The 70,229-nt window shown below is 43.7% G+C and overlaps 4 protein-coding genes across 11 annotated transcripts in view; 3 read left to right on the top strand and 1 right to left on the bottom strand.

Annotated features, from left to right (window-relative positions):
• The window catches only part of Apex1 (apurinic/apyrimidinic endodeoxyribonuclease 1), a 2,953-nt gene extending 2,573 nt beyond the window's left edge, over positions 1–380 (top strand). For both annotated transcript variants that reach the window (XM_020172550.2, XM_074068462.1), the window contains exon 5: positions 1–380. This exon is cut by the window's left edge and continues 381 nt beyond it. In XM_020172550.2, the coding sequence (XP_020028139.2) occupies positions 1–137 (137 nt within the window). In that variant the 3' untranslated portion in view covers positions 138–380.
• Positions 381–469: 89 nt separating this feature from the next.
• Positions 470–4,335, bottom strand: Pip4p1 (phosphatidylinositol-4,5-bisphosphate 4-phosphatase 1). 4 transcript variants are annotated; one of them, XM_020172548.2, is made up of 7 exons: positions 4,019–4,330; positions 3,502–3,692; positions 3,046–3,152; positions 2,325–2,430; positions 2,128–2,180; positions 1,956–2,046; positions 470–1,298 (listed from the first exon to the last, which is right to left on the bottom strand). In XM_020172548.2, the coding sequence occupies exons 1-7, from the start codon at positions 4,179–4,181 to the stop codon at positions 1,158–1,160; spliced, it is 852 nt and encodes a 283-aa protein (XP_020028137.1). In that variant the 5' UTR covers positions 4,182–4,330; the 3' UTR covers positions 470–1,157. The 4 variants fall into 4 exon arrangements, with proteins under 4 accessions (XP_020028137.1, XP_020028138.1, XP_073924564.1 ...); XM_020172549.2 differs by having other exon boundaries at positions 4,040–4,327; XM_074068463.1 differs by lacking the exon at positions 2,325–2,430 and having other exon boundaries at positions 4,019–4,335.
• An 11,659-nt stretch (positions 4,336–15,994) lies between these two features.
• Positions 15,995–22,995, top strand: Pnp (purine nucleoside phosphorylase). Its single transcript, XM_020172546.2, has 6 exons — positions 15,995–16,188; positions 19,324–19,493; positions 20,850–20,953; positions 21,258–21,433; positions 21,547–21,737; positions 22,363–22,995. Exons 1-6 carry the CDS (start codon positions 16,178–16,180, stop codon positions 22,578–22,580), a joined length of 870 nt encoding a protein of 289 aa, XP_020028135.1. The 5' UTR covers positions 15,995–16,177; the 3' UTR covers positions 22,581–22,995.
• Positions 22,996–30,484: 7,489 nt separating this feature from the next.
• Rnase10 (ribonuclease A family member 10 (inactive)) lies at positions 30,485–51,501 on the top strand. Of its 4 annotated transcripts, XM_074068457.1 has the most exons (5): positions 30,626–30,746; positions 42,713–42,747; positions 45,613–45,698; positions 47,811–48,937; positions 50,349–51,501. In XM_074068457.1, the coding sequence occupies exons 4-5, from the start codon at positions 48,832–48,834 to the stop codon at positions 51,002–51,004; spliced, it is 762 nt and encodes a 253-aa protein (XP_073924558.1). In that variant the 5' UTR covers positions 30,626–30,746; positions 42,713–42,747; positions 45,613–45,698; positions 47,811–48,831; the 3' UTR covers positions 51,005–51,501. The 4 variants fall into 4 exon arrangements, with proteins under 4 accessions (XP_073924560.1, XP_073924558.1, XP_073924559.1 ...); XM_074068459.1 differs by lacking the exon at positions 42,713–42,747 and having other exon boundaries at positions 30,485–30,746; positions 48,838–48,937; XM_074068458.1 differs by lacking the exon at positions 47,811–48,937.
• Positions 51,502–70,229: the final 18,728 nt, after the last annotated feature.

The raw sequence follows: 70,229 nt of genomic DNA, 5'->3' as shown, positions 1-70,229 counted from the left end.
GGTCCAAGAACGTTGGCTGGCGTCTTGATTACTTTTTGTTGTCTCACTCTCTTTTACCTGCATTGTGTGATAGCAAGATCCGTTCCAGGGCCCTTGGCAGTGATCACTGTCCCATCACCCTATACCTAGCACTGTGAATCACTGAGCCTGGGAAATAGCTTCCCCCGTCAGCACAAACACAAGTATTCCTTAATAGCTTTCTAGAGAAATCCAGTTTCTCTCCTATAAGAATACAGATCCTTCCTTCAACCAGACTTCTGTGACTCTTAAGCCCAAGATTTTTGTTTTGTGGGTGCCTCCCTCCCCTATTTTTTTAAAACATTAAAAGCTACTGGCTCCCTTTGAACAATCTATGTAAAAAATAAAAGGCCATAGTTTCAGTTTGCTGTCTTTTGTGTTTTACCCCTTTGTGAGGCTACAAATGTCCTTCCTCACCTTTTCATACATAGAGGTTAACAACTGGAAAAAGTTATAGAGTCATGACCTTATTTATTTACAAGCACAGGATGAATCCCTAACCTCCTCGAAGACAGCAACCCTACCCAACCCAGTTCAGTATTGCAACTGGGAGGTCAGGAAGCTTGGGAGGAGGACTTAAGGGAAATAGAGGACTGGGGAACATACCCCACATTAAATAGTTATATACACATCAGTTCCTGTGGTTCTGTATAGAGCAGCAGCTGACCCCACCCCCACAGGACACGGAATGTGGGGAGAAGAGTATGAGGGTACTGAGGCCTGAGCCAGCCCCTGGTGAAGTGCAATAGCAGCAGCAAGGTCTTAAAGGTGCACAAGAGGGAGGGGAACCCCCCCAAGGCTACCCACCCCCACCCTGCCCTGGAATGTGTAAGGGACAGGAATGCTTCACAGGGAGCACATGGGAAGAACCATCTATAGGACCCAAGTTCAGGGGCAATGTTTCACCTACTACACCCTAAACACAGCAACCCCAGGAGGAAAACAAGACAGCCAGCAGCAGTCTTATCTACCCCTCCAAGCGTGAGGGCCTGGTTCCTTCCTACCTCTCCCAGGAAAAAGGAAGGCAGCTGCTTGGCTTCCTTATAGAAGACCTGGGAGCCTTTTACCCCAGCTCCCTTTGTAGTGTCACTGTCCCTCACCAGGGAGGGGCCAGGCACAGTCTGTGATCATCATGGGGCTCAGAAGTTCTGGACAGGGTGGCTGACCTTCATACAGGCCCAGTACAGGGCCCGGCCCAAACACAGCACAGCCAACAGGATGACAAATGCCCAGGCTGCATAGATACCTCCGTATCGCCGTGCGTGCTTCCATGTCCCAAACTGATAAATGAGGAAGAAAAAGAAGTGTTACTGTTGGTGTCTGACTACTTTTGGAAGCCCTAGGTACAGTATCACATACTCTAGTGTCTGTTCCCTACAGGTAAATAACCACTGTCAGGAACCTTTCAAAAGATCAGGTGGTTCAGTTCTGCTACCCCCAAGCAGGAAAATACTCATGTATCACCCCAGACATCTGTCAGAATTTCTCAGTGCCTGACAACCGACCCAGGCTTCCTTACAGCAATTAATTTAAGCCACTTTTCCATTGTCCTAATCTCTACAAAGAACACAGCTATTGTTTACTCTTAGAAACAGTTAAAAACTGTTCATCAATCACCTTCAGTTTTGACTCAAAACAATTTCTTAAAACAATCCTCCCACCCCAGTTTCACCTTTTTTTTTGGGGGGGCGGGGGGAGTACTTTGAGGCAGCATTTCATATGCGGACAAGGCTGGCTTCCAACTGGTGATCCTCACTTTAGCTTTCCAAGTGCTGAGATTAGAGATATACACCACCAGGCCCGCTTTCCAAGTGCTGGGATTACGGATCTGCACCCCCAGGCCTGGTTCTTTCCCCTTGTTTTTTAGGGTATCAATTTTCCAAATCTTATCCTATGTTGAGGCCAATAAGTGAAACAGGCTGGTCAAGGTTACTCACAGCAAGGCCAGTGGCAGTGACTGCCAAGAGTAAGCCAAGCAAAAAACAGCAGACACATCTCTTCCGTGGATACCTGCGCCCAATAGATGACCTATGGGGAGACAAATTGATACTTGCAATAGTTTTTACTCTACATATCACCCAATTACCAGCACACTCCTTAACCACTTACACTTTCCTGCAGTGAGGGCAACGTGCCAAGGTTCGGTCAGTGAACTCCGTCCACTATGGAGAAAGAAAAACTAATTGTAGAAGGAAAGTCCTCCTTAGTGAAACCTTGGGGTGGGGGAGGATGGGAACAGACCTTTTAAGGATTCATTATTATTTCTAGTCCCCCTCCCCCAAGGGTTTCCCAATATCCTGCCTTACCAGAAAAGTATTCTTGCAATGTCCACAGATGACCCTGACACCCATTGGCTGTGGTTCTGGACTCAGAGGTCCTGGATGCACAGGCCCTAGGTTGATGATTCTTTTGCTATACAGGAGAAAAAGACTGTGTTTACAATTTTGGTAGGACCAGGGTTTGAACTCAGGGCTTCCTTCATATTTCCAAAGCAGGTACCCTATCACTTGAGCCACACCTCCAGTCTATTTTGCTCTGGTTATTTTGGAGATGAGGTTCTTATGAACTCGCCCACGATCCTTCCAATCTCACCCTCTGAAGTAGCTAGAACTACAGGTGTGAGCCACTGGTGCCCAGTTTAAAAGGTTTTTAATTTTAAAAATCCATACACTGACTCCCTTCACATCCTCCACTTGCTACCTATCAACTTCTACTCCATTCAGTAAGATACTAACCCCACAATCCTATCCCAGAGAATCCCTGAGGAAGAACACTATTTTTAACTTCAGGACTATAATGCTTCAACTTCAGGATAACTCTCCTAGACCCAAAGGGTCTTTTTTCCCTAAAGAACATTTCACCTCAATCTTTTTATTGAGAAATGAGGAAGACGGCTGTAACATTCTTAAGGCACAATGCTTCATAGCCTTTTCTCCTTTTCACTCACCTTCACATTATAAACATTCATCCCTTTCTGGCTTTCCAATTTTCTCTACTTATGGCCTTTCCCCACCTCACTCCTCTTACCAGTAGGGCCGAGGGCAGGCAATCCGCTGGGAAGTCACTTTGCAGATAAGGAGACAGTTACAAGGGCATCGGACATACTTTTTTCCTGGGGGTGCATTCTTGATTGGCTAGAAAATAACGGCAACATCAGCAAGCAAACCTTTAATGAATGTCAACCCCTTCCATTTCCCTCCAAAAACGCTTTCTGAGAAGAGATACAGAAATAAATACTAGCCAGGAAAAAGAAAGACATGTATAGTGGGATGTGCAAGAGAACTACACTTCAGTAACTAGAAGAGGTGTGAAGGTGAGGGATGGTGAATACCAACTTTAGTGTAAGCTTTGGAGGAAATGAGTGTTGAGACTACTGGAACTGAAACTGAGTTTCACGAAGAGCCCTCAGCCAGGGTCTAGAATCAAGAGATCAGAAACAGGATCCAGGAAACCAGGTCTACTTTGTGGATGCGTGTAACTCACAGTGGCTTCATTGCAGACACCACACTTGACCACATGCTGATGCATCTTGCCTTCCACGTTAATGAGCGACTGGCAGACTCGGCAGGTGATCATGGGAGCACTCCCACTGTCCGGACTAGTCAAAGGTGAGTAAGGGGGTGGGTCTTCTCCAGGCAACACCGCTGGATGCCCCTCAGGGAACGGGGGAAATGCTAAAGAGGAAGCAGACAAAAAGGAGGGATGGGATGGATTGCTTGCAGACACTCCCCAGGGATGCTCCACGGGGGTAGGGAACTCTTCAGGATCGTCAGTCCTTCTGACCAAGCTCGGCAGACGTCTAAGCAGCTCTTGGCTCGGCTTCCTCAGAACCCCAGCCAGTTCCTAGGCTCTGATTGGGACCGCGGAGGGAAGGAAGCCTGGGCGATCACAGGTGCAACAGTCCCACACCTGCCGCTTGGGCCCGCCTCCGCCCCCGGCCCCGCCCCCTCCTGGCCTCTCCGAGTACCCACGGGAATACCTCAGACCCGCCCCGGCTTACCCTGGGGTGGGGCATGTTTACCGGCTCCGTACGGTGGTGCGGAGGGGGTCAGGCCTCCCCCGGGCCCAGCCCCACTCCCGCCGGGCCCCACTAAACCGTTGCCACCGGCGCCGCCGTCGATGGGCTCGGACAGCAAAGGGGAACGCTCTCCGTCTGCCGCCATGGCCGCCGCCGCCGCCGCCACCTCCCGCTCCGTTCAGCGATCCAGCTCCTTTCGCCGCTGCCGCCGCAGCCTCCGCCACCGCTACCGGGTCTCCAGGGCGCCTGCGCACCGCTCTCTCGGCTCACCTCGCCGCCGGCGGCCCGCCCCGCCCCGTTCCGCCCCGGGCACGTGATAGGCTGTCCCTCCCCGCCATGCTGTCATTCGTGGAGGTAAACCAGGTCCCGGTCTGTGAGCTCGGCTCCCTTTTTCCATTGGGCAGCATGGCGCCAACGTCACTGGCACGTGACTGCCGCGAGCGGCTGAGCTTGCAAAAACTGCACGTGACTAGAAGTCCTGCGAGCCATTGGAAGCCCGGCCCATCGCGCTACCTACGGGCCAGGCGGTGGGGCCCGGCTGCTGTGCTCAGTGGTCACGTGGCTCGGGAAACTGCGCGTGGTCGGCTGGTGCCAAGTGTGGCACGCAAACTGCTTCTCGTTGGTCCAAAGACACCACTAAACGACTTGTGCTCGCTTTATAACTGGCTTCCCATTGGATGATAGCTTCCTTTCCCTCGTCCTGTGATCCTTGGAGCCCAATTTTATTGGTTCAAGTTTTAGCGCCAGAACACGAGGGGTGTGACTTAAGCATTTTCAGAGGAGGGGCAATAAAGGAAGGCGGAAGCTTGGGTTCTGAGTTGGAGGCGGAGTACTGGGAGGGTGGGCTGTCGTGGGCTGTTTTAGCGAGTCTATAACTGGAAGTACTTCTAAAAACCCAAGGTGAAGAGCGTGGTGGTGCACTTCTGTAATCACAGCACTCAGCTCAGGTAGGAGAGTGGGCAGTCTGGAGTTCATAGCGAGACACTCAAACAAATCGATGCGTCTGGAAAAACTGGATATTAAATTTAAGATTACTGCATTTCTTCTTGGAGTAACCTAGGACATGAGAGGAGGTTCTGCAGACTCCACCCTAATCCTCTGATTAAATAGCAAAATTGGGGACTGGTGGAGGGCACGAGGTGGCTCAGTGGTAGAGCGATGGCTTCGAATGCCTGGACCCTAGATTCTATTCCCATCAGAGAAAAAAAAAAAAAACTGCATTTTTTTTTTTTCTGGCGGTACTGGGGCTTGAACTGACGGCTTACACCTTTAGCCACTCCACCAGCCCTTTTTTGTGAAGGGTTTTTTTCAAGATAGGGTCTCTTGGAACTATTTGCTGGGGTTGGCTTCCAGTTACAATCCTGCTCTCTGCCGCCTGAGTGGGTAGGATTACAGGCGTGAGCCACTGCCCTCCAGCAGGATTATCTTTTTTAAGAGTGTCTCCACCATTCATTGGGAGGAGAGCTCATCATTTTACTAAACTTTATGACCCCTAACCCTTTACTCATGTGCGTAAGTGTTTTGTTGGTTGAATTAACCAGTCAAATCCAAGAAAATATTTTGGTTACCTTTGGTGGCAGACAGTCTTTAGATTTGTCTTAATTTTGCCCTCAGCCATGAGACTGCTAATGCAGGCTATTTTAATCAATGTTTAAAAAGGGGGGGATGACTGGGCATGTAGCTCAAGCGGTGAAGCACCTGCTTAGCAAGTATGAGGCCCTGAAACTCCAGAACCACCAAAAATAAATAAACAAAGAAAAGAAAAAACCTTGAGGACTCATATACATATAATCATAGAGCTGGTCCATGCACCCATTCCTGTTCCTCCATATTCATCCATGATCAACTTACACAGCAGAGAAAATAAGACCACTCCCGTTCAAAACTATCAAGATGCTTTTCTAAAAATGGGCTCCCAAGTGGAGGGTAAGCTAAAGGGAACAACTTCTTGTTTCAACTTTGTTGGTTGTTTCAGGGCTGGGTGGGGACTGATGGTTAAGGTGAACAGCACTCTTTTCTGAAAGAATGGTTTGGGAAGCCTTCCTTAATTACATAAATGTAGAATGAGTAGATTATTACTTTGAGATTGTGGATAATAGACTGAGAATAATACTGGGTTGACTTTGGGAAAACAAAGAACCCCTTAGATTGTTACCAGTCAACTGGCTAGGGTCCTTTGGCTCTGTCTGGATGGGAATCCTGCATAGGGGTGGAGAAGCTCTTCTAGTGTTGGTAGCCCATGGCCCTTGAGTAGTCATGGCCTAGGGGCTGGACTGGCAGTTTCAGAAACTTAGGAGTTCCAAGATCGGAGAACAAGGGGCCTATTGTTCCTGGCTTAGAAGCCAGGAAATTAAGGCTCTAGACCCTTGGTCTGAAGGCTTACTGTTCTGGGCTTTAACCACCAGTGGCCTGGCACTTAACAGCTAGGAGCATTGGTAGTTTCTTGTAGTGTTACAGTCTCACACAGGCCTTGGGTGCTGGGGCACTTGGCCCTACAGCAACCGGTGTTGGAGCTCTCAGCTCGGTTGCTGGGATCCTCAGCCCTTGACACTGGCTAGTATTAAAGCTCTCAGGCCTAGGGTGCCTGAGACCCTTGGCCCTTAAGGCTTAGCAGCTCTCTGGACTCCTCCAGTGAGCAGGGCCTACAATTTCTCTTTTCTGGCTCTTCACAGACTTTTTTTTTTTTTTTTTGGCAATACTAGTGTTGGGTCTAGGAGCCTAAAGGACAGGTGAGTGAGTCATTATCCCATCCCCCATGGAGAGCACTCTGAGCCCTGCACCCTGAGGAGGAGATGCATGGCCTCATAAATCTGCCATGGGGCTGATAGATAGGATGCCTTCAAAGTTGTTGCCCCCCCATAAGGGCAAACAGACCAGCTCACTGAAGAGAGCCCACATGCACAAACCCACAGCCAATGGAAAAAACCCACCTAATCCGTACCCTAACCCAGAGTTAAAGTGTCCATAAAAAGCCCCAGCCTTCACCTGAGCAGGGAGCCACTGGTTTCCGGGCTCTGCTGCACTGCTCTAGCTGTAGCCTTTGCTTTCTCTCTAATATACCCTACTTTGTGTACTGGCCTTGTCTCATGAGTCAGTCAGCTCCCTCACAAGCCAGTTCTTTGGCCTGTGGAGGTAAGAACCCTTGACACCGGCCCACAAAAATTCACACCAGCATGTAACAGTAGGGTTTGAACTCAGGCTCTCACACTTGCTAGGCAGGCACTTTAGCACCTGAGCCCTCCACCAGCCTTTTTTTTTTGTCTCTGATACTTCTGCTCTCTGTGATTTTTGCCCTTGTGGCTCTCTGGAACTCTTCCACTAGTCTCTTGTCACTAGTGTTTACTGTTACTGCTGTCACTGTCAGGGCAGCATCTGTAGCTGCCTCCTCTTCTCTCTTTGTGTCACTAGCTTAGCCCACTCTACTAATGATGAACACACAAATAAGCAAGAAAAGACCACTGGAGAGAAGCCTTTTATTGGGTCTAATGTTGCAACACAAGGAGCAGCATGGGAGGATGTCTCCAGGCTGACTCAGAGTGAGTTGAGCATCATGCTTCTATAGCCAGAAATAGGATGTGGCAAGGGTGTCTGCACCAATATCGGTCTTTCATGCAAATGAATGACTGGGTTTGCACCAGTCATGGCACAGTCCCTCACATGAAGGACCACACCTGCACCAATCATAGCCACCCCTTATGCAAATGAAGATCTGTGCTGGACCACCAGGGAAGGTCTTCCCCTCTGGCCTGTGAAGAAATGGTTTCAGGGTCATCTAGAGTTCACCAAGGCTTGTGATGGCAAAAAGTCCAAATGCAAACTGTTTGAAACATGGCTAGGACAGTGCCTTCAGGAACCAGATTTGTGCTTTGGCAGCAAGCAGCTGTAGTTGCTATGTAGTTTCCTCAAGGTATCCGTGGAGTGTTTGAAGCAGCCAATGCTGGCATGAGGGCAGTCCTGCTGATTGCTTGACTGATGGTCTTTCACTCAAGCAGCTGGGGCACCAGGGAAGGACAGCTGTCGGAGAGTCAAATCACCCTGGTCCCCAACATCTTAGCTTACTTAAAGGAAAAATAAACATTAAAAGGGGTGCTTACAGTAAAGGCATATAATTAATGGTGGTTTCATAGTATTTAACAGTGCTTTAACCATGCTTAACATCTGTCCCGTTGACTCAGTGGGAGATAGTCCCTGTAATCTGTCTCAAAAATGAAGATTCTGCCTTCACTCTTCACAGACACCAAACACAACCCTAAGGGTATACAGTAAGCAGAGGGACAGTGCCTGGCCAGCCCCACCAGCAGTCTCCTGGGAGTCTTTATGGGAACCTGAACCACACCTAGATTTTCCTCAAGCTATAGCCTAAATTGTGACTGCCTGGGAAGCAGCAGGGAACTGGAAAAGCAGTGAACTCTGAAGACCCTAACCAGTTTATCTAAAGCCTACCTCACACTGAAGAAGATAGAGCCAACCCTGAGTACTCAATGATAAAGGAACTGCGTCCCAGAACCTGTGTGTACTACAAGGACGGGAAACTTCACCTATCTAGACAGGGTCTCACTATGCAGCCCAGGCTAGCCTTGAATTCCATCCTCCTGCCTCAGCCTCCCGAGTACTAGGATTACAAGTGCAAACCACCATGCCCAGCTCTAGATTCTGATTTTTAGACATAATTTTCAACCAGCTTCTACTATCAGGTAGGTACTCAAATAAGAACTCACATATTTAAAAAACACTGAAATAAAGAATCTCTGCATGTAAAATGGAGAAGGAGTTGTAGCTCTGCAAGGGGATAGACCAGTCTGTTGCTCTTTTTGCCATTATTTTGGCACACAGCTGCTCAACCACTTACTTTGAGGTTAGAGTAGGTTTAATTACTTGAAATCCCTGCATCAGGAAAAATGGATATTAAATTTAAGATTATTGTATTTCTCCCTGGAGTCACTTCAGATAGGACACGAGATAAAGTACTAGCCAGGAAAAAGAAAGATATATATCTTGAGATTATACATGTAATCCAAAAACTGTCCTCACCAAAGTCATATTTGATATTCATTTAGATCTGGTTCTAGCCAGGAATGGTGGCACACACCTGTAATTCTAGCATTGAGGCAGGAGGATTGTCAGTTGGAGGCCAACTGGGCTTTATAGTGAGTTCCATGACAGCCTGGGCTGCACAGTGAGACTATCTGAAGAAAGAAAAAAATTCTAGGTCTATCTATATAAAAATGAGGAGAGTAGGGCTGGGGTATATCTCAGTGTTGGTAGCACTTGGCGAGCATGCCCAAGGCCCTGGCTTTGATCCTCAGTACACATGTGCACGCACACGCATGCACACACACACACACACACACACACACACACAGTGGAAAGAGACGAGAATTGGATACTGTACCAAGGGTCCCAGAGGGACGGACAAATAGAATTGCTATTTATTTATTTATTTTTAGTAGTTTGAGCTCCAATGATATTTGTGTTTGTTTTGTGGTACTGGGATTTGAACTCTGGGTTTTGTGCTTGCTAGGTAGTGCGATACCACTTGAATGATACCTCTAGCCCTAGGCAATGTTTTTGTTACAGGTTTAATGTAGGGAAATATGGTTAGGAATTAAATGAAGTCAGTGTTAACCAACAGGAAGCATGTCTTCTCTGACAAGCTTGTGAGTCACTAAAGGAAAGGTGTGATGGAGTAATCCCTGAATATAGCTCCCCAATTTGCCTCAGCCTCCAAGTGCTGAGATTGCAGGCATGTGCCTCGATGCCCACCTTACATTCCTTTTAATCCCAGATTAATGTCTGAATGTGGAAGAGAGTTAAGGGAACTACAGTGCTTCTGTAAGTGCTGTTACTACCTTATAATTTCCAAAACTTCCTTGGAAGGAACCATTAGGTATTCTGTAAATGGACCAATCACTTACTACCTTCAGTTCTTAGAGTAATCCAAAATCAATGAATTCTGTCTTTCCTTCAGTGACATTATGGTCTGGTAGTGGTCAGAAGTCACATGCCCAGAAAATAAGACAAATTGTGAGAAGGGCCATAAAAGAGTAGAGGAGTAGCTCTGCTGGTCTTTGGCCATCTATTGCCAGGTGACAAACAACCCCCAACCTGATGACTGATCTGAGTGGTTCTCTTACTGATCTTTCTTGGGCTCACATGGTAACATGCAGTCAGAAGCAACTCAGTGGCCCGGGATGGCCTCACTCATGTATGTGCTACTGTATGTGTCGGCTTGGCTGGACTTCTTTGTGGCAGCATGGCCCTTCAGGTGATAGCCCCAGAGGAATACAGGAGAAGCTGCAAGGTGTCTTTAGGCCTAGGTGCCAGCACTATCACAACTTCATTTCAACCACATTGTAGTTCATTGCAAGTCATAAGGCCTGCTTATATTCAAGGTGTGGGCAACTAGACTTTACCTCATGATAGGAGGAGTTGTGAAGTATCGTGGTCATGTTTTTCATTTTCTAATTTTATCTTTTTTTTTTTTTTCAGTGCTGGGGATCAAATCCATGGTATTGTGCATGCTAAATAAATGCTTTGCCACTGCTCCAGTGGTCATGTTTTTCAATCTACTACAAATGGAAACAAACTCAGTAATCATTACCTCTACAGATGTTTGTTAAATATCTACTCTTTGTGAAAGACACTCCTTGAGAAGCTTACTCTACAGTAAGGGGGCATAATGGGACATAATGTAAACATTAACAGCATAAATGTCAACACTAGTGATCTTCTATTAAATAGAAAAAATAATATTAGAAATTCATGATATAGCATACAATGCATAAGAAATAAATTGAACAATGTAATTCAAGTTCAAGTAAAGAAGAGATCACTTCTATTGATCCAGATCAGCCAAGGAAATCTTTAAAATATAAAGAAAAATTGTGTATTATTGAGGATGAATAATTTGGAATTGAGTTGTCTTGAATAGGTCAATAGGACAGAAATTCAAAAGTAATGATATTTCTAACTTACAGTTAATAAAGCACTTTCATATCTGGATTCATATGATTTCAGAGTTCCCTGTGAGGTAGACAGGGAAGCCAAGACTGTCTTTATTTGAGACTGAAAGAGTGAGAAAAAGAGAAAGAAAATGAAAGGAGGGAGGGAAGGAGGAAGAGGAAAAAAAAATCATTGGAGGTGGATTAGTTTCCGATGGCTGCCATAACAAAATATCACAGACTGGATGATTTAAATATAGGCATTTATTTTCCCACAGTTTTGGAAGCTGAAAAATCCAAAGTCATGAGGTGTCAGTGGCTCACACCAGTAATCTTACCTAGGCAGAGATCAGGATTGTGGTTCGAAGCCAGCAGAGCAACTAGTTCGGGAGACCTAAAAAAGGGCTTGCAGAATGGCTAAAGTGGTAGAGCACCATGAGTTCAAACCCCCAGTACCACCACCAAAACCAAACCAAACCAAAACAAACAAAAAAAAAATCAATCAAGGTTTGATTCCTTTAAGTCCTCTCTCCTTGACTTGCAGTGATCACTTTTCTGCTCTGTCCTGTGTGTGTGCTTCCCTGGTTTCAATTCCTCCTCTTCAAAGACCACTGCTCCTATGGCCCACCCTTGTGGCCTTATTTAACTTTAATTACCTCTTTAAAAGCTTTATCCACACATATAGTGGGACTGAACTTCAATATAAATACAAATTTTAGGGGAGCACAATTCAGTCTATAACAGGAAAGAAACTGCAGAGATTTACAGCATTTATTTATTTATTTATTTGACTTCAGGTTTCCAACAATGTAGTGACTAGCACAGGCTTGCTTGCATGGACAGAGAGTGAGGTGGGAAGCATATGCCTGGCTTCTGTCACCCAAAGTGTCCTAAACTCATTTCTCCTTAACCATGTGTTCCACATAGGCTCCATCTTCCTTCCTGCTTCCTTTCTTTTCTTCCTTCCTTCCTTCCTTCCTTCTCTCTCTCTCTTCCTCTCTCCCCTCCCTTCCTCTTCTCTCCCCTCCCCTCTAGTGACTCTTTTCTCACATGACTCTTCTCTAGGTGACTCTCCACTTAAAGAATCCTGAGATTCTTTTGTAAGAATTCTTATAGAATTATAGAGACAGAGTCTGCTTTTGTTGTTGTTGACATTGGGAGTTACTGTCTGGAGATACTTCTCTTCTTAGACTTCCCCTGCCACTTCTGTTTTTCAGTCTCCTTGTTCTTGAGGGCAGAGGATGGGTGTGTTGCTGAGTACCTGCCTGAACACAGGCGTCCCTCTGAAGACAGAAGAAACAGCAATAGACAGTAACAAAAAAACAATCACCCTGAGGTTGTGGATTGTTTACTTCCTGACTACAGGAACCTTAGAAATACCTTTACTTTGCCTTGTAAGTGAAAAATAAAACAGTTCCAGCTTCTTTTATGTGGACATGGAGGAGCACTGTGCAAGACAGCTTTCTGTGATGATAGAAACATTTCTTTTCTTTTTCTTGTTTTTAAATAGGAAAGTTTATTAAGTGAAAGAGCAAAGGCTCCCATGGGAAGGGAGGGGTCCCCAATGGGTTGCCCGAAATGTTTCTGTGCTGTGTAATGTGGTAACATAGCCAACTGTGGCTACTGAACACTTGAAAGGTAGTTAGTATTACTAAAGAATTAAGTTTTTATTTTTTATGTCCTCTTAATTTTATGAAGTTTAAATAGCCACATGTGGCTAAAGGCTATTATTTTTAATAGTGTGGAATTCCAGATGGTGTTGATTGGTTAAATGTCCCATTAGTTTTTCTTTTGATCCAATTTATGTTTAGGTGGGTCTCGAAAGATCAAAAAGAAGAGACCATGGGGGATAATAACAGCTAACATTTACTTCGTGTTTATTGTAATTATAATGCCAGGTACTTGTCCAAGCACTTAACAAGCATTTTATATGATCCTAACAACAATAGTAAGTACTATTACTCTCACCATTTTATGAGTAAGAAAACTGAGGTAGGCATTTTACTTGCTTAGGGTCACAAGCCTGGTAAGCAAAAGCTAGGAATGGAATTCACACTCATTTACACTACACAGATTCAGGAGTGAGGTAGCAAAGGTGGCAATGGAGCGATTGGGCAATGATTCCCAAACTGTGCCAAGGTGCAAACTCACAGGGGCACTATGGGATATTTTCATTTTTATTTATTATTTTGTTGAGATGGAATCTCACTGTGTCACCCAGACTGGTCTCAAATTTCTGGGCACGAGGCCCTCCCACCTCAGTTCACCAGCACCTGGGACTATAGGCCAGTGCCACCAGCAGGACATTTTTAAATTCCAAGGGAAATATTTGGTAGTTCTTGTTCATTGTGTAAATTACTAGCTTGAGATCATTCATAGTTTGAACATTACACTGTGCTACATTCCTTTTCATGACACAATATCTTTGTAGAGCTGACTTTAGGAGATCCCACTGATTAAAACAAAAAACAACTAAGCAGTTGTGCAAAAAACATCATGGAACAGGGAATGAAGGTAGCATGTTAGATGTTAATGTTTGAGAATTTATGTGGTACTCAACATGTACATAGATTCCACAAGAGCTATTTGTGGTTATTTAGGAATATAATATTTTGTCTTTCAATTTGTGTGTATGTGTTGTTTAAATGGCTACTAAATTGTTAGGAACCAATGACTCAAGAAGCAAAGTGAGAAAGAAAAAGAAAGATGTTAGGTATTTCTTTGACCTGCAGGTACTATGAAAAATTGTTGGGATAATAAGTACACTGTGAGCTGAGAAACTGGGAACTCTGGACTCAAGAATTTGAAACAGGTCAAAATATTGCAAGTCATCCATTTTTGGTTTACAGACACTTACTTTAGACAGAGTTCACTGAAACTAACTGATTAGGTTTGAACTTCCTTAGATATAGCCAATTGTAATCTTGTTTTATATTAATTAGATTAGATTTCCCTACTTAAAAAAAAAGTCTTGAGCAATCAAAGTTTGATGGATGATTCTGTGGGCTGAGTTTTACTTATGACTGATTTCCATTGTTTGAAATATTGCTTTCAATTTTCCAAATGCTGATGGTCTCATTACTAAAATGAAACTTTACTTTTAGATCATCCTGCTGTTACTTTTGCTAAAATTACTAGATAAATACAAGTAGTAATAATAGTAAGTAGTAACAACAATCATGAGAGAATAAACCACCTACCTGGCTTAGTTCTTTACATATTTTTTTTAACAGATGTTATTTTCACTCTTGTGTCCACAGCACTAGAACAGTTCTGGTGTATAGTTGATGTTCAATTAATACTTGTTAAATAAATGAGAAAAACAGGGTTGAGAAAAACTGGCTGTACCCATGGTAGTAGGTAAAATGGCAAGCAGCATTAGCGTTCAGGAGAAAAACAGGTAGAGGATTTCAACAGCCAAGCAAGGGGCATTGGTGTGAAGCTGATCAAACCTGCAAGTAGGGGAGAAGAAACAGCTGAGTTCTAAAGAAATGGCTGAATTCTTACAAAGATATTATACTATGTAAAAGAAAAAATATTGTGTAATTCTGTTTCAGGAATTTTCATCTTGACAGGAGTCCTTCTGTAGTTATCAGAATTGCTTGGATCCAGTACTGTGCACACATCAACCTGTGGCTATCATGTCTGTGTCTGGGACACAAGATTTCTTTTTTTGTTGTTATTATTTTTGCTATACTGGGGTACACTATGACATTTACAAAAGTTCTTACAATATATCATAGTTGAATTCACCCCTCCATCATAGGACCCAAGGCTTTAGAAATTTTTTCTGCCTATCTGGGTCTGGTGCTGTTCCCCCAAATCCTGAAACCTCAAGTCAGTACTCTTGCCAGTGCAACCCTGCTTCCCTTGTCCAGAAAGCAACTCAGATACAGGCTCACCTTCATTTTTGTTGTTGTTGTTGTTGTTGTTGTTTTTCATGTTATCCCCTTAGTGTGTGACCTGTGTCCAAAACTATTACTGCATTTGTGTTAGGTCTATATTCTGGTATGAGGGAAGGCATACGATTTTTGGCTTTCTGAGCCTGGCTAACTTCGCTTAAGATGATGTTCTCCAGTTCTACCCATTTATTTGCAAATGACAAAATTTCATTCTTTGTGGCTAAGTAAAATTCCATTGTGTAAAATTCCATCTTCATAATCCATTCTTCAGTAGTGAGACATCTTGGCTGTTTCCATAACTTGGCTATTGTGACTAGTGCTGAAATAAACATGGGTGTGCAGTGCTTATGGAATAACCTGAGTTGCATTCCTTTGGGTATATCCCTAGGAGTGGTATTGCTGGATCATATGGCAGATCTATGTTTAGTTTTCTAAAAAGCCTCCATATTGTTTTCCAAAGTGGTTGTACTAACTTACATTCCCACCAGCAGTGTATGAGGGTTCCTTCACCCCTCCTCCCCGCATTTTTAAAATTAGCATATATTAATTGTACAAAAGGGGCCGGGCGCTGATGGCTCATGCCTATTATCCTAGCTACTCAGGAGGCAGCGATCAGGAGGATGGCAGTTTAAAGCACACTCGGCAAATACTTCACCAGACCCTATGTTGAAAATACCCATCACAAAAAGGACTGGCGGAGTGAGTGGCTCAAGGTGAAGGCCCTGAGCTCCAGCCCCAGTACCGCAAGATAAGTAAATAAAATAAAAATTGTACAAAAGGGTTTCACCGTGGTATTTTCGAAGTCCATATATGGCACTTTGATCAGACTACCCACCTCTATTGTGGCTCACTTCGTTTGATTCTGGGGCTGTATGGTCTAAGGCTTGAAAAGTTCTCTTTTCAAATCTCACGGTTTCTTGTAGACACAGAGCGTGGGGTTGCGTAAGAGATGGCTTGGGAGTTAACGGCACTCTTGTAACTCTCTTCCTCACCGGCTTCCTTTGGTGGAAAGCCCGGCCCTGAGAAACCAAGTGTGCAGGGAAGAAATGCTGGGTGCTCCTGGAGGTGGGGGGAGAGGGTCCAGCTGCAGGAAGAACTCTGATTAGTTTTACAGCCTAACCTGGGGCAACCGAATCAGGGAGCGTCACCATGGAGACGGGGCCGGCCTGCGAGCCGAGCTGCCATTGGCTGGCGGCCGGCCGGCTGGGGATATAAGGCAGCGCCCGGCGCGCCCCGCTCTAACCGTGTGGACCAGCCCAGCCCGCGCCGCGCAGCTGCCCGAGCCGAGCCGAGCCACCATGGAGAACCGGTGAGGCGGGCACAGGCCCGGGGACCCCAGGCCACGCGGGAGGAGAAATGGCTGTCACCGAGACCTCGAAACTTGGCACCCTGGGCCCCGAGGGAGGGAGGGAGGGAGTGCCCTGGAGATGCAGAGGCCTGGTATGGAGCCTGGTTTCAGAGCCAGGGCGACAGCAGCGCGCGCGGGAATCGAGCTGTGGTGGCGCCGCCCGAGCAGGAAGGTGACAGCTTAGTGCGGTGTAGGCTACTCCTAAAAGGAACTGTTGTGCGTCGGTTTGTGCAAGTGGAGAGCGGGTATTAACCCGATTCCATACCAGGGAAGAGGTCCCCGCTTTCTTTACGAATTCCCAGCCTAGGGGCTCGGTAAAGCCGGGAGTTACTTTCAGTCCGCAAGTCTGGAATTTATTCTTTGTGGAAAAAATTGCTCACGTCCTAAGCCAGCTCCTCCCTTCCCTCCAAATTAGAGGTCCGATTAACCAGTTGGAAATGAAGTCGCAAGGAGAGAAGGAAATCTTTATGGGTTGAGCTGAGCAACAGACATCTACCTGCCCACTCCTGCCCACCCCACAGCTTGGGAAAACCCTTCTCTCTGCTGCCTTGGTCTTGGAATTCTTTGTCCCCCTCTCCCCCACCCCCTCGCCAGCATACCTGCAGGGCTCTCAGGGTGCTCTTGGGGGACAGACGGCCACAGCTTCACACTTGTTTCATTTCCTTTGCACCTCTGGGGGTTGCTATTTCAATATTTACTGCTCTCTGCATCACCTGTACTCTATGGCCGCTCTCCCCTCACCCCACCCCCACTACCTAGCTACTCGCCCAGGGTAACCCCGTGTATTGTGGACTCATGTATGCTTTCTTAGACTCCACTTTGCCTTGGTTGGGACTATAGGCACGCCCAGCCCCTGGGCTCTGCTTGGTTATAGTGGTGCTCTTATTTGCTCCAGCTCAGTGCCATCTCTGAGAGCAATCTTTGGTCTTTTCAGATGAGCGAGATGGAATTGAACTTGGAACTGTGAGAAAAGTTCTGGGTTTGTTCTTGCCAGTAGTGTAGTTTCTGGGAAAGTATTTGATGCTCTTAGCACTCTAAGGGGCAAAGAGCATTAGTGTGAAGAGAAAGGAAGATGGAGTAAGCAGGAAGTTAAAGGAGGGGCGGGAGGGGAAAGCAGGAGAAAAGGTCAAGTGCTGTATGTAACACAGCCATAGTTCTTTGGAGCGTCTTAACAAGGTTTTTAATTTTGATTTATTTTTCCATGCTGGGGATTGGACCCAGGGTCTCATGCATGCTGGGCAAGCACTCGACCACTGAGCTACAGTCTCAGCAGCAAGTTTTTAATTTGTAGGTGTGAGTCCAGAATTTTTTTTTTAATGGTACTGGGTTAGAATTCAGGACTTGGAGTTTGCTATGCAGGCACACTATCATGTGAGCCACACCTCCAGCCCTTTTTGGAGATTATTTTGGAGATAGGGCTTCACTTTTTGCCCAGCTGGCGGGAACCACAATCCTCCTTGTTTAGGCTTCCTGTCATAGGTAGAATGAGAGGCACATGTCGACTATTGGGTGAGATAGGATCATGCTAACTTTTTGGCTCCCACTGGCTGCAAACCACGATCCTCTCCATCTCAAGTAGCTAGATTAGGTGTGAGCCACTGGTGTGTTGCTGCTGAAAATTGTATTTTTAACAAACTTCTGCTGAGAATTTATGCAGTCTGTCCTTGTTTGCCTTTGACAATGAGTGTTGTCGATTGGGTCTGCTTTTTTTTGCAGTAGTTTAGTCTCTGGTCTTGGGTATCTTTGCATACCATTAGACAAGGGTCTGTGTGAGCCTGGGAAACCCAGAAGTAGGATCCAGGGGAACTAGTAATGACACATCACGGACTTCTGGTAGGTGTTCCTGTTGCTTTTCTTTTTTCCTTTTTCCCCAGTATTGGGGTTTAAAGTCAGGGCCTACATCTTGAACCACTCTGCCAGCCCTTTTTTGTGATGGGTTTTTTGAGGTAGGGTCTCATGTGAACTATTTCCCCGAGGCTGGCTTCGAACCTCAATCCTCCTGATCTCTGCCTCCTGAGTAGCTATGATTACAGGCATGAGCCACTGGGACCTGACTCCTTTTTTTTTCCTTCTTTGTTTTTGGGTTTTGTTGCTGTTGTTTGGTTTTTTCTTGTTGTTGTTTGTTTGTTTGTGTATGCAGGTTAACCGAAACTGGCCTTAGTTTCCTGTTGCTTTTCTTTCTAATTAAAAAAAAAAAATTAGCCCTAAGAGATTCCTGAAGTCCCAGCTATTAATTAGGAAGACTGAAGTGGGAGAATCACTTGAGCCTAGAAGTTCAAGACCAGGCTGGGAAACTTAGAGAAACCCTGCCTTGGACAAACAAAAGGTGAAACAAGTAAACGACAAAGGCCAGGGTGTGCTGGCTCAGTAGTCGTGCTTACCTGGCATCTGGGAGGCCCTGCTTTGGATCAAAAGGAAGAAAATATAACTGTCTTAGTTTTTGGTTGAGGAAGGAGCTGGAGGGTGAGGATCCAAAAGAAAATTGGGTTTATTTCTGCCTTTAGAGCAGTTAGTCTTCACAACTGCTTAGGGGATAGGTAGGTTAAAGGAAAATGGTATCAGATTCCTCAGTGCCCTCAGGAAGGTCTAATTCCATTTCCAGTGTTCTCCTTAGGTTTACTCTCCTTGATTGTTTCATTACATTTCTTTGGAACCTGTGGTCCTCTTGCTAAGTATTTATTATAAAAGAGAGGAATTAAACCTCCTGGTATGGCACAGTGGCAGAGCACTTTCCTAACATTTGGGAGACCCTGGGTTTGATCCCCTATACCACAAAAATAAAATAAAGCAAAACAAAACCTGACAGTATTGGCAACTCTGGAATTGGGGCTGTTATAGTAGATATGGGTTTCAGTAACTTTTGCCAGGCCTTTGAATGAAGGGAGTTTCATGCCAGGCTTTCACAGGGTCTTATAAATCAAAAAAGGAGTAGGTGAATGGAATGGGTGAGTGAACATACCTTGGCTTCTCCCTCTGGGCAGTTTCTCTGTCTTCTTATGCTTCAGTAGACTGCCAGCTTTTCTGCATTAAAGTCATTTGTCTATGAGTCCCTTGGAATAGGAGGAGAATTCATTTTGATTTCCTTTTATCCCCTAGATTCACATATGAAGATTATGAGAACACTGCAGAATGGCTTCTGACTCACACTAAGCACCGACCTCACGTGGCAGTGATCTGCGGTTCTGGCTTAGGAGGTCTGACAGATAGATTAACTGAGGCCCAGATCTTTGACTACAGTGAGATACCCAACTTTTCCCAAAGCACAGGTACTTACAAAGGAATGCAGGGGATAGAACTGATGGAATTCTAATACCGTGGAATCCAGTCAGGGAGCCAATGCTTCCACTCCTGGATATAGCAACATTTGATCAAAGACAAATGTTGTAAGAGAGGAAAAAAGACTCAATTTTAAAAGGAAATTCCCCTAACAGAAATTGCATAACAGACTGGGCATGAGTGTCAGTGGGACTATGATGACATCTTTCATGTGCTTTACTGACTCAGCTCCCTAAAGCTGTGTGACACCTCTCCTCCCATCTACCATCACCACGTACACACACACACACCCCTCTAATTTCCTCAGCTTGTAGCTTAAATGGAAATGGCACTGTTGGTAGCCTCCCAGGACAATGTCTTCCTGCTATTCTCCATTCTCCCATCTCTAGCTCCAGGCCTAGACACATGCCAGTGCATAGCGACAAATGAACACACATACAATAATGCTGTTACAGATACAGTCACAAATTAATGCATGAATGCACGAGACCTGATTCCCACTCACATACAGTGGAACTCTGCAGGATTTGAAGCTAGCATATCCAGCATTCCAGTAGCAGCCAGAAACCTCCAAGTCTAGGACTTAGAAAAGGGCAAGTAAAGGACATGGGTAGTTTATTTGGCTTACTTATTCTCAAAGAACTAACTTCCATTCATTTATTTATTAATTTTTAGATTTCTATCTTCCTTTTTCCCTGAAGAGTTAGTACTTTTAATAAATATTTTAAAATGCTTTGGAACAAGACTGGAGACCAGGACATGTATGAAGGGTACCCACTCTGGAAGGTAAATTAGAGGCTGCGGCCTGGGTGAATATGGAAAAGGTGAGGGAGAACTATTTTATTACCTGGATATTTGGAATAAGTAAGTTTTTTTGTCCCCTTTTTCCTCTTTTTTTTTCATGATGAGCAGATGTTGGAGAAGGAAATAGTAAAAAGGAGCGGCTGAGGGAGGTCATAGTCCTCTAAGGGAGATGGTAGTGGCTCCATCTGCCACTCCTCCCTCCATCGAGAAGGGCATTGTACCAAGTAATAAGTCAGTTAATTTTAAATTTGTCCACTTATCTGCTTCTTATACTCCATTTGGGTTTCCTAACTGTGTCAGCTTTGTGCTATTTCAGTATTTTTTTGTGAGTGCCTCTAAAGACGATTCTTCTAAACAAAGGAGGGAAGTTGCATTTGTATGATTGTGCTTGTTGGTCTCTCCACCAGACTTTTAATGTCTTTTGTTTAATTATATCCTCACATGTCAAGCACAATGACCAAGTGGCTCCTGGTAAGTGCTTGATGGATAGGTGTTACATGAAACCGTAGTCCCTTTCATTTTCTTTTCTTTTCTGCATACAGTGCCAGGCCATGCTGGTCAGCTAGTGTTTGGGGTCCTGAATGGCGTAACCTGTGTGATGATGAAGGGCAGGTTCCACATGTATGAAGGGTACCCACTCTGGAAGGTAAATTAGAGGCTGCGGCCTGGGTGAATATGGAAAAGGTGAGGGAGAACTATTTTATTACCTGGATATTTGGAATAAGTAAGTTTTTTTGTCCCCTTTTTCCTCTTTTTTTTTTTTCATGATGTGTAGTATGTCCATATTTGTAGGTAGACTGGTGAAGTTTTGAAAACACCTCTTTTTTTTTTTTTTTTTTTGGCAGTACTAGAGTTTGAACTCAGGTCTTCATGCTTGCTAGGTAGGCACTGTACCACTTGAGCCATGCTGTCAGCACCGAAAAAAATTTCTCTAATCTTTTGTTTCTAAGGTGACATTCCCAGTAAGGGTATTCCGGCTTTTGGGTGTGGATACCTTGGTGGTCACCAATGCAGCTGGAGGGCTTAATCCCAAGTTCGAGGTTGGAGATATCATGTTGATCCGTGATCACATCAACTTCCCTGGCTTCTGTGGTCAGAACCCTCTTCAGGGGCCCAATGATGAAAGGTTTGTATCTTGCTCCTTTGTTTCTGGATCTGTAGGGTTTAAGGACTGGTCTGGGAGGTGGGAGAGAGCTCACTGAATTCCATTTACCTGAGGTGATCCAACCTGTGCCGTAGGTTTGGAGTCCGTTTCCCTGCCATGTCTGATGCTTATGACCGGAATATGAGGCAGAAGGCCTTCAGTGCCTGGAAACAGATGGGGGAGCAGCGAGAGCTACAGGAAGGCACCTATGTGATGTTGGCGGGCCCCAGCTTTGAGACAATAGCGGAGTGTCGTCTGCTGCAGAGGCTGGGGGCGGATGCTGTTGGTGAGAAGGGGATTTTGACTGGAGGTTTGAGGAAGGGATTTGATAAAATAGGGGAGATGGGGAAGAGAAGATTACAGACTTAGTTGGATTGAGAGAGACCTAGTTAGATTAAGGGAAGAATGCATTGAACTTCTAGGACAATCAAGTGAGGTCCCAGCCGGGTGCATGCCTGTAATCCTAGCTACTCAGGAGGCAAAGATCAGGAGGATCGTGGTTCAAAGTCAGCCCAGGCAAATAGTTCCAAGAGACTCTATCTCGAAAAAACCCATCACACCACACAAAAAAAGAGCCAATGAGTGGCTCAAGGTGTAGGCCTTGAGTTCAAACCCCAGTACCACCAAGATAAATAAGTAAATAACCAGAGCAAAAAGGACTGGAGGTGTGGCTCAAGTCGCAGAGTGCCTGCTTTGCAAGGGTTCAATTTGTAAGGCTATCTGAGGCCCCACTTATTTTAAGTAATACAGGACCATATAAGCTCAAAACTAATATAGCTGCTTCTCTGGATGCTTTTCAAAATTTTACATTCTCAATGAAGTTAATAATTAAATTAATAGTGAGATTAAGCATTAGTTAGCACAGAAAGCCAAGAGACAAAATAGTTGATTTCTCTCTTTCTCCCCATCAGGCATGAGCACAGTGCCAGAAGTTATAGTTGCACGGCACTGTGGTCTTCGAGTGTTTGGCTTCTCACTCATCACTAACAAGGTCATCCTGGATTATGAAAACATGGGGAAGGCCAATCATGAGGAAGTGCTAGAGGCTGGGAAGCAAGCTGCACAGAAATTGGAACAGTTTGTCTCCATTCTCATAGCCAGCATTCCGTTCCCTGACAAAACCAGCTGACCATTGCTCGAGTGGTCCGGTGCTCCCCTGATGGCATCCAAATAGCTTCTAGCTACTTTGGCCTCTTGCTGGGTGCCTGTGCCTCTGTCCTTAGGAAGTCACAAAAAGGAAAGAGGAAGCCGCTAACCTCCACCTTCCCCACTTCCCCTCACTAGACATTCCAGTACCAAGTCCTCTTGCTCAGTTGCCTTCTCAAAGCAGCTTGTTTGAACCTCTATTCTTCTGTGAGTGCTGGAGCCTATGCCCTAGCTGGGGGTCTGCCCCATAATTTGATATATGCCCTTGAACTTTGGGAGGTGATGCCCTCATGGTCTTGGGGACTCAGTTCTGATTCACTTGGCGACCAAACAAAAACCAGCACCATACCTCTTGGACTTTAACACCATCATATTTTGAGAATAAAGAGATGAAATAATTTGTTCATTTTTGGAGTACAATTTGGGATGAGGCTGGGCATACACCTAGACTGGCATGAAAAGCCCTGAGACCATGTGCTTTGTGTGACTGCTTTGCAGACAAGTAGCCGAGGACTGAGATGAGGAGGTCTGTGAGCAGCAGAGGATGAAGAAAAGGCAAAATGATGAACAATGTTACAAGATGAGGAAGGGCAACTTCTGGCCCTTGTGACCACTTCTGCCTCTCAGTCCAGTCTTGCCTCTGTCACTTGCCTTCTGATGATTTCACTCCCTGATACTCTCATGAACATCTGAATTTTACTGACCTCAGTTTCTGCTCGTGAGTCGCCACTTATTAAGACCCTAGTTAGTTTTTTCCTTGCATTTCTTCCTTCCTCCTCTCTAATTCTGAGTCATACTCTCCTCCATTCCATCCTGACAATGCAGAGGCAAGTACCCTTTTGTCTGCTGCCAGCCACCCCGCTGCTGGCTAGCTCCCTCCTGCCAACCCGAGCAACCCAGTGGAGTTGTTCGTAATCAATTTCTCTTTAAGCAGTTCCTATCCTGCCACTTTCTGGGCTCCAGTCTCACTTTTGCTTGATCAGAACCTCCCTGTGACACTGCATTCAGACATTGCTTTTTGTTGGCTCATTATACTGTCTTTGCTTATCAACTTGCATTCAGCTTGCCGCACTGCTCTCCTATGCCTATGTGCTTTTTAAGAAAAGGCAGTGCTGGATGAACCTCTTATGATGATGATATCTCAGTTGTCAGTGGTATAATATGGAAGAGATATTTTGATGACAGGAAGCTTTTGAGAACTCTTTCAAATTATCCTTTGTTTGGTAACTGACCTACTTAGCTGAGCCCAGCCCAAATAAAAAGCATTATGGAGTAGTCCTTTGGCTACAATTCCTTTCATCAGTTCCTGGATCTTTTGCCAGTATGCTAATATGTTAACTGTTGCCGAGAGCTAGTTTAGAGGAGCTATACTTGTTCGTCTACTCTGTGTGTGTGTGTGTGTATGTGTGTTTGTGTCTGTGTGTTGCTGGAGATCGAAACTGTGAACTACACTCTTCTCTCCCTGCCACTACCAAGCCCCTGAGCTTAGTCTTGGAGGATTAGAGAAAGGATTTCATATCAGGATAATCCAAACTGTAGACCTGTGAAAAGCACTAGACAAGCTCATGGATAAACGTCAAAACTGATGACTAGAACAGAGAATGAAGTACTCTAGTGAGATGAGGGCAGAAAAGTCATTGGTGGTTAGAGGACGGCTGCATTTGTGCTTGCCTTTCCTTTGTGTATGTTGATTGTGTTCTTATTTAATTTTTATTTTTGGTTAGTGTACATTTTATCTTTTTTTACGTGCTTGGCTTTCTACCTGATCTGCCTCTTGGCCAGACTGATCATGAACCAGAATAATGCCACCAGAAAAATACATCCTGGAGATTCTTGAATGGAATATTTAGGGGAGTTTTTAGCTTTTTAGATTTAGTAGGAGAGTTTATTAAATTCATATGAATTTATATGAAGACATAAATTGTCTTCAGTTTCTTAAAAAACTAAAAAAGCTATATTGAGTAGGGCACTGATGGTTTATGCCTGTAATCTTAGCTACTCAGGAGGCAGAGGTCAGGAGGAATGCAGTTTGAAGCCAGCCTGGGCAAATAGTTCACCAGACCCTATCTCAAAAAAATCCAACACAAAGCAGAGCTGGCAGAGTGGTTCAAGTGGTAGAGCACCTGCCTTGCAAGTGTGAGGCCCTGGGTTCAAGCCTCAGTCCCAACAACAACAAAAGTTGTATTAAGTTAAAATTCACATGCCATAAAATGTACCCATTTACTGTGTACAATATCTAGTGTACTCACGGATTAATGTGTTCGTTACCAATAAATTTTAGAGCATTTTATCACTTCAAGAGGAAACCTTACCCACTCCCAACCTCCCATTCATCCCAACTCTTAAACAACCATTAGTCTGTTTTTTAGCCCTATAGATTTAACTATTTTGGACTTTCATATGAATACAGTTATATAAAGAATCCTGTGAATTTCGTGACTGACATCTTAATATATTTTCAAGCTTCATTCACAGTATAGTACATATCAGAACTCAATTTTTCATGGCCAAATAAATATTCCATTGTATGAATATACCACATCTTGTTTCTCTAACCTGAAAGTACTGATCCATCCAGCTGTAACTGAATGTACCAGTATAAGAACAAAGAGTAACAGCTCAAGGTTAATGGAACTAGGTCTGGAAGGGCCCTCTAGTCAAAGGAAGTTGTTGGAGAAAACTGGTGATATGTCCATTCCATTGTGGTAGATGTCAAAACACATTCCAGTCAGGCTTTCTTCCTTGGCCCTACCGTGATCATTTTTATCAGCATCAATGAGTATTTATTAATTGTGTGCTAAGCATAGAACATTGCCCTAAAAACCTGAACATAAATTGGCTTGAGACCACATGCTCATAATCTAGATGGGTGACAAGATACAAGCATAAAAAAGATAAGCAGCAAGGCTAAGGTAGTTGTGCTCTCTGTTCCTGCTAGTGACTACTACTAGTCTTTTTGTACATTATACTGTCATTTTTTAAAATTGGGTTTCTCCAAGGGTTAGAGGTGTGGGTCAAGTGGTAGAGAACCTCCCTAGTAAGAGTGAGGCTCTGAGTTCAAACCCCAGTACTGCCAAAAAAAAAAAAAAAACAGGCTTTCTCCTCTGAATGGAGAGGAACTGGGCCTAATTTGATGTGTTTTGCTTTGTTTTAAGGAATAACTAATGTGTGAAAAGTAGCATATGCTAACTGTTAAAGATGGTATGCATGGTATGGCTATAGGAATTCAAAGGAAAACCAACACCCCTGCCCCATTGGAGTGGAGAAAGAACGGATGAGACTTGAATTAGGGATGATATGCGAAGAGGATATGGCAGGAGGAGCTACTCACAGGCAAATTCAGGAGTATTTAATCACTTAGCATATTAAAATGGATAACTGAAGAAATGAATGGAATGTGGGAGGTAAATAGAGAGAGACTAGATCCTGTAAGGCTAGTCAGGCTAAGGTTAAGAACCTTATCTTCAAGGTAAGATAAGTGGCCACTAAAGTCTTCTAAACTAAATACCCATAGGTGAACATTTCACTGCATTGTTTTGATGGATAGAAGCCTAAAGGAAGGAAAGAGGTTTGTTTTGGTGGTAAAATTACTTTCACATAAAATTAACTGTATAGAATATATATATTTTTTGGTAGTAATGGGTTTTGAACTGGGTTTGCTAGGCATGCACATCTACCACTTGAGCCTCTCCATAGCTCTGTTTTGTGATGATTTTTTTTTTTGAGATAGGGTCTCTCAAACTATTTGGTTGGGCTGGGTTCAAACCACAATTCTCCTGATGGCTACCTACTGAGTAGCTAGGATTGCAGGCATGAGTGTTGACAATAATGGCGCCAATAGGTTTCAGTTTTTACTGCACCCTTAAGCTTCTGTTTTCCAGGGTCACGGTCCTGCCTCAAGTCTAGCTTGAACCCTCCTTCTGCCCCAACCTCCAATCAGCATGAACCATAAGATCCTAACCAATCAGATCATGCCGAGTCTCACTGAGGGGTATTTAAGCCCCTGCCCCTCTCTCCCTCTCTCTACTCTCTCCCTCTCCCACCCGGTAATAAAGAATCTCTTGGCCAGATCACTCCTCTCCACTTGGTCACTTTTGGGGCCTATATTTCCTTACAATGAGAATAGCATAATTGTTGGTGTTAAGTATTTGTTTTTTTACCTTCAGTTGAGGTCTTTTGTGATGTCTTGAAGAATAAGCTGTTAGGGAATAGGAGTACAGCTCAATGGTATAGTGCTTGCTTAGCAATGTGCAAGACCCTGGGTTCAACCCCAAGCACTTTAGGGGTGAAATTAGGCTGTAATAAAATAACATGTAAATGTGAAAGTGCAAACAATTTAGAAATGAAAATATAAACTGGAAGACAGGCACCAGTGGCTCACGCCTGTAATCCTAGCTACTCAGGAGGTAGAGATCAGGAGGATTGAAGTTCAAAGCCAGCCCAGGTAAGTAGTTCATGAGACCCTATGTCAAAAATACCCATCACAAAACAGGGCTGGTAGAGTGGTTCAAATGGTAGAGCACCTAACAAGCAAGCATGAGGCAGAAGAAACACACTGGAGGCAACATGGCAGTTCTGGATGTAGTGACTTCTAGAATTGGTAATAACAATAAAATTTCTGCTTTTCATCCTCATCTACAAATACTACAACAGTATACTGAGATGAGAAATCTGCTTGCACAGGAATCTGTGCATTGGTAAGTCAGGCAATGCACTCATCAGTTTACAATGTACGCTATCAACAACAAGAAAAATGAAGTTATGGAAGATGAATTTTGCCATCAGACTGCCAGTCTGTCACGAAGGTGACTTTGTCACCTCAAATACTTCTGGCTTCTTTTCTATGAAAATGTGAATTAGCAGAGACCAAGTGGTCTGTGATTATCAGGGAAGAGGAAAGAAGAATGAATGTAGTGAGAGAAAGAAGGAATTCCTTCTTCTACAACCACGGTCGATCGTAGGTAATATTTCTTAAACCAATCCCTTTGCAGTGTCCAGCTTAAGCCCTTCTTCCCCCTGTGATTCACCCAGATTTATGATATTTACCTAATTTTTCAGTCTGGTAGGTGGGGTGTAGATCTGTGGTAGAATGCTTGCCTAGCATTTGTGAAGCCCTAGGTTCGGTCCCCAACACCAAAGAACAAACAAATAAAATACATCTGTATTTTTTAAAAAAAGAAAAGAAAATGCAATAAGATCAAATTAGTAGTTTTATCTGCTTTTCAGTTTAAAATTTTGAGTGGGTGATATAACCATATAGTTAACCCAAGCAACCTCAAATGTATACACTGAAAAGCTCAGCTCCATCCTGTCCTCATCCTTTGACTTTTCCTTCCCCATCCCTTGGTAGCCACTTTTATTAGTTTCTTTTGCATTCTAGGATTTATACAATAAACAAGTGCAAGTTTGTTCTTCTTATATTATATTTTATATTATATACACAAGTATATTATATATACCTCTCTGCATCATGTAGGGTTTTTTTTTAACTTAATATATTTGGAGATTTTTTTTTCAAATCAATAAATTAGTGTGCTTCCTTGATGATTTAAGTCAATACTGTTGCCTCACATATTTTAGAAGCAAAGGAAGATTGTGGACTTAATTTTTTTTAGCCACTTCCCAGTCCATGTGTTGATCACTAATAGGAGTAGAGACAAAGAGATAATACCACCTGCTCCCCAGTAAAGCAAGGTGAAGAGAGGGAGCTATTTGTTCTGTGCTCTGCCTCCTGCCTAAATTTCATTTGACTTACATTTGTGCTGCCTTTTTTCCCTTGTAAATAGACCTCTGCTTTTCATAGTTTTGTTTCTAAAAGACATCTTTTGAACAAACACTGGCTATCTGCCTGGTTTTTCTGTTATTGTAAATTTGAATTTCAATAAAAGTGGAAAATTTACTCTGCATAATCTTTCTACCTCATTTTTAGTTTTGGCCTAAATTAGATTAGTTTTTTTTTTTTTTTTTTTTTTTTTTTGAGATTAATCTGCCCTTGTTCTCAGGTCAAAGAACCCCTACTCCTCTATTCGGCTTTCATTTTCACTTCCGTGGGATTGTGTTTGTTCATTCTATGAAGGTGACTTTATTTCAGTTTCTAATTTCTTCCCTTTTTTGTCTTGTTCTCTGTTCCTGTGTGTGTGTTGCTGTTTTGCCTGTAAGCTATTTGATTTTGGCCTTGGTTTTTCCTTTTTCTGTTTTCTTCTAAACTGTTTCTGCTATAATTTGTAATAAAAGATTAGTAGGAATATAGTACTACTTTATGTCTGCACACTTCATGTGTACCCTGACCTAATCTAGGTCTACAAATGTTCTTTTTACTGAGCAGAGGTTGTCTAAGGTCAATTCCAGCTCACAGAATTAACCCTCATTGCTCCACCAAAATAAATAAACATAGCCACCACCAACTTCATTATAGTAAGTATAAAAATCATTTTCTTGCACTCAGGAATAAAGATGACATTTTGCACAGTGGTTGTTTTTGATGTGGTTATTTTGGAGGTTGAAGGTTCTCACTCTGGACATCATAGGTAAGATGTTAGGGAGCCCGTGAAGCCCCTGAAATACAAAATTTTGAGTGTGTCTGAGGTTTACAGGCAGGTGGAGGTTATTAATTTTCCTTGGACCCAAACTGCTCGTCCCCCCTCACAAATGGACAGGAACCACTAGAGCTAAAAAACAAAACAAAACAAAACAAACCATGGAATTATAATAAAAGTAATTTTAGGTATTTTTTTTGACAATCCACCCTTCCTTTTGGTTGTTCAGCTTCTGATCTATTTCCTGTCTGCTGACTCTTCACTTCAGGATAAGCCCTCTGGCTGGTCTAAGGGCCTAGTGGAAGGTCTGTCAGAGATCTAGGAATCTGTCTTTGCTGCATTTCCACAATGCTGTGGTCAAGATTGTATCAGAGCAGTATATACTAGCCAGGAGAGTCTCAGAGAGATACCTGAGGGAACCGAACCATACTGTACTTCGCAATAGTATTGTGCATTGAAAACCCTTAGACTCATGTGGTACCTCTGTCCTGGGAGGGGCTCTGCATGGATTCACACTTGCTTATGAGCACAGCTACTGTAGATCAAGAGAGACTATGGCATTTCTCACTTCCTTAGGAGTTTCAGTACTCTAGCAAGAAAGATGTACTCTAGTACGAAAGATGTTTGAGTGAAGTGGTTTGTACTTAAATTGATTCGTTTGTCTGACTGAGCTGACTTTATCCTGTGCCCTTTGGGTAAATAAGCTGTTGATTTATGCAAGTGAGATCTCACACAATGGCCATTCAGGTTCTAGATAACCATAACACAATACATTACATTTATGTTCATTCGGTTTTTTTGGAACTCCCCATCACCCCCACCGAACCACCCCTCCCACACACACACTTTGTGGTGCTGGAAATTGGAGGTTGGGTCCAGGATCTCATCCATGCTAGGCCTAAAAACTTTATCCTTTTTTATTTTGGCCTCATGCTTGCTAGGCAGGCGCTCTACCACTTGAGCCAGTCCGCCATCCTAACTTCATCCTTATTAATAATCAGATGTGTTAAGCCTCAGGCAGAAAAGCGGAAATGTTGTGTGGTACACATACACATACATGTGACAACTTATAAGCTGTTATCTTCTCACGGACCTTGAGGCGGTCCTGCGCTCCCCAGTGTCCCAGCCCGGCCCCAGACAAGCGTGTGTCTGCGCTGCTGAGTGGGCGCCGTGGATGCGTGAGGAGGTGCGCACTCGCTCACTCCGTGGGTCAGGTGTTAGGGATACAGAGAGACAGTGTCCCCGCAGTCACGGGACTGTCCCTGAGTCATGGGACTCAGGGAGCCGGCCCACAGGTCAGTGTTCAAAAGTAAGTAAGGGTACGCGTTAGGGGAACTAATCAAGGGAAAGGGACCGGAACACAGAGAAGGAAAGGCGGGTGGCAGCGCCGCGTGGGGTTGGGAGGCGCCCAGAGCTGGGTCACCGGCCGGGGACAGGCGGGACGGAGCGGACGGTCCCCGACGGCCGTCCTGAGAGCCGGATCCGGACACTAAGGGCGCAGCTCCGCCCCGCGCCCTTTCTTCCCAGCCGCCTTTCGCGGGTGCGGAGATCCCCGCGCCTTCTGCGCCCAAACCCGCGCCCGCGTGTCACCGTCACGCCAGACACACCCAGAGGTAGGGGGAGAGCTTCGGGTAGGGCTGCTTTTGGGGCTGTTTGTAATAAATTCTGTAACATACTTTGGCCCGATTTGATAAGAAATTTTTAATAACATGTTGCATTTGTAGTTAACTCAGTCCATCCTTCTCTCAGGATGAATGGGACCAACGTGACTCCGCAGTGACAGGGCGGTGACGGTTCTCGCGTTCAGGATGCGGGGTTCAGTAGGTTAAGGAATTGCTGAATAACCAAAGTGGTTATGACAATCCAAGTGTTTAACAGTCGGGGTTAAATAATCTGACCACACGTTACTGTGACAGAATGATGTTCTTTTGTGTTTATTTTTTCTTTCGCTTTTTTTTTTTTTCTTTTGCAGTACTAGGGCTTGAACTCAGGGCCCACACCGTGAGCCACTCCACCGGCCCTTTTTTTGTGATGGGTTTTTCGAGATAGGGTGTCACAAAGTATTTGCCTGGGCTGGCTTTTGAATCGTGACCCTCTGGATCTCTGCCTCTTGGGTAGCTAGGATTACAGGCTGAGCCATCATGTGCCCAGCTCTGGTTTTTGTTTTTGAGGGAGGGTCTCAGCTATGTGGCCCAGACTGGTCCCAGACTCCTGGACTCAAGCTGTTCTTCTACCTCAGCCCCCCCCAGTAGCTGGATCTACAGGCAGGAACCACCGGCTGGGTGGGATATTGGCATGTTCAAGTGGCTCTTGTAGGGAGTCTTGTTGATATGGGAGATTTGTGCAGGACCAAAGGCCTCCGCTCAAAGTTGGGGCTTAGGCATTTAGCCAGAGGGAGGGGAGGCGTCCAGGACTCTTGTCTCAGGAAGCCAAAGAAGGAACTTCATGGAAAACTAAAGGTGAACGCAGAGGTAGGAAAGTTTATTAACCAAAAGAATAAAAGCTCCCAAGGGAAGGGAGGAGTCCTGAGTGGGTTGCCAAGGACTCTGCTGTGTCTAGGAGTTCTTACTCAGCAGGGGAAGGTGTTCCCCAGTTTCATATGCTAACTAGATATCAAACCAAGGCAGGTTTTATTGGTTCCTTTTATGGCCAATGTCCTGAATGAACAATGCGGGTTGGAGCGGTTGTTTCTCACACTCTAATTCTAGGAATAGTCCTCTAACTGCTTCTCCTCCCGCCACTTGCCTACACTTCTGAGGTAATCCTGTTTGGCTGCTCGGTTCTGGGACACTAGCTTTGTGGTGAAACAGGAGTGAAAAATCATCTGTGACTAATTTTCTTCCTTGTTGTGTCGTGTAACTCTCAGTTGGTTGGTGGCCCCTATTTCTGCATGCCTGGCTTGCTCCTGACTCCTCATCTCTCATTGCATTTAGGTGTATATGTCATTAAGTTTATAAGCCAGTTGGTTTTCTCCTAACTACACTACATTTGTTTTCCTAGCAGCAAAATGCTATGCCCATTGTACCTTGCATAAGTCCTCATTCCACCCCATGAACTAGCGCTCTGACTGACAATGCAAACACTAACTGAGGGATTTTATTTATAAGAACTCTGGAATGAAATGAAGTTATTCTTACCAACATCATTTGTTACTAATACTCTGAACCATTAGTGCAGTTTTTCATTGTGTTGTGTTTGGTCTTATGACTAGGTTGTTTTTCCCCTCCACTTAGAGGAAGCAAGGAGTACCAAGGTACTTTTCTTAGTAGAGTTTATAGCTCTTAAATTCTTAGTGTAAACTTGCAGTAGGGAAGGGGCATACAGCCCCAGCTTATTGGACCCCTGCCTGGTAAGATGGTATTGGGTTACTGTCTTGGGAAATCATTTTTATGAAGCTGGCCTTCCATGCGATTTTAAAATTTATCCTCCTATTGGAGCTTTTAGGCCAATTATATATGTAGAGCAAATACACTAATAAACTAATAAACTTTTTTATCTAGCTAACCCTACCCCCAGAACTACAAGACACCACTAAACAGTCCCTAGAATAGCTATAATAAATAATAGCTATAATAAATAAGACAAACTTTAAGGACTGTTGGCAAAAATGTTGATGGTAAGAATATAAAATGATGTAACTACTTTGGAAAGCAGGTTGTCAGTTTCTTAAAAAGATAAGCCTAAAACTGCCACATGACCCAGCAATTTTACTTCTAGGTATCTACCCAAGTGAAATAAAGTATATTCATTTAAATACTTACACAAAAATGTTCACAGCACTATTAATAATAGATAAAAATCTAGAAACAAACCTTTCATGTTCAGCAACTGGTGAACAGATGGACAAAGTGGATATCCACAGAATGGAATACTATTCAGCAATAACAAGGAGCAAGCTACTGACACCTGCTGCATCATACCTGACCCTCAACACTCGCTAAGTAAAGAATCCAAATACCAGACATGGATTGCATGGCTCTCTCTATAGAAAATGCTGAGAAACACATTTATGGAGACAGAAAATGGATTAGTGGTTTCCTGAGTCTCAGGGTGGAAACTGGTAATTAATGTAAATGAACATGGAGATCTTATTCCAGGTATAAAAATATTCCAAAAGTGACTCATGGTGAGAGTTGCAACACTAAATAAAGTTACTAAGTATCACTGAGGTGTACACTTGAAATGGGATTTTATGGTATGTAAAATATGCCTTAATGAGATGAATTTAGAAAAAGAAAAGAGGTAATAAAGGGGCAAGAGATTTCAAATAGCTTGGTTCAGAGAAGGCCTACCCAGAGAAGCTGGTATTTGAGCCGTGAGATGAGCCAACCAGTGATTAGAGAAGACTGTTCAATCAGAAGTTACAGCTAGCACAGAAGTTCTGAAGGAATTTATCAATTTGGGAAGCAAGAAGGCCAGTGTTGAGAGTGGAGTGAATGGGGCAGGGGTGGGGGCAGTGGCGGGAAGCTGAGGTTGAAATGTGGGCAAGTGTGATCGGTCATGGTAAGACACTTGACTTTTATTTTGAGCATGAAAGGAGGGCACTGAAGTGTTTTGGGTTTTTTTTTTTTTTTAAACAGTTTCTTCTTTGTAGAATAACAACAATAGGGGCACAAAGGGAAGCAGGGAGGTTGGTTTGGAGATCACCATATAGTAGACCAGGCAAAAAGCTATTTGGGTTTAGACTCGTGTAGTGATGGAGGTGTAGAAATGGTCTGAAGTTGGAGGTATTTTGAAGGTACAGCAAGCAGGATTTGCTGACGTATAGGAAACAGAGTATGAGAAAGAGATGAGATGAAAATGGTTGCTAAGTTTTTGGTCAGATGTACTAAGTGAATAGAGTTGTTATTTACTGAAACAAGATTCTTAGAAGAAGTTTGTGCAGGGTGATCAAAAGCTTGCTTTTACATCGCTTAAAAAAAATAAGAAGTCTACACATTCAGACGGACACGTGGAATATGTAGTTGGATAAATGAGCTTGGAATTTAAGGGAAAGAGATTGAAGCGCAATATATAAATTTGGAAGTCATCAACACATAGATGGCATTTAATCAAATAATCTGGATGAAGTCTAGGAACAGCAATCAGGATAAGGGGAAGAATCCAGCAGAAGAGTCTGAAAAGGAGCCACTAAAAAAGGGAAAACCAGGAAATTGGAGGGCAAATGAAGAAAGAGTCTCAATAATAGAGAATGATCATGGTCACTGCTGACTTTGACAAATATCTCAGAAGGACGACAGGGATGATACCTTGATTAGAGTGGACACCAGAAAGAATGAGAACATTCTGTTCTCTCTCTTTTGTGTGTGTGTGTGGGGGGGGGCAGTACTGGGCTTTGAATTGCCCAGTACTTACTAGGCAGGTGCTCTATCACATAAGCTAGCCCATAGAACATTCTATTCTCAAAACACCATTTTTTAAAAAGAAATTTTGCCATAAAGGGAAGTCATAATTGGAGGAAGGATGTGTGTTGTGTCATATGAAGAAGACAAGACAGCCTGGACTATTGTTTGGGAGTTAAGTGGGCTCTTTGATTAGTCACCGCTATAGTACTCTGTGGCTTGCCTGTAGTACAGTTACAACTGTGCTGTGTGATATGGACCCTTGATGAAGAAAGGAAGTGAGATCCCACTGGAAGCTTGGTTTTAACTTGATAACTGTCCATAAGAGGAGTAGGAACCAGAAAAAAGGTCTGCCAGATGATCCTTGTAAGATTAGAACTTTTTAGCAGACTCCTCAAAGATATTATAGAGAGAATCCAGCCTTTCTTTCCATAGCCTTGGTGCTAAACTCTTCCAGATTTGGGGACACATATGGGTAACATAGCCAGACTTTGAGCCCAGGAGAGAAAAGAAGACAGTATAAAGCTGATTGAGATGTGAAGGAATGGCTATCATGGAGGGAAGTTGTAGCTGTTATGTTAAAACATTTTATAAAAGAAGTAGATTGGCCTGGAGCAGTGGCTCACCTCTGTAATCCCAGCTACTTGGGAGGTAGAGGTTGGGAGAACCATGATTTGAGGCCAGCCTGGGAAAACAAGGGGACCCCATCTCAACCAAGAAAAATGCTGGGCAAGGTGGCATTCTAGACGAGAAGTGTAAATAGGAGAATCGAGGTTCAGGCCTTCTGGGCATAAACACGAGATTCTAGTAAAAAACTAACCAATGCAAAAAGGAACTGGGGGCACCCTGAGTTCAAGCTGCAGCAGCAAACATACACAAAAAAGGTAGGCTGGACCGCTGTCATTGTTAATAGATTGATTCCCCTGAAATAATCACTTCTATCCACTATCATTCCAAAAGAACCCTGGATGCCAAGTCCTGAAGTGCATGGCCAAATTTTACCAGAAACAAAAACAAGTGAAGAAAGGTCTAATTTATGATGGAAAACAGGAAGACACTCCTGCTGAGGTTGTAGCTCTAATGCAAACAGCCACAGAATGGAAAATGTATGATGCAGTGCTTTACAGTTTATCACCAATATTTATATTGGTGGTACTGGGGTTTGAACTCAGGGTCTCCTGAGTTGAGCCCCTCCACCAGCCCTTTTTTGCCTGGGCTGGTTTCAAACCTTGATTCTCCTGAGTAGCCATGAGCCACTGGTACCCAACAGAGTTTATATTTTTTGTTTTTTTTGGTTTTGATAATTTGATAATTATGGAGATCCTTGAGCAAGTGTCAGTGGTATTTTCATTTTCATTTTTCAGATAAATAAGAAAGGTTTAGAGAAAGGTTATCTGACTTTTCCAACATCGTACAGGAAAGTAGTAGTTAATTAGGGATTTCTGTCTCTATCTACATAAAGTGAGGAGAGGAGGCAAGGTGTGGGAGTACAGAGGGAGCTAAGCTTGTGGCAAACTGCAGATGACTTGAGGTAATGAGGACCTTTTTTCCCCAGTGTTGGGGATCAAACTTAGGGCCTTATGTACTCTACCGCTGAGATGCATCTCCAGCCTTCTATTATTTTTAAACATTGTTTATATAGAAGAAGAGGGCAAGAATCAAATTTATTGCATGCAACTTTGGAGAGATAGGATGAAGACAAGAGAGAGATTCCCCTCAATAGTAGGAAGAGCTGTAGAAAAAAGAAATTGTTGTGTAACATTCCTGAACAAGGAGACAGACCAATAATGAACAAGTCAACAGGGAGAAAAATTTGACTTATGACCTCTAAAATTCTTTACAAGTCATGCTATTGGACACATTAGGATTTGTTAGCAAAAGCCTGAATAACTACAGTACAGCTTAACACCTGAGTTACGCCGAAGGAGGGTGGAATGTCACACTGAACTTTCATGCCACAATTCAGTACTCATGCACATCCGCTTCTGCACGCCATGCTGTGGAGTGGGATCTGAGGAGCTGACTCTAGGGCAGGAAGGGTAGGAATTGTGACAATTCCAGAGAAAAGTGGAAGCAATTTACTCCTTCAGCAACCAGAGAACAACCTTATGGCTTAGCAATCTTCAACCTCAAACCAGGAGGAGTTAAACTTGCAGCAAGGCTGGCCTCAAGGGAGAGAGACAATGGTTCAGAAAGGGGAGGTGGGAGCAGGTTGCACAGGAACTTTGGGGAAGGGGGGGCACTCAGGTAAAGGAAGCCATTTGTTCTGGGAGAGCAGTTTAAGAGGGGTGTTCTGTGTGGGAATAGTGAGGAAAGAGTTCTGGGGAGGTTTGTGGAGCCAGTGATGTACACAGGATCACCTCGGGAGAGACATGGTTCCTACCAGGCTTACATAGCTAGGGATTCGGTGCAGTGTGAGAGGCCAGAAGGACAGAAGAAAGGGTCTTTGTTGTGACCTAACTTTATTTTATTTTTATATTTGGTGTTACTGGGGTTTGAACTCAGGGCCTGGTGCTTGCTAAGCAGGTGCTCTACCACTTGTGCCACATCCCCAACCCTGTAGCTGAAATTTTAAATAAAAATATTATATGGGTATAAAAGCAATAGATATCAATGTAGAACAATTGAAAAACATAATAAAGAACAAAAAAGAGCCTTTGTCCCTCAGCCAACATAAACACTGTTACCAATTTGGTGTGCTTACAATGGATTCTATGTACTTGAGGATTTTTTTTTTTTTTCTGTACTAGGGCTTGAACTCAGGGCCTTCACCTTGAGCCACTCCACCAGCCCTTTTTTTGTGATGGTTTTTCAAGATAGGGTCTCATGAACTACTTGCCCGGGCTGGCTTCAAACCGTGATTCTCCTGATCTCTGCCTCCTGAGTAGCTAGGATTGCAGGCATGACCCATGGTGTCCAGCTGAGGACAGATTTTAATATCCATAGTGCCCATTTGTCCTTAATTTTTTCCTTGGGAAATCTTGGGGCTTATGGAAAAATTGAGAAGAATGTGCAATGAACACGACTGTTTCTTTCACTGAATGCATCGATTGTTTACAGTTTGCCACACATGTGCTTCCTTTGTTTTTTTTCTCCAGGCCATTTGAAAATAATTTGCTCTAGTTCACTTTTGAATACATTGGCATATGCACCATAAGAATCAGGATATTCCTTTACCTAATAACACTTCCATTATTTCACTTATTCAGTGAGATCTGCATGTTTTATTTGTCAATATGCCTTCCTGGAATTCTTTGTGTGTATGCTGGGGGAGGGGTTTAAGAAAGGGTCTCACAATGTAGCCCAGGCTGGCCTCGAACTTGCAGTCCTCCTTCTGCTGTGGATTTCAGAGCCACGGGATGGTAAAAGATTTCACAGAGATGGGAGAGTAGGAGACATGGTTTATTAGTATGCTACTAAGAGAAACTTTTTCTTTGGTGGTACTGGGGTTTGAACTTAGGGCCTCACACTTGCTAGGCAGGCGCTCTACCATGTGAGCCACTCCACCAACCTTTTATGATGTTTATTTTTTTGAGATAGGGTCTCGAGAACTATTTACCTGGGCTGGCTTTGACCTGAGATCCTCCTGATCTCTGCCTCCTGCGTAACTAGGGTTACAGTCACCCGGTGTGGCACTGGGGTTTGAACTCAGTGTCTGGCACTTGCAAGACAGGTGCTCTACCACCTCAAACCCAGCCCTGGCTGCTTCTTTTTTGTGGGCCTTGCTGTTGGGTTGTTTCTTCTTTGAAGCATCGTTTGAATTTTGTGCAAGGAAACATTTCATGTACTAGGCTCTTCCTTCCTCATTCCACCTCGCTTTTGGTATTTTGTTCCCACCATGGCTCCTTAAAGGGAACTTTTCTCCACACCTTCCTCTGCCTCCCAAGTGATGAAATTACAGGCATGTTCCACCTTGTCTTACAAGAATTCTGAATGCTTTTCCTTTTCCCTTTTCTTTTCCAGTTCACATCTTCTTCTTATTATTATTCTTTTTGGCAGAACTGGGATTTGAACTCAGGTCTTCCTTGTACTAGGCAAGCTCTGGCATTTGAACCACACTCCCAACCTCCAGCTTTGTGTATCTAGACAGCTAGGCCAAGCAACCATATACCATTCTGGAGGTAATAGTAAAGATACTCTTAGAGGGCATGGAAATCTAGTAACCTGGCACCAGGACAACTCTCGGAAAAGTCCAGGATTCTTTCCTTTCCCCTCATTTTAACTGCTGTCCTCCACGCATTGCTCATGCCTCCCCTCTTCTATTCTCTGCAATTTCTTCTCTTCCCCTCTGTCTTTCCTTCACCCATCTTTACTGGGCACCTGTTCTGTGCTAACTCCTATTCTAGTGTCTGCTAACCAAAAGAGGTCTCTGTTCTCAAGAAAGTTCTCGGGTTAGTTGTTCCTTTCCTAGAAACTACACATTAGTAGCACCATGCTGACAGGAGCACTTTGTTTTATTTTGTCTTTTTTCTTTTCGTAGTACTGAGGCTTGAACCCAGGGCCTCATGAATGCTAGGCAAGTGTTTTACCCCCAACCCTGGGAGGAATGGCCTGTTGATCTTTGTGCAGGGAAAATAATTTGTTTTGTAAATGGACCTGTGTCTGTTTCTACCTTCTTGACCTAGGTAGTTTTTGATTTTGGGATATCTGGCAGTCCTTTCAAGAGTGTTCCTAGGTGTGAAATGTTAAAAAATGAAGGGCTGTGAGCTAATTTTAACATTTCAAAAGTCTTCATAGAAGTCTCACATTTATTTTGAATGAGGATACACCCCATTGTGGCTATCTCCTTATCAAAAACTTCTTCTTAGTAAGTTTATTTATGTATTTACACTTACTAATATACATGGGAAAGGCTGGAGGAGTGGCTCAACTAGTAGAGCTCCTGCCTGGCAGGTGCGAAGCCCTGAGTTCAAACTCCAATATTGCAAAAAACAAACAAAATGGGAAATTGAGTTATGATAATTCATAAGTATAGCAGCAAAATTTCCCCCAAATTCGAAATTAATCTGAGAATTAAATGAAGTGAAATATGCATTTGGTAAATATTGAGCTGCCATTTGTAGAATTGAATCATGGAAGTGCCTAATCTATAAACGGGGAGGTAAGAACCCACAGACTCCAGCTTCAGGGATCAAAAACGCAGGCTTCGGGAAGTATAGCAATTTTAGCTTCCATATAACCAAAGCACAGTCAGTCACATTGTATTCTGCCTCCTTTCTCCTACCTAAGCTTGGTTTGTTATTTACTGCAGGTAGTTTTGCGAGTTGACCGTAGTCATCAGAGCAATGTGGAATATAGAGGAATACAAACCAACGTGATGTTAATGTATTTTGGTGGTGGATCAGAGAGCTTGGACATTAGAAAGTCAAATTCTAAATTCTGGAATTGCTTCGTGCTAAGCACCATGGCTCAGGACTAAGACAATGACTCAGTTCTTAATTCCAACCAGAAATGCTTCCTCAACCTCATCCGGGCCTGAACGAACCATGACACTACTCACCACTCCTGTGCACTGAGCAAATATGTCTTCACAGTTTGGTCTCCCACTTGAGGCAGAGAGAGAATGTGTGGAGTGAGTTTATTTTACCCTGCACATCGTTTTAAAATGTAGCTCTGGTTATAGTTTTATTTTGGAACTGGTTGGTGTGAGTCAATCTCATGAAACTGAACAACTGTTCCACAGTTGTGTCTGATGCACAGACACAGTCAAGTTTAAACCTGTGCACTGATCACATGAGCCAATGTGGCTTGGGTAATTCCCAAAACCCTTTCTGGCCTTCCTGGATGCCTTTTTTATCTCATCTCAGTTTAAGTAGGAGAAAGAGTCAAAACCCCCAAAATGTAGCTTATGGGGACCCTTGAAGGTTGGGAAAACAAAAAAAGGTCCTTGATAGTTAAAAGATAAGAAGTTGCCAGTTGAGCAGGTATATCCTCTTTTGATTTCAGAGGCTTTTGTCAGTTGGATTAAATGTGTTTCCACTTAGACTTGTTTGGCTACTATGTCAACTTGAAATACCACATAGTGACAATTTTTGAAAGTTTGGTCCTTTCTGGGAAGTTAATTCACTGTTGCAGCATTTTGTAGCCATTCTAAAAGCATCCTGTTCTTTCTCCTTTCCCTCTTTCTTTTCCCTTTCTCTCTCTGCCTCTATAAACTCAACATCCTCTAGTCTCAGCTTTTCCAGTGCTGGGACTACATGCTTGCACCACAATACCCAGCAAAGCATTGAGTTTCTATTACCTGTCAATCATTTGGTCCATCTGAAGGGTCATCTTTACTGTACACACACACACACACACACACACACACACACACTTCTTTATCTCTTATTCTCACTTTTCACTCTTGGTGCCTATCAGTCTCTCAGGGATTGGCCAGCCTTCCTCACTGTGGGGTTTCCCTGATAGTCTATATTCTTATTTCCTTATTTTTTTCTGCCTATCCTGGAACTTTCAAGTCAGACAGACCTGAGTGCAAATGCTGTCTGATCTTGGATATTTTCTTAAGATTCCTGCTTCTCTATTTCCACATTAATAAAATGAGGATACAACATCAGCTGCTTCCCGTTAATAGGACTAGCTAAGATAATGCAAATAAAGGGCTTAACTCAACCCCCTGGCAATTAGTCAGCAATTTATAAGTGCTAGCTGTTACATCTTTTCATCTCCTGGGGCAATGATTCTGTTATATGAAATCATACGAAACTGATATTGATGAAAGCATTAAGTATGTCAATCCTTTTGTGGGTAATTTCTTCTCTCTCTCTCTTTTTTTTGTGGTACTGGGGCTTGAACTCAGGGCCTCACCACTTGCTAGGCAGGCGCTGTACCACCTGAGTCATTCTGCCAGCCCTCGGGGTAATTTCATTAAAAGAAAAAAAAAAAAAAAGAGGGCTGGAGGTGTGGTTCAAGTGGTAGAGTGCCTGGCTAGCAAGCACAAGACCCCAAGTTCAAGCCCCAGGACTACCATAAATAAATGAATACATGCATACATACATAAGCAGATAAATAAATAGATAAAGAAAGAAAACAATGTGGGGGAAGAAGATGAAGGTTAGAGGAAAGTGATTCAAATAGTCAAGTCTTACACAGTGTGAGCAATTTTTTTTTTTGGAGTGTGAGAGGAACCTCAAGAATATTATATCATTCAGTGTTTTTGTTTCTTTCTTCTTTTTTGGACATAGGGTCTCACTATATAGCCTGGCTGGCCTCAAGCTCTTGATCCTCTTGCCTCAGTCTCCCTGGTATTGGAACTGCAGATATGAGTCCAGCTGTCAGGCAGTTTTTATCTTGTGCTTACAGTAAGGCTGCCCTGTGTGCTGCTGTGGAGATGGTAGGGCAATCTGTGGGAGCATTTATGTCAGATAAAGTGCATTCTCTCCCCTGCTTCCTTGCTCCTGGGCCAGGAAGACTTTGGACTTCATTTGCTCCTGTCTCCAGTGTCAGGGCTGGGGTGCTTTCTACAGCCCAGCGTCTCTCCATGGTGAGCTCCAGTGCTGATCCTCTTTCTTGGCCTCTTCTCCAGCTCTTGCAGCATTCCTTTCCCATCTACTCATGGGCATGGCTGGGTGCTGCCTGGTTGTCTGAGACAGAGAAGGGCTCGGTCAAGGTCCAGAGTGTGGGATGGGGTGACTTAAGACACTTGGGCGGTCCCTCTGTTGACTCACTGTTCCTCAAAACTTGTAGTGTTTGGCAGATCCTCTCCTAAAACAGAGGAGAAAACCAGAGGTGGAGCAGGAAATGGTTTGAATCATTGGGTGCAAAGACCCAAACGAAAACTGCTTGAACTCACTGTTCCATCGCTTCCTCACAAAGCAGGCAAACTAACTTTCAAACATTTTATCTTTTTTTAATTATGGAAAATTTCAAGTATGCTGAATTTAAAAGAAGAGTATAACTAATCCTAATAGCCTATCACATGTGATTTCAACAATAACCAACATTTTGCCAATTTTGTTTCATCTCTCCTCCTTAGTTTAATATTTTGTTTGTTTATTGCTAAAATTAAAAAAAATTATGTTTATTGCTGGAATATTTTAAAGCTAGTTATGAGTTTATTTTTAGCAGATTCTCTTCCTTCCTGATGTTAAACCTGGAGACTGAACAGAGGAACCCAGGCTTGGTTGAGTTCGGTCCCCTCCCCTTGCCTCCCGAGGTTGGAATCAGTTACAAATGCTTTCTCATAACCTGATATTAATCGTTCTAATGAATACTGTCTACTCCCTTCTTTATCACAGATACTGTGTTTGGTACTGAGGACAAGAAGAAAATGGTAAGAAACTCTTAGTTTGGTGGGAGAGAAAAAGAAAGTAAACGGCCAGTACTGATGGTTAGGCCTGATTACTTCCAGAGATGCAGCAGGAGTGCTAGCTTCATGCACAGGCCTCCTTAACTCTGCTTGGTAAATCTACAGCCAGAGCCCCTTGACAAGGCCACAAAATGAAAGTTGTTCTGGAAGTTTTCCTAAGGAGACTCAGATTGGACTTTTAGAAATGCCTATTATTTGCTCTCATGACTTTAGAAATACCAGCTCCAGAAACCTTTCTCACCATGCTTCATTCTCAATGCCTGTAAGTTTGGGTGAATTCCTTTCTTCTCACACTTCCTGCATTCTCTTAAATTTCTTGGCTTGCCAAGAAGTGACCTTCCTCACCTCCTGCTGGGACCCTGGAAGGCAGATCCTAGGCGGGTTTTCCTAGGACCTTCCTTTTTATAAGTCTTGATTCATTAGACCCAATTAAGTGGGCAACATTCTCACACCTGACAACCTGCCTGAGGCCTTGGTTGTACAGATGATTTTTCTGTTATATCCTGGTAAAAAGAAAAAAGATTCTTACAGATGCCATCCAATAATATACGACCATGAAAAAGTAAGGAGAGCTGTTGAGTTTCTGAATTCTTGGTGGGTGTGTGAGTCAGTGACCATCAGCCTTTAAAAATGTTTATTTCCATCCAGGCGATGGTGGCTCACGCCTATACTAGTTACTCAGGAGGCAGAGATCAGGAGGATCATGGCTCAAAGTCAGCCAGGACAAATAGTTCACGAGACCCTATCTCAAAAAAACCCATCACAAAATGGGTTGGTGGAGTGGCTGAAGGTGTAGGCCCTGAGTTCAAACCCAAGTCCACAAAAAAAAAGTGTATTTCCATTTACGAAAGCATGATCTATAGTAACTTTAAAAAGAAAAAAAAATTCCTTATAAGTTCAGAATAGAACACTAAACAACATCCACAGAAAAGCAGAATTTTAATATAGTATTCTAACAGATAATTAAAAATTCTGTGGATTAGTTCTATATAATTATTTCTTATTCTGCTGGAAGTTGAGTTAGCAGCCTCATAAAGCTGTCTGCTCCTTGACCAAAACAAGTTCTGGAAATCTAGAACCAGTCCAGCGATTAGGTCTAAAAGTTGTGTAAGTGATGTGGACTCAGAAGTCTGGGTCCAGTGCTGGAGACCAACCTTCTTTGGTGAAGACACAAATTCTGGCCTGCAGGGTATAGCAGAGTCTCCAGGCAAACGTTAAGAGAAAAACAGAAGCTACGTGTAGGTGACAGAGCCTTAAAATGGCTGTGGTTAATTTATTACCAATGATTTTCTGAAAGGTTATGAAGGTTAATACTGATATAACAATGGCATACAAAAGTAAATAAAGCCATTTCAAAAATGTCTCTAAAGATAAAAGCCTCTTTCAAAGAAGGCAATAAATTTTATACTTAAACTGATTGATAAGTATGGATGAACATAATTTTTAGAGGATCAACCCAGAATGTCAGTGAACCGGCATTTTTTTTCCAGCAGAGGCATAGGCTTCGGGAAACACAACTTCTTGGCAAGAGGAACTCATGGATGTGACTTCTGGGAACTAATTGTACAGACTTTGTTGGCTCTGGAAATTCCTGTGGCACCAGACTGGAGTGCCTGTGGCCTGTTTTATTGCTTGTATGTTATTAACCAAACTCCTTTTACAGACACTGCCCAAATCACTCAGGTGGAAGGAAAGAACAAGACAAAGTGCAATAAGATTGAAGTAGGAGGATCACAAGTTTAAGGCCAGACTGGGCTACATAGCAAAACCCTGTCTCAACAACAACAACAAAACAAACACAACAGCAAAAAATCAAAGGAAAGGAAGTGTTTGGGTGATAATAGGATTATAAGCATGAAAGAGTTGACAGAAGTTAGAAGGTTCAGGTTCTATGCATTGTAAGCAGACTTCTGTGAACTCATCTTACAAATGTGAATTATTATAATTCTTAATTATAACAAAAATGTCCTACTTACATATTCAAGATTGTTTTTGGCATCAGTGGTGACCAGCTGTTCTCTAGATCACTGAGGAAATGACTTCAGCTGGAACCAGTTGTCAGGGTCTAGGCAGGTAATGTAAGAGAAGGGTTGATGGTGGAGTCAGCAGATGGGGTCCATTCCTGGCCTGTCATACACTACCTGCGTGAGGCCTCAATTTGTTGTAAAATGGGAGAAGTAATTCTAGATTTTCTTACCTGGTTAGGAAGTTGTGTGAGAGCCATATAAGGTCACCTATGTGAAAATGAACTGAAATGTAAGTCGTCTATTTAGGTCCCAGAAAGTCTTAACAGTACTTTCCTGTGAACCGGAAGAAAGGCCCCTTCCCCTGGTAGAAGTAAACTCTTGCCAGTGTGTTTAGCAGAGCACAGGTGAGTCAGTCCCTGTGTACTGCCTTTGTTGGCACCCTTGAGCAGAGCATAAACTGTGAACTGTTTCTGTGAGAATCATAGTCACAAGGGAACAGTAACTGTCAAGACGTTCACTGAGTATCCTCAGTGGACTACAACCCCGTATGTTCGTGGGTTAGGGTAAGCTGACACTATGCTCTTTCACACAGTTGAACACTCTGGGATCCTACAGTGTTTAGATACTGGATTATCCCAAATAATGTAACAGTCTCTGAAAAAATGCCCTGTCCTCTATTTCTCTACGTCCCGGGTATCTGTATGGACTTCTGCATATCTGGTGGACATGTGAGTGGCAAAAACCCTGGGAAAGAAAGTATCAGCTTATTTGGGACCTTATTTGAATCCTGAGTTGGATACCTTGTTATAGAAACATTGTTCCAATCCTTCCATTTTGCTGTTCCCATGTCTCCTCCTCACAGATACAGAGCGTCCAGCCAAGGCTAAACTGGATTCTTATGGCCGGTCAACTGTTAGTAAGCAGGAGCTACTGCAACTTCAGAATGAGGTAAAAATTCTCATGTGTGCAGTTTAGCAAGACTCTTGCTCATACTGAGGTTCTCAACCATATCACCAGATCTGACCTTTGTAGCAAATGTGTGTCCCCTTTACTATCCTGAAGTGAAATTCATAGATAACATAACATATGTACACACATAAACCCAGGCAATCCATTCATAGTCTGAACCCTGAAAATCACTGTTTCTTTGTTCTGCCCTATCAGCTTTTCCTCTCTACTGGCTCTTTACTATCAAACAGTCCAAGAGGCTGAGACTGGAGGACTTGAGTCCGAGGCCAGCCTGGGCTATATGGTGAGACTGTCTCAAAAAAATAAAAAGCTGTTGTTTTTCTCATCTTAAAAACAAACTAGCTCTCAGTGGTGGAGAGCTTGCCTAGCCTCATGAGGCTCTGGAAAAAAAGAAAAAGATCAACCAAACAAACAAACAAACCCTCTGACACACTCTCATCCAGTCTCATAATTTTAGATACCCAACCATGTGCCAGTATCTCCCAAATTTGTACCTCCAGCCCAGACTCTTCTGAACTGCAGATCTACGTCCACTGTATTCAACTATCACCTGACAACTCAACTTGTAATTTTTGTTTGTTTGCTTGCAATACTGAGGATTGAATCCAGGGCCTAGAATATGCTAGGCACCACTCTACCACTGAGCTACATTTCCAGCCTAAGACATTTTGTTTTGAAATGATTACAGGTTACTAGGAAGATGCAAAGCAAAGATTATACACAGGGTCCCAAGTACCTTCATTCCGTTTCCACCACTGGCTACATCTTACCTAATTATAGTTCAATGTCAAAACTAAGAAATTGATAGCACAGTGTGTATATGTGTGTATGTGTGTATATGTGTATTTGTGTGTATGTAGGTATATGTGTGCATGCATGTATATGTGTGTATGTGTATAAGTGTGTGTGTGTGTGTGTGTGTGGAGAGATTTTAGTACATGTGTTGATCATTTGACTGCTATTCAATCAAGAGAGGGGGGTGTAGCTCAGGAGTACAGTGATTGACTGTCGTGCAAAGCCCTGAGTTCCATTCCTAGCACTGCAAAAACAAAAACTAAAGAGAAGATACATATCTATTCCATAACCACAAAGATCTCCTTTGTAAAATTCTTTATAGTCACATCTAAATCCCCACCCCTACCACTGGCAACCACCAATCTGTTCTCCATGTTATTTAAATGACATATTAATTTTTTTCACTCAGCATATACCCTTGAGATCCATCTAGATTGTTTCACATATCAGTAGTTCATTCCTCGGCTGGCGGGGTGGCTCAAGTCTTAGAGCTCCGGCCTCCAGGTCCACCACCACCTAAGAGAAAAAAAAAATAGTTCATTCCTTTTTTTTGCTGAATATTATTCTGTGATACAGTTGCTTAATCATTCCCTTAATGAAGGATTGGTTTACAGTGAAAGATAGCACTTACATTAAAAAATCTAAGTCTTAGATGGATTATAAATGTTGTAATCAAGAGATCTGTTCTACCTTTGTATAGCTATCTAATCAATCAATTGATTAATCAATCAACTATTTATTTTACTTATCTAGAAGTCAGGATTTCTATTATCAGAACTTCCATTCTTTCTCTTTGAACTACTTTATTTGTAAAATGAAGAGTCAGTCTATATGAGGCTGAATTTCCCCTCTGAGAGTCTAGGATACTGTTTGACAGCAGTGAGCAGCCGCTGGCAGTGCAGTCTTTAATGTGTGCTGTTTCTAAACCTGAAAGTGCATTGAGCATGAGTCTATGTCTGCTGTGCAGCAGGGGGAACAACAACACTGTCTTCTGTAATACTCAAACAGTTCCATGTGGTAAGTAGTACTATTTTCCAAGTTTAGAAGATGAGAAAAGTGTAGCCTAGAAAAGTGAGAAACAGAAATAAAAGTCTGATCAGTCTAAAGGTTTTGCTTAGACCACAGACTTAGGGCCTTCTTTATGTTCAAAGGTAAGTTTCAAATGATCTCCAGCAGTAACTAAGACACCCATTAAGGAAGAAGCAGGAGATGCCTGTGTAGAACGTATTCTCCCTGCCAACCCTAGGCTGCTTCTGGGTTTAGAGGATGATTCTTGATTTCCTCTCCATGTGACAGAGAGACCTCACCAGAGTGACTGGGTAGAGTGAACACCAAAGATGGGCAGCTTAGCAAACTGAGGGTGGAAGTGGCAGGTGCCTCGCACAACATGGTCAATACAGGTTAGTTGTTGCCCTTGTAAATCATAAACGTCAGCACTGCAGATAGTCCACCAGACCTTACCAAAATAGCTTTCCAGCCCATTTAGAAAGCCCTGCCTGAATGACTAAAACAAACCTCTTCCAAAGAGCCCTTGTTTAGGTCCAGAGAGAATTTTTATAGTGTTTCATTAATCTTCAGAATGTCTTTACATAGATATTATCTCATGATGTCAACCTGTGCTGAAGAAGTAAACCTGCACATCAACATTGTAACCTGGGTTTTATTCACCCAAGCCATGGAGATTGATAACCACAGTGCTTCTTTGGATAATCTCTTATCTAGGGATAAATACTTGGATTTGCAAAATTTGGATGCTCTTAAGGGCATGTGATTATTAGTTAGAGGATGGAAATGGGAAGTGGAGAGTGGAAGGTGGGATAATGGTTAAGTCAAATACTCCAAATCTTCAATAAGTTCAAGAAAAAGTTCAATGAAATCTACAATTTCACAGTTGTAAAATGTGAAAAGCAAAACAACTATATTGGAGAGATGTCCCAAAGGATAAAAATCTTACTATTGCAGAAATTACAAGAAAGGGTTCAAGGAGGTACATAGAGAGAACATGAAATGATTGGCTTTGAAATTTATGCCAAATTCAATTGCTGTGGACCACAGGCTAGTGGGTATAACTGCAGAGTGGAGCAATTGATTGGTGAAATAAAATTGTCTGCAGTTTCCCATCCTGGAGACATTTCCTGTTTTGGATGTCTGGATCTGTTTTATTGCCCAAATAGACTTACTTCAAAGTGTTTGTGGGGGCATAAAAGGCATACTGGCTGAGAGTGTTTATTCAGTGCTGCGTAGGGGAAGAGGGAGGAGGGCTTAGGAAGTCAGGCTGTGTTTAAGAGCACATGGACCACGGGCGAGGATCATTTTTATGCAGATCAGCATCAGGGCACTACTCACAGAGGAGAAGACCCCAGGAGGAAAGAAGTTGGGCAACAGGAAGATAAAAGAGTTCCTGAAGCTGTTTAGGTGTGTAGGTAAGTCACAGTGGAGTTGGGTGCTCCAGGCAACAACATGGGCGATTCTCTTTTCAAAAATAAAAATAAAAATTGAAATATTTTGAATTTTGTAGAAAAGTTACAATAAGAATAAGGAAGTCCTGAATGCTGTTTATCCAGATATATCATTTAAAATTATTTTCCTCAAGTGTATTATTTTCTTCTTTCCCTGTAAACATGCACTTGTTCATACATCTATATTCTATATTGAGAGTAGGTTGCATACATTATGCTCCTTAATATGTCAATTTCAATGTGCCCTTTTTTTGGGGGGGGGGGCAATACTGGGGTTTGTACTCAGGGCCTCACACTTGCCAAGCAGGTGCTCTACCACTTGAGCCACTCTGCCAGCAAGGATATTCTCTTAATCAGAGTACAATTTAAAAATTTTGTATGTCAACCACTGATACAATACTTTTCCACGCTACTCTGTAGACTGTATTCTAATTTTATCAATTGTCTTAGTAATGTTCTTTATAACATTCCCCCTTTCCCCCCATAGATAGGTCTCTGTTTGATAAGGGGTTGAGGCTGAGGCCAGCATAGCCAGGCAAAGACATTGTCTCAGCTCTTACTAGGATATTTTTTCCAGTGTTGGGGATCAAACCCAGGGCCTTGTGCATGCTAGGCAAGTGCTGTTCCAGAGACAACCTCATCACTAGATGGGAATGTCCCTTTATTAGTAAGGGAAGCCCCAGCAGTTTGGTTTTCTTCTTACTGCGTTTTTTTCCCTGGGAGTACAAAAGTAATCCACACAAGTTCTTAGCTTCTGCGAGGTCTTTAGTAGGGGAAGGAATCTGGAATGACAAGATGTATCTTCCTTAGGGGCCTTCAATGTGAAATTGGACATCCAGCTTCAGTGTAGGGATGAGAATAGATTCCAACACTTTTTCTATTCATTTTATCTTTTTATGTGAGGAGTATAATATCAGTGAGTAAAAGAAAATATGGGATAAAAATAGATCTATGGTTCCCTCTTATAATTTTAGTCCTTTGCTGAGAAAGTGTCTTTCTACAAGAGGTTCTTCGTACTCTTGTCTTCTTAACTATTCTCTCTGGTGATTTAGAAATAGTTTCTGTTTAAGAATCAATTGGTGTTACCTTTCCTCACTGATTCCTCATATGTAAACCAATTTCAGAACTGCTTCCCTAGTCATCTTCCCTATCTCTAGCATTCACACCTTATTATACAACATTGGTCCCATGTGGCAGGGAGGGAACAGGAGAAATGAGGAAAGAAAGACAAAAGGTCATGGCCTAAGGAGGGTGGAGTAATGTGGAGAATCGAGGAGACCCCAAAGTATATGCTGAGGGTTCAGAGAGACTGCGGTTTCTACTGGAGCTAGTTTTCATCTCAACACCATGTCCTTCCCATTTCCCTCCGCTCCAGGTAAAATGAAGGTGACTCTGGTACAGGTCTTTTTCATGCTGCTGCTGCTGCTGCTGGGCCTGGGGCTGGGCCTGGGGCTGGGCCTTCAGATGGCTGCTGCAGTCCTGGAGGATAGCGATCAGCTGCTGAACGAGTTTTGGTCCAGTGACTCACAAGACAAAGCTGAGACCACTGAAGAGGGACAGAGCACCAGAACCACAGAAGCCCTGGTGCTCAGCAACAAAGAAACAGTGCAACTTGGCTGGCAAGAAGAGACCATCCTCAGTGAAGATGAAGTTGGGGGGAGCAGGATGCTCAGAGCCGAGTCTCGCTCTCAGAGCAACGAAGACTATCTTAGGTTTGACTTGAATGACAGGGAATGCAACGTCATGATGGCCGACAAGATGAAGGAGCACAATCACAGCTGCATAACCCAATACATATTCATCCACGAGGATCCAAGCACAGTCAGTGCTGTCTGCGACAGTCCTGTCGTGGCCTGTGACCTCAAGGGGGTCAGATGTCACAAAAGCCCCCGTCCTTTTGATTTGACATTCTGCAAGTTGTCCAAACCACACCAAATTACTCCTAACTGCAGTTACGTAACTTTCATCATGGAAAAGGTCATTATTATAACATGTAAGGACAGAAAGGTCCAGTTATCATCTGTACAATGAAGCAACTCATCTTCTTCTTTCTCTTCCCCGTTTTCTTCCCTTTCCTGTTTGACTTCCACTTTCTCATGTTGCTGGTCTCCCCTCAGGTACACTGCAGAGAAAGTTCGGGAAGAGAAGATGAACTGTTCTTTATCATTGTTTCTGAATGTGCACTTCTTTACCTCTCACCCAACTTGCATTTGGTTTCTGAGATCAGAGGTGGCAGAATAGAATACTGATCCCTAGTGTGTCTGGGTTCTCTATCTCCCCTCTCCAACCCCTGCCCTGGAAACAGATAAGCCAAGAGCTGCTCTAGCTTCTTCCATGGCCTTGCTCATCAGTTGACTCCCTGGTCTGAGTTTCTCTTTGGGTTTGGATTTGAAGAGTTTAATGCATCCTTCACCCATCTCCTTTCCTTTTACCCACACTGAGCTTCTATGGCAATCACATAAGACTCCTAGGGTTTGCACGATTGCACTTCTCCTCTGTCAATGCAATTAAAGTGATTCTATCTGTGACTGCCTCTGGTAAGCCACTGGCTCTTCCCCCAAGCCTAGAAAAATGTAATGCCCAGGTATAGAGATCTGGTGATAAGGTGATGTGGGGTGTAGACCAAGACAGAACACGTGCTTTTCCTCCCATCTTCACTACCTGGCTCTTTGCTTTGCTGCTTTCTCCTTCTTTTTCCTTTGCTTCTTTTCTCTTTTCTTTCCCCTGTCCCCCTTTTCTCTTTCTTTTTGGGCCCTCCTTTCTTTCTCTGGATCTCGTTAGGGATTCAGTCGACACTGGTTTCTTAAGCTATGCCAGGTACAGGTGTTGGTCTCGGAGTCAGAGTCTGGCATAGGGAGTTGGAGGGAATGTGGCTAAGGAGTGAGAGACAGAGCCATTTCCCAAGTTAGGCTAGACAGACTCGATCTCACATTAACACAGCACAAAAGAGGAATGAAGACATGTGAGGGAGTCTTGTTCTCTTTCAGCGCCTCACCTTCTTGCTCCAAAGAACAAGGAAGTTGATGAAAGAATAATTTTAACAGGGAAGGTACTGGTACTTATGGAGGGGAAAGTTCTGGGGTTGAACAGAGGATGCATGGCTGCCCTCCGCCTACTTCCTCTAAGTTAAAACTTATCAAGACTCAGTATGGTTAGACTTGTTTGAGGGTCATCCTCGAATATGGTCATGAGGAACGGATTGCCTTATTTACCTTCAGCCTCCAAATCATATGAGATCCAAGAGTCGAGGAAATTGTATACCTGGGATGCAGAGAAAAGAAAGAGTTACATTTACTCAGATCTGGCTTTTATTGTCCTGCCTCCCTCCCTAACCCCCCCATAATTTCCCGTTTCCTTTATCCTTCCTGTTCTTTCAGGAAGGCAATTATTTGCATGTGCTGAGTCTTGTATCCACCCAATCTCCCTCTGACTCACCTCTCCTGGCAATGACTTGTAAAAAAACGCTGCTGAGCAGGCAGTGCAGCCTCTGGATTCTCAGCTGACACTTCAGAAATGGACAGAGGAGTGGGCGAAGAGTAGGGGAGGTTCTGACCCATCCAGGGCAGACTCCTAACCTAATGGATAGGGAAGAGACAAAGATTATCTAAGGCAAAGGAGAAAACATGAAATGTGGTAAGAAGAAATGAGAAAGGTATCAGAGAAAACCAGCCACAGTAGGAATTTATCTGGTATCTAAAGCCAGGGCATTCAGATCAGCAATGAATGTGAAAGGTTTCTGAGTGTGGCTTCATCTTAACCAAAAGTTAGTAGTCATTGCATACTGTGAACTATATAAGGAACTATAAAGAAATAGGAAATAGCCAGGGGTCTCATGACAGCTTCCTCTCACAGGTTCTCTTCAGTTCTCACACTGTTCAGATTTTGCCTAGCTCCCCCATCCAGTCTCCACTCTAGACAGGTCTCCAAACTGGTTGCAGAGATGGCTCAGGAAAACAAAGTCCTCTACAGGCTCCTGGTGGCTTGAGCAGGAAAGTGCAGCTTCCATAGCCACCTCAAGTCTTTGAGGACAGACACCTCTCACCTCCTGAGGCAGAAAATAAGTCATCACAGCTCAAATTCTGCCTCTTTCACAAGACTTCCCCATTGTTTAAAGTCCCATGGAGCTGCATCTTTACAGCTTCAGCTTCAGCTCATAAAAAAGTTCCTGGTTCCATAGCCACAGTTCCTAAGTCCCTAAATCCTAAAAACCAAGGTTTTTTCAAAGTGGCTTTGAAACTTTGAAACTCATTTTTATGTGCCACCTGGCTCAATGTGAGGTTACTTATTATCTTTGTTTATGGTACTTCACTGAAAGGATGAGTTCTCCTGCAAAGAACACATGTACTATAGGTTATTACAATAATATTACAGGAACATGAAAGGTGGAGTAAGCAGGTTGCAGGTCTGATCTTTTCAGGATATGATAGTCTGCATGATTTATGGACACATTTTGATATGAATTCAGAATTTTAAAAAAAATCACAAGGGCTGTGCACAGTGTTACACACTTGTAATCCCAGCACTTGGGAGGCTAAGGCAGGGGGATGAGGCCAGGGTTACATAAGGAGACCATGTACACCCCCTCCCCCGACCAACTAAGCCCCAATAGATGTTTAAGAACGTTCAATAAAATTTGGATTTTTACCAGAATGACCCCTTTAACCTCTTAGAAATATGAGGTGTAAAACTTTTCCAAAATCAATCTCTTGCTCACTTTTTCTTTTTGAGATGGGGTTCTTGCTTTTGCTCATGCTGGTCTTGTACTCTTGGGTTCAAGCTGTCCTCCTGCTTCAACCTCCTGAGTTGCTGGGACTACAGGCACGCTCCATGACACCTGGCTTCTTGCTTTTGTTCTCATTATGATTCTCTCCCTCTCTTTTTGGCTCATGCTTTGCTCTGACATGTGTACTGACTGCCTGTTGGGTAATGGAGTACTGAGTATGTTACAAGTGGTGGGAGGGAGGAACCACTCAAATATTGTGTTCAGAACTCTGTACAAGTTTCTCTCGACCTTGGGTGCTCATTAGAATCACCAAAGAACTTTAAAAATACCAGTGCAATTCCAAAGGCCCTCTTCTAGCAATATTGATTCAATCAGTGTGAGCCGGGGCCGGGATCGGGTGGGGTCTGAGCATCTCCAGCATCACTGCCCACTGTGACATTTGCCCAGTAAGTTCACGTTTCAAAGATGCTGCAGAGATACTGAAATGATTTGGGAGCTCTGCAGTTGAACACAGTTAAACAGATTCTTTTCTGAAGAGCTTCTCACACCTTTAATGTTAGTATGTTTTATGAATCACTAACAATGGAGATTGTATTTGACATTTCCTTCCTTATTCCTATAAAGCAATTCCCCCCTCTTAATCATTACTAACATTTTCTAGAACTAATGTTTCCAGGTGGGAAAGATTGCTCTAGACTTTTCTAAGCTTTCACCTGGCTTCTTTATCTGATAGCGTTATCACTGGGCCTGCCTTGAAAACTGACATCTCGTTAAGATTGTAAAATAATCTGCTCAGATCATCAACTACTCTGATTCCATGTGCCATAGGTGGAAAGAACCAGCTCTTGGGAATCAGACATAGGATTGTATCTGCTTCTTAAAGCAGTTGTGAACCTGGTAGCTGCCCTTGGTCCTTCTATGTAAAGTGAGATAACCATAGTATCCACTTTATAGTGCTGTGATGATTCTGTGAGATTAAATGGCCACAACAGGGCACGTGGATGGCAGCTGCACTTGCTGGCGATGGGGTGACATCACGTGCTCACAGAGTGCATGTGAGCACTTTCACGGGGTCCTTCCAGAGGCGGCACTGTGATACAAAGTATAACCCATCAGCACAGATCTGAGTTTCAGGTGTGTTTTCTAGACTATGGATATGCAGGATCTTGTAGACCTTCTAGACCCTCTTAAATCTCATCTCTTGGATAACAACTATATATATACACATATACGTATATGTATAAACAATCAAATTTACACTCTTGGGACCAGTGTAATTCTTAGGCCTGAGCAAGTAGGTGCTCAGGCCTGGTGCCTCAGGGTTCCCCTATACTTTCTTTGTTTTTGTTTTTGTTTTTTTTTTGCAGTATTAAGATTTGAACTCAGGGCCTCACCTCTGCAAGACAGGTACTCTACCATTTGAGTCACTCCTCCAGCCCAGGGTTCCTCTATACTTTCAAGTACCTTCTACCCAGGAACACTGCATGGTGTCTGGAACTGGCTGGGACAGCAGCACTATTGGGGTATGGCACCCTGATCTTGGGCTAGGACCTGTGTGCTCCTGGGCTCCATTTCTCCTTAGAGCACCGCTTCCCTTCCCATGTGGGCCAGCAAGATGCTTTGAAATACTTTTATTTGTTTCTTTGAAACAGTGCCACACTATGTAGTCCAGGCTGTTCTTGGACTCACAATCTTCCTGCCTCAGCCTACTAGGTACTGGGATTACGGACATGCACCACCATGTTCAGCTCCTTGAAAGAGTTCTGACTTGCACTAATGGGGTATCCTGGGTCTTTGGTTCCAGCAGAATAATCTGGTAAGTGGATTGTTGTCCTGGGCTGTTGTATTTCTTTTGTGGGATCATGTGAGAGGGGTCAATGAAATGGTGTTGCACATTGATTTTGATAATATAAACATCTCCTAGACACAGGAGGAATTTAGGACTCTGGGCCACCAGTGGTCACCACTCACCCTTGAGTGAGTCACATGTTCTTACTGCTGTGCTAACTCCAGCTTGCAGCACCCAAGTGTGCAGGGGTAACAGCACTGGCTTCTTACCCTATACACCCCTACTGCTGGCACCCAGGGCAGTTCCTCCATCCTTTTTGCAGGCTCACCACCACATGGAGATGTGGCATGACCACACCTGGAAGGACTGTTTGAGACTGTTGCTGTGTTGTGCCAGCGCAGCAGTTCATATCAGTATCCTCTCTTGCCTCCAATTGATAGGTGATGACTATTAGGTTGGTCTTAATCTGTGCAAGATGAAGGGGGATCCTTGCACAATCAGAAGTTTTTCACCCTGCCAATGGGTCCTTTGCCTATCCTGCCTTCTGGTGGCAGGAGTATGGTCAGTGGTGAAAGAGGCTACCCTGTATGGATGTTGTGATTCCTAGGAGTTTAGGGATGATACCATTGGGTATATTGTCTTATGTTTATGCTATAAAATTGCAAATGGAAAGTTCCACTTGGTCAGGAAATTAATTACTATCATTATTTTCCTGTATACTCTGGGTAAGACTTGCATTTGTGGTCACCATCAACAATGTAAAGAAACAGAGTAGCCTCTGAGAGTGCTGGAAGCAAGTGTTCACAGGCAGCACAAGGAACAATTCAGCCATGACGTGATATAACCAGCGTTCATTACACAGCGTCCGGCAACTGCAGAGGCAAGACCTAATTTATCTTAATTCCAGTGGGTTCTAAGCGTCACAGCACTGGGCCACCTTTTTCTTGTAGGGATAGGAAATTATCCACGAATGGCACATTTGACAAAGGGAGTGGGAGTTTGTGGTTCCTGGATCTAAGAGGAAGAGACAGTGTCTGGACACAGAGAGCCCACATGTACACTGATGGAATAGTAGGCAGTGATTATCTTTTCTCCACCTGTTGTCCTAACTCTTCATTGCCAAACTGTTCCTCTTCATGTGGCTCCAAGAATTCTGTAATAGATTTAAAAATCAAACTGTTTACATAGGTGCCTCCCCCCAATATTTGGTCCAGGGCCACTCACCCTAGGGGCAGCTCTGCTTGTGGCTCAGTCCAGGGTAATGTCTACTGTGATGTGTCCTTGTCAGGCTCCTGACATGGACTCCCCTTCTTACATCACTCCAGTGTTCACTCCTGTCAGGCAAAGCAGACTGACTCTTTCTGCATCCCTTCTCTTTCCCAAGGTGGCAAAGCTATGCCATCTAGCAGACTCGCATTCCTAGTGGAGTCAAAAGGGACTCCATGGGACAGAGTTGCTGCCATTTTCAGCACTAGTTGTTCTAGTGTGCGATTGGTTGATGTTCCTGCCTCTGAACACCACTCCCCCCATGGAACCCACTGGCCCACCCTTTCTCTCCTCTTCATATTTGTAGATTGGGCTCCAATTCATTTTCAGAATTTGATTCAAACCACAGGGATGGCACCTCTAAGACAAGCTAGACTGGTTCAATATTAGAATTATCATTTAGAAATCAGATAAAGGTTGGATTTGGGAGAGAGAAAGAGAAAGAGGAAGAGGTTGCACTGAGGCTAAGCTAAGAGACAAGGGAGGAAGTGAGAGTGCTCATGTGTCACCACAATCTGTTACCTGTTTCCACAGGACTTGAGGAGGGTTTGCAAATGCCAGCTGTTCATACTCACACATGTCTAGCTCCTGCTTGATGTTATATCCTCATAGATTCATTGTGCATCCTTATATACAAGGATATAAAATTGTTAATTTCAAAGAATGAGTGGAGTTTTCACATTTATTAGGTGACAAGAAGAAAAGTAAGCAAAATAGCTGTTTTAATGAATGGTTTTGTATGAATTTGGCAGTACACTGTTTACAGGGTAAGTATTCTTTCATTAAAGAAAACAAAGTGCTGTATTTTCCTTGTAGCACATCCACAAATGATACTCAGAGGAGATAACTGATAGGAGGAAAGGACCAACATCCAGACAGCAACTGTATTAGGAAACTGGGATTATAAGAATGTATTTCCAGCCAGGGCCTGGGGGCTGGCACCTGTAATCAATCCTAGCTACTCAGGAGGCTGAGATCAGGAAGATCGCTGGCCAGGCAAATATTTTGCAAGGACACCGTTCCCGCCCCTCCCCGCCCCCCCGCAAATCTCCAAAATAACCAGAGTAAAATGGAATGGGGGTGTGGCTTAACAGTCGAGTCCTTGCTTTGCAATTGTGAAGCCCCGAGTTCAAACCCTGGACTCACCAAAATTAAAGAAAGTCATCTAAAGAGTCAGCTTTTCTCCCAGGCAGGTACAGTCATCTACCAGCTTCTGGGAGTGTTCTCTCCCAGAATTCTCAAATGTGTGCCTCTCTGGGGGTGGTGGTGGGGTGGCTTGCTGGCAAAGCTCAGAGGTTACATCCTCCCTGAGGATAGCCCACAGCCGATGGCTGACTGACATGTCTGTGCCAGAACATCTTGACTCAATTTTGTGGCATCAGTATGTTTTAGAGCTCCCCATGTGGTCAGGTTGAGAATAGACTTTTGCCAAAATCACATCTGTTTAGCTTTTACTTCAGTCCTATCCTGCTTGCCATACTTTCTTACAAGTTTCTCCTGAGAACATGCCTTCAATTTAAAAAAATCATTAGCTCAAGAATCTCCATCCTAGCCTCTGCTTGTAGGCTACCTGGCCTGGTGCCTTTGTGAGAGGCAAGTGCTGACAGAAGCTGTTTCTTTTTCTTGGTGCTGAGGATCAAATGCAGGGCCTTGCTCACGCTAGGCAAGCACTTTACCATTGAGCTGCATCCCCAGCCTGAAGCTGTTTCTTTGAATATACATATTCTAAGGAAGGGGAAGCGAACACATTTTATTTGAAGTTCTCCAAGGAACTAAAGGACTGGGGACCACGTTGGCGGTCACTTTAGGCAGGCAGACAGAATAAACTATAGAATGTCAGTGTAGCATGTGGGTGGGATCTGAAGCTGTACCTTCTAGGGCCATTAGACTTGCACTGAAATCCTAGCTGTAACATCAGTTATCGATCTTGAGTAAGGAACCTCTCTAGTTCACATTTACCAGTAAGTGTGCATCTCCTCAGTAGAACTAACACCTTATACTCCTTATACATTGCAGGCATTCGATGTGTACTGTGTGTACATATAGGTACAATGTAAGTGACCACGTGGAGAGGATTGAGATGGCCAAGAGATTCTTTATTGCCGGGTGGGAGAGGGAGAGAGCAGAGAGAGCCAAGAGAGAGAGGGAGAGAGGGGCAGGGGCTTAAATACCCCTCAGTGGGACTTGGTATGATCTGGTTGGTTAGGATCTTATGGTTCATGCTGATTGGAGGTGGGGCAGAAGGAGGATTCAAGCTAGACTTGAGGCAGGACCATGACCCTGGAAAACAGAAGCTTAAGGGTGCAGTAAGAACTGAAACCTACCGGCGCCATTATTGCCAACAATACATATGTGTATACGTGCACATACATATAACTGAAGTCACATTTTTTGGCTCATTCTCAAACATTAGCTAATATGGCTTGATCTTCACTGGTCCTTTTATAGTCATTGCCACTCAAGAGGAAGATGAACCAGCTCTCCTGGGCCTTCAGTCAATGATGTCACCATTACATGTTCCCAGCTGTCCTGATTTAGGGATAGTCAGTCATTTCTTGTCAACATCTGAGCCTTTAGCAGCTCTTGGTAACAGCTTCATGGTTTTAGGTACTGTGGAAGTTTTAAAATTTGTTTTCACATCCCTTGACAGTTTTCCTTATGAAAGGGCTGGGGGTGTAGCTCAGTGATAGAGTGCTTGCTTAGCAGAAGTGAGGCCCTGAGTTCAACCCTCAACACTGACAAGAGGAAAAAAGGGATCTCAATTACCCTGTCAGTGAATGTGGCTGAGAGTAGTGATTGACTTCTCGTGAATAGTGAGTAGAGTGTGGTCAGAGTGGTGGCATGCTCTGGGATGTGTCAGAAAAGCATGTAGCTTCCTCTGTGCTTGCCCCACGTGCTCTGTGGCAAGGTGGTTACCACGTCATGACAACACTCAAGCAGGACTATGGAGAGACTATGTTGAGAGGAGTGAGGTGTCCTGCCAGCACCAGGAAGTCAGTAGGGGCTCCTCCCAAAGGCCGTGTGCACGCCATCATGGAAACAGACCCTCCAGCTGTTAGATGGCTGCAGCCCTGCTTGACACCTTGACTGTAAACACAGGGGACACCCTGGGCCACAGCCAAGCAAATAATTTGCTTCCAAACTCCCAAACTTTAGAAAATGTAACATAATTAATTAATTAACACTTACATTTATTTATAGAGTGTGCCTCATTGCCCATGCACGTCCCAGATCCCTGGGCTTAGGTAACCCTCTTCTTTCAAACTGTAGAGTAGCTGGCACTACGGGAGCACACCACCATACCTGGCTTCTTTTCTTTTTCTGGGAACTAAAGAATGGTTTTTCTTCTCCCACTCCCCAGGTAATCATTGACTTACTTTTACCATCTTAGCTAAAAAACATAGAATGGCTATCATTTCTAGGACTTTTATAAACCTGTGAAATGTGTTTGCTTACCTAGTTGTTTCCAGAAATGTTAAAGATGACTGTTTATTTTGGTTCCATTGATTCTTCATGGAGAAAAATGGTGATTCTATCCAGTACTGCCATGGGTTAGGGTATGGGGCTGATGTGATTTTGCACTGACACATGTATTTTCCAATGAGCTATTTGATAGTATGCAGCAAAAACTCTTTCTCTTTGACCCAAGGATTCCATTTTTTTCAATTTATCTTAAGGAATTAATACAGTAAATGTATCAAGTTGTATGAACAAGGGTGTTTATTATACCATGGTTTATAAGAGTAAAAGGCAGAAAATTCTAAACATTCAGCAATAGGAATTATTTAAGTAAATAATACTCCTTAGCCTCTTAAAGTGATAATAAAGACCGAAATTTATTGACACGGAGGAGTCTAGATGATCTCGGTAGGAAAAGTTTATGCTTACTATGATTCTGGCTTGTGAACACGCACCTACATGTACACATTTGCATGTGAAAAATCTTGGAGCAAGAGATGTCCAAATGTAGTTAGCTTTTGATGAGATTTAGGGCAATTTTAGCTAATTAAGTTTTTAAAAATTACCTGTATTTTCTAGTTTTTCCCCTAATGACTTAATAAAACAAGAAAAAAACCAAGATAATTCATTGTAGGAAATTAGGAAAATAAGAGGAAAAAGAAGAAAGTTATAATCAAATGCATTCACACTATTCAAAATTAGTCATTTACTGTTTTTTTTGCACACTTTTAGCCTTTCACGTGCAAACATGTATCTTTAAAAATAAAATTGGGGTCGAATATTACTTATAGGTTTTGCATTATCATTTTGAAACATAACTTAAAATGTTTGAAACAATATCACACTTGCTTATTGCAAGTATAGTACAAAGAAGTCTTCCCCTCCCCCCTTCCCCCCCAACAGTTTGAGCATACTTTGCTAAATGTTCCCCTGTCCCTGAATACATTAGTGTCTTTGTCATTATAGCAAGGAGCCATCAGAAGCAGGCTGGGGACATTAACATTGTTGCCATCTAACTCAGATCCTACTCAGATGTTACCATTTGTCCCAATAATGTCCTTTATAACAAAAAAGATCCCATTCGGAACTGTGCATTTCTTTTAGTAATCATGTCTCTTTATTCCCCTTGGTCTGATAAAGCCCCTTTGATCCATGGCTGACTCTTCTGAAGGTTGCGGCCAATTATTTTGCAGAATGCCTCTCAGTATGGGTTAGATTCAGATTCTGTATCTCTGGCAGGATGTTCCTCCCACTACCCTCTCTCCGCTCCACTTCAGTTTGAGCCATTATTGAATCACCAGTCTTCTTTAAAGAAGCCTTCTTTATTTTTCTGGGGTTTTTTTGGCAGTACTGAGATTTGAACTCAGGGCCTCATGCTTGCAAGGCAGGCACTCTTACTGCTTGAGCCACTTCACCAGCCCTATTTTTCTTTAACTATTAAGTATTTTTGGTATATTTTGAGACCTATTTAATTCCTTATCACATTGTAAATGCTTTCATTGATTTATATTACTATGGACTCCCATTTTATTCAGTGAGTTATACTCTGTCCCAAATTAGCCAGTGGAAGCCCTTTTACACTGGCTTTGCATGCCTTTGATATACTTCTGTCCATATTTGCATCACTTTGGCAGGGCAGGGGAGCTCCTGGGCTTTGAACTTAGGACTTCACACTTATAGGCACTTTACAGGCACTCTACCACTTGAGCCACACCTCCAGCACCTGCTCTGGTTATTTTGGAGATAGGGTCTCACTTTTTACCCAGGTTGGCCTGGACTGGGATTCTCCTATTATGTGCTTCCCTCATCACAGGTTGCACCACCACATCCAGCCTTTTCTGTTGAGATGGGGGGGGGGGGCGGCGTGTGAATCTCAGAAAATTTTTTATGTGCTGGCCTGGAATAGTGATCCTTTGGATCTCAGCCTCCTCTGTAGCTTGGGATGACAGGTATGTGTCACCTAGCCCAGCCTTTGGTTGAGACTGGGTTGTGCTAACTTTTTCTCCCTGGGCTGGTCTGCAACTGTGATCCTCCTAATCTCTGCCTAGTAAGGATTATAGGCATGAGCCACTGGCACTGGCTTTTTTTTTTGGTAGGGTCTTGCTATGTAGCCCAGGTTGTCCTTGAACTCACAATCTTCCTGCCTTGGCTTGCAGAGTGCTGGGATTATAGACATATACCACCATACCCATTTCCATCATTCTTTAGTCATTTTCTTGCATTGAAGGGCAACAAGGTGGTCCAAGTTCATTTTATATTTTCCTTGCCCTGGAACCAGACATTTTTCTAAGGAGACCTGGTTGCTTATAGGGCAGAGCAGAATTTTGAAACCGAGGTATATGCTGGTTATGTGCTCTTTACTGCTGGGGTGAGAGCACCAAGGCTCTCTCAGAGTCGGGAATGTAGCAGGAGGTCAACGTATACATTTTGTTGGAAATGTAGGCCCCAAAAGTGACCACATGGAGAGGAGTGATCTGGCCAAGAGATTCTTTATTGCCAGGTGAGAGAGAGAGAGATCCAAGAGAGAGAGAGGGGCAGGGGCTTAAGTACTCCTCAGTGAGACTCAGCATGATCTGATTGGTTAGGATCTTATGGTTCATGCTGATTGGAGGTTGGGCCAGAAGGAGGATTCAAGCTAGACTTGAGGCAGGACCGTGACCCTGGAAAACAGAAGCTTAAGTGTGCAGTAAGAACTGAAACCTATCAGTGCCATTATTGCCAACATTCCTCCCTTTTTTGTTTGTTAAGGAAGGGGGGCGTTGTGTTTGCTCTGGCTTCTTCGAGTTGGCAAGGGGCGGTGTAGGGGAAGGGAAGGTTAGTTGGCAAACAATGTTGGGGTGCTGAGCCTCATGATGGTGTACACCCAGGCTCTGAAAATGAAGATTTCCTCTTCCCTGAAGTTGACGAAGGTCCCTTGTAGCCACAGGTCATAAAGAGTCTCAAGCCAATCCTCCGACCTCCGCATGGTGGGTATCAGCCAACTATCCTGGCGTTTTGGAGAGGTTGGTGTCCCTGGAGGTACAACTGGTTAAATTTTGATTAGCAATGGCAGACATGCAGTATGATACAAGGGAGGAAGCTTAAGAATAGGAGAGCAAGAACACAGGCATTAGGATGGGCATTGGCCAGGAGAGCCACTGTGAAATGTTGTTCCCTAGATAATTTCAAGAGTCCTCCAACTACAGAGAGAGAAATGGGTGGCCATACATTATCTAAGACCCAAATAGGAATATTAGGAGGAGCATAAAAAGGTGTCTGTTCAGGGACTACATACTTAGGGATCTAAATTCTGCAAAATCCTGTAACTGCCAGGAAAGCTGTAAGCTGTCTTATGGTATGGGGGTTGGGAAACGGAAGATTGGGTTGATGCATTTATGACTCAGGGAGTGAGTCTGTCCCTTTAAGGCCACACCTAGGTAGGTGACCTGTGGGAGGCAGGGGCTATCAGGATTTAAATGTAACACTCTTGGATAAAAGAGAGCTTTAGCTCATTATTTTGTATAAATTGACACTTTTAACCTTTTAAATGTTTGTTCCATATTTAGATAAGGTATAACATAACACTGTTACAAAGGTGGTCATTTAAGACACATAAGTAAATATGTAAATGAACTCTGATTCAGTAGTACTTAAAGCTTGAAAAGATCAGCAGAAAACACAAATAATTTCTTTGATAAAATCTTTCTCTGTAGTGGTTTTTTGTAGATGTTACTCAGAGCAGAACAATATTAAGATAACCTTGTTATTTCATAGACATAGAAGATTTGATTTTAGTTTGACATGACCCTAAAAATCTTTTAGGCAACTCTTAGATTGTATTCAACTTTAACTTTATCACACACCGAAGCTTTTATTATACACTTTTCAAACTTACTCAGACCTTCATACAATATACTAAACCCTTTGATGGTTTGTCCTTATCCTTCCTATTTGAAACAATCTTTAGGATAAACCCTTCTTTCCAAAATCCCTTCTCATCCAAAACCATTCCTTTTTCCTTTAACTTCCCAAAAAATACATTTATTACCTATCTATATCTTTTCCAGTTGTTTACTTTGTAACTTGTATTTTAAAATTAACTTTATAAGAATTTTAAATTTATTATAGGGGCTGGAGCAACTAATTAGTAGCCCTTACTGTTTTAAGGAGTAGGCACAAGGCCTCATCTCCCTCAGGCTTGAGGGGATATTGTTTTAAGTGTGGAAACTGTGAGGGATTTTTGAGTTTTATTTGAATAGGAAGGGCCATCCTGGCTCACCCTACACTCATCTCATCAGTCCACACTGGAATCTCTTTGTTCCTGAAGGAGGGGGCAGCAGAGATAGCTGCCTGGGGGGAGGAGAATTTGAGCTTTTACTTGAGATAGTAAATCCTGTCCCATAGGGACACTGGAGTTTTAGGTACTATGAGGAAAGAGTGACAGAAGAGGAGGTTTCCCCAAGAACAGGCCAGAGGCCAGGTAAACTAGTGCTCTAGGGGCTTGCCAGATTTGCCCCAAACGATAACTTTTGTCATTGGACCGGGGACCAGAAGAAAAAGGTAAAACAGAGAAACAGGCTCCACTGTCTAGGAGGAAAATGACCTTTTGTTTTTCTGCCATTATGGCTCCTCAACATTTATGCCAAGAAGTGGAGTGTGGATAGGAGGCTTGGACCCATCAATCCATAGGAGGAGGCACCTCGCCTTCTATCTGGAGGTGGGGGCACTTAGACCTCCAGTGGTTACCCTTGCAAAGGGCAGGGTCCCGGTTGGGGGCAGGGCTGTCTCCTGGGCTGTTCCCCCTCAAGCATTCTCTGTAGAAGTGCCCCTCCTGTTCACCACAGTAGCAAGTTCAGGACACAGGCCCCAGTCGGGTGGGGCCTGCTGGGGGCACTGCTGCCAAACCCTCAGCTCACATTATGATATCCAGGGAACTTACCCTTCCAGTTCCTACTCAGAAGAGGTGACTACTAAGGTTTTGCAATCTGAACAGGCCTTACAAAAGTCCCTACACCAGCCCTCCACCAGCCCTCCACTACTCCAACCTGGATCCAATTATTCCAGGCCTCATTGCGGCCCCTTAACCTGACAGTGGCCGTTAATGTCCCCGACTGCTTTCTGTGTGCCTCTATCCAGCAGCCTTTACTGGCCGCAGTTCCCGTTAATGTTTCCTCTCCTGCCAATGCTTCCCCTACCTCGTGAAACTCCTCATGCACCCCTCCCTTGCCATCGGTGCCCCTGTGGGCCTCTGGCTCTGCACAAGGCCCTCCTCCTACGCATACCTGTTATACCCCGCTCCGGGCGTCTTGGTCCAACTTTTCTCTCTCTTGTCACACCAATCGTACAGTTACAGAACAAATGACATTCCCCCCAAGCTTATATTTCTGGTGCCACAACACCCTACACTCCTGCGTAGCTCAAACCACTCCTGGGCCCTGCATAATGGTGATCGTAGTTCCCCAACTCACTCTGTATGGGGAAGCTGAACTTTCACTCAAATTCAGAATGTGCGCCGTATTCTTGCCCATCATGGTGGGTATAAGTTTGGTCACTTCCGTCGCCGCTGCAGGCTTTGAGGGGGGAGCTCTTGGCCATAGTGTCATTTCAGCAAGGGATTTCGAGGTGTGCTTACAGCTCACCCTCGAATCCACCTCAGCCTCACTGGCCTCCCTTCAACGCCAACTCACTTCTCTTGTGCAGGTGGCCCTCCAAAATTGTAGGGCCCTGGACCTCTTGACGGCTGAAAAAGGGGGTACCTGCTTCTTCCTCCAGGAAGAATGCTGCTACTATGTCAATGAATCTGGAATTGTCAAACAAAACGTAAAAAAGTTAACAGACTTGGCTGAGGATCTCCTAAAGGGACCCACTAAAACCCCTCTTTCCAACCTGCTGGGCTCTCTTCACCTGGCTCCTGCCTTTTTTGGGCCCTTTGCTCATGCTTATTTCTCTCTGCACCCTCCTACCCTGTTTACTACAGTTTCTCAGCTCTCAGGTGAACAAAATCTCTAACCAAACTTTCAACCAGCTCCTTCTTCAGGAATATCACCCTCTCATAGCTCAGCCCGAGAACGCCTGTGATGGACCCTACCAGGACACTGGATTATGAGCCCCATCGACCCCTTACAGAGTGCCTGCTTCAGTTCCTTGATTCCGTACATGAAGACAGCTGGCTAATACCTGCCATTCATTGCTCAGAGAATTGGCTCCAAGCCATTTACAACCTATGGCTACAAGGGACCTTCATCAACTTCAGGGAGGAGGAAATTTTCACCTTTGGAGCTTGGGTGTATGCCATTATGAGACTCACCACCCCAACGCCATTTGCCAACTGACCCTTCCTTCCCCTACACCGCCCCTAGCCAGCACGAAGAAGCCAGAGCGAATTCAACACCCATCTTCCTTATAAAACAAAAAAGGGAGGAATGTTGGCACTACTGGCATTGATGAGTTTCAGTTTCTTGGCATTGTTAGGTTTCCATTTCCTATTGTGCCCTTGAGTTTCCATTTCCCAGGGCCCTTAGGTTTCAGCTTCCTAGGATCATGAACCCACCCAGCTTGGGACTTCCCCACTCCTCAACCTCCAATTGGGATGGACCAAAGGGTCCTAGCCAATCAGGTTGCACCAGGTCCCACCAAGGGTATTTAACCCATGCCTCCTTCCTGCTTTGCTCTCTCAGCTCCCTCTCCTCCACCTGACAATAAAGAATCTCTTGGCCTGATCACCCCTCTCCACATGGTTGCTTTGGGCCTGCATTTGCCTACAGGGCCCTCTCTGAGAGCAACAATGAGGCCATGGTGTCTCTTATCTTTTTCTCTCCTGGTAATAAGGTCCCAGACATACAGACATAGCCATAAATACAGACGTGGCTAGCTGTATATATTGGTTCAATGACTTTTCCCTTCAGTCACAGTCTGAGTTTTTACAAATATCTGGGGCTGACTGTTAGAAATTTATCTTTGAGGAGAACCTCTCTCACCTGTGACTCTGGGTCCACCATGGTATGCTTTCTGATAGCGTCCTTAAGATGCTGTAGAAAGGTAAGAGGTTTTTTTTTCTTTTTAAGTTGTTGCTATAAAGTAAAGTTGTTATTTTACATTGACACCTGACACTCTGGAGAGCAAGTCTCTGAACTGTTTTGGGCCTCAGTTTCCTCGCTTGAAGAATGAGGGATCTGGTCCAGGTTAAACTATGTTTTTCTTGGCTTAGAAGGTAGAAATTTGTATAGGGGACCTTAGTTTACTGTTTTACTTTTATAGAAAAGGTCTAATTGGAGTATGGTATTGTAATTTAAGGAACCCTGTGAAGGCCACTTCTCTTGGTCACCCAAGGCATACTGAGGCCAGTACAAAGCTTCCAACATCTACCAGCCAGAAGACTGGAAGATGCAGGTCCCATCTAGAAAGAACAAAACATTAGGATCCTGTCTTTTAGCTAACAGCAGGCAGCCTCTTTAATAAAGGTTACCTTTTTAACAAAGAAATCATTTGTAAAGTTAGAGAAGGGCAATCAGAGGGCATTTCAGCCCAATAACAGTGCCATACAGGACAACTAGTGTTAATATTTGGAGGGAAAAATTTATGCTGAGGCCAAAGGTATAGAAAATTCTAAATGAGAAATTTAGAGACCACAGTAATGTCCATTTTGTTATTTCTGGAACTATAACCTTGAGCTAATAATTGGCTTACAAGGGCTGGGTCTGATGCCCTGGAGTCTGAGGTGGGGCTAGGAGCAGGACTTGTGTAAGGCACCACTCCCTCCACACACACCTGGAACAAATGACCCTGACTGCCTAGGCCTGATCCTGCGGCCTGTTGTCCCTCCCCACTTCCCATGTACTCTGCATGCGTTTATTCTAGGGGAAGTGGTGGCAGGCTGCAGCCATCACCATGTGTGGCTGGCAGCCCAGGATGTACTGGGTCCTCTCTATGGATTTTCTTAGCTATGGTAGGTGTTTTTGCTGTGTCCAGAAGCCGGCATCCTGTGCACAGGTGCACCTGTTTGCTTTCCCTCCTCCCCTTGTAGGGGCGGAGTTATAGCATGAGCATGGCAGCTGCAGTTTTTTGTAAGTGCTTTTGTAAAGCAGCTGATTTAAAGTTACTTTCGACTGAGAGGCCTGGCAAACTAGTTGGAATAACTTAAGTCATAAGGTACCATGCTACAGGTTTTTCATGGGAGGCAGGGTCCCAGTAAGCCCAGGGAAGGGAAGGCAGAGACAGAGGACATGTGGTGAGACCATGGAGGAGGCAGAAAATGTGTGCTGACATCTTAGGAAAGGGAGGGGAAGGCAGAGCCTGGAGGCATGTCACACACTTGAGGGATTAGCCATCACCTGTGCCTCTAGGTTGCTCCCATTGACTAGTGCTGGAAGGCTTTCAGCAAAACGAAACCTCGATTCTCTGGTTGCCGAATAAATCCAGGGTTTGGTCTCAGCCCACAGGAAGGGAGCATGAGCTCTCCCAGAGCTGGAACTGCCTTGAGGCCAGAATTGGCAAGGAGTGGCTTGCTTAACTCCATGACAGGGAAAGTTTTTCAGGAAGATAGGAGGAGATAGGTAGAAACTGGTTTACAGGCTAATAGAATCTGTGCAGGGGAACAGAAAGTACAGAGGGAGGGTTTGAAGTCAGAGAGTTGGAATTAGATGGAGGTATGAAAAGGCTTGGACATAATGGAATCTCTCCCCATCTTCCTGATCGCTCACAGTAGTTATATGTCCTGTAAAAGGTTGGGAGCTAAAGACCTGAAGAGGGGACTGTGATTTTTGTTGTCTAAAGGATAAGTGGGCCAGATTTGAGTGCAAAAGCGAATAAAATTTTCTGGTTTTATGTCTGGGGTCAAACCCAAGGTGTCTAAATTATTGAGGAGGCATCTCAATGGGGAGTCAGACGGCAGAGAAGACATAGAGGCACCCATTATGAGGGACCCGGTCCTGGAATGGGAGAGTAGGATATTATGTACTGTGGAGCATCCCCGCACAGCACAAATATCCAAGAAAATGCAAAGCGCATGAGAATCAGTAGTCACTGAGTTCAGGTGGTTTGCAAGGCCGCTGATGGGCCAAGGGCTATGGGTCACCTGGGCCCAGGCTTTTTGACGATGGGTCTCTGAGACCCACGACAAAATGGATTCAAGCCCGACAAGGAAGGGAATCCCTCTACTGCCTGAGCCGTCCAGAGATAGCCAAACAGGGGAAGTGTTTGAAAACCCGGAGACACCGAAGGGAGAGACCACAAAGGGAGCCTGAGAAGGGTGTGTGGACTCACCAAAGAATGTCCGGTGTTGGATGCAAGCAGGGCGATCAGGAGGATGAGTCCTGGCCAGTCACATCCTCAGGGTGGTCGTGGGATGAGTTGGAATGGGGGTCCCACCAGGATTAGTGGGGAGCCCCCATCTGAGTCATGGCACCAAAATGTTGGAAATGTAGGCCCCAAAAGTGGCCACGTGGAGAGGAGTGATCTGGCCAAGAGATTCTTTATTGCCAGGTGGGAGAGAGGGAGAGAGCCAAGAGAGCCAAGAGAGAAAGAGAGAGAGAGAGAGAGAGAGAGAGAGAGAGAGGCAGGGGCTTAAATACCCCTCAGTGAGACTCGGCATGATCTGATTGGTTAGGATCTTATGGTTCATGCTGATTGGAGGTTGGGGCAGAAGGAGGATTCCAGCTAGACCTGAGGCAGGACTGTGACCCTGGAAAACAGAAGCTTAAGGGTGCAGTAAGAACTGAAACCTATCAGCGCCATTATTGCCAACACTTTTACTCATATTTCTTTATGTATTTATACTAAAAACCACCAGTTTATACCGATACCTAATTCTAATCTACATTCTTTATACTTCTCACTTGTTTTCTCTTTCCACATTTACATTGTGGTTACCATAGCTATAACTTTTGAATTTATAACTCCCTCCTCCCACATTTTCAATCAGTCTTCATCCATAATGGCTTTCACTCTTTCCCTCCCACACAGATGCCCTTTGCTTATTCTGGTTCTGACTCTGTGCCAGGATGCCCCTCATCTGGGTTCCTGTCTTCTGGAGGACAGCTCCT

Source organism: Castor canadensis, chromosome 3 (genome assembly GCF_047511655.1).
Source record: "Castor canadensis chromosome 3, mCasCan1.hap1v2, whole genome shotgun sequence".
In the NCBI taxonomy this organism is placed as follows: Eukaryota; Metazoa; Chordata; class Mammalia; order Rodentia; family Castoridae; genus Castor; species Castor canadensis.
This window is presented reverse-complemented; position numbering and strand designations above follow the sequence as displayed.

Excerpts from the sequence above, each read along its gene's own strand:
- Rnase10 (XM_074068457.1), top strand. The coding sequence starts at position 48,832 with ATGCAGATCAGCATCAGGGCACTACTCACAGAGGAGAAGACCCCAGGA. Across the intron at positions 48,938-50,348 it reads GAAGCTGTTTAGGTGTGTAG|GTAAAATGAAGGTGACTCTG; the intron begins GTAAGTCACAGT and ends CCTCCGCTCCAG.
- Pnp (XM_020172546.2), top strand. Across the intron at positions 19,494-20,849 it reads CAACTTTTCCCAAAGCACAG|TGCCAGGCCATGCTGGTCAG; the intron begins GTACTTACAAAG and ends TTCTGCATACAG. Across the intron at positions 21,434-21,546 it reads CAGGGGCCCAATGATGAAAG|GTTTGGAGTCCGTTTCCCTG; the intron begins GTTTGTATCTTG and ends CCTGTGCCGTAG.
- Pip4p1 (XM_020172548.2), bottom strand. The coding sequence starts at position 4,181 with ATGGCGGCAGACGGAGAGCGTTCCCCTTTGCTGTCCGAGCCCATCGAC. Across the intron at positions 3,693-4,018 it reads TAAACATGCCCCACCCCAGG|CATTTCCCCCGTTCCCTGAG; the intron begins GTAAGCCGGGGC and ends CTTCCTCTTTAG. Across the intron at positions 1,299-1,955 it reads TCACTGCCACTGGCCTTGCT|TTTGGGACATGGAAGCACGC; the intron begins GTGAGTAACCTT and ends CTCATTTATCAG.